Genomic DNA, 72089 nt, shown 5'->3' on the forward strand with positions numbered 1-72089 from the left:
TGAACATTTAGAAGTCGTCGTGAGGTGGGAAACAAAGGCAGAAGAAAAGTTATTAAATTTCCTTACAACTTAAAAGCCCATTGACAAGTCCTTGAAAAAAGCAGAGTGACATTCCCCTAGGGACTCCGCAACTCGATGTTAACACTGTGCTAAGGGCAAAAGGCAATCTCATCCCAACCCTCCAGGCTCCTGTAAGTCTCCTTTAACATATGAAAATTCCTTTGAAAACTTTCTTTATCTCTACTGCCCAAGATACATGTTGGCAATCATCCCCCAAGCATATGACTCTCCGATACATATCTGAAGGGTCTCATGACTAAAGTTTTATTTGATGGTAATAAATGATCTTTTCCTAACAATAGCTAGCCCCATCAAGGTCCTGGAATCCTTGCTTCCAAAATTCCTTCAAGACTTACGGTATCCCTAACCCCCTCCCAACTTGAAAGTATATCATCAGCCACTCCTCATGACCCCAGGGAATATTTTCTGCCCACAGGTCCTGTCCCCATGCTTTAAAAAAAAAAAACCACTATTTTTTTTTTTTTTTTTTTTGCACCAAAGACATTTCATCTTGGCTGTGGGCTTCCAACCCTAATGTCTTTCCTGCATATGTGGTAGGGTGGATACCTTGCCTAAGATCAGTATTACTGTGTCTCAGACAATAGGGAGGTCCAAGGAGAAAGAGAGAGATGGGGGAATGGCTGATGGGCAGAGTCCTTAGAACATATCATTTATTGGTTCAGCTTGCTGTGTCGTATGGTTCCAATTCATGGCACCCAAAATGATTACAATACTAACATCAAAGATTACAGATCACAGATTATCACAATAAATATAATAATGAGAAAATTTGAAATGTTGTCAGAATTACCAAAATGTAACAGAGACACAAAGGGAGCAAACGCTGTCAGAAAGGTGGCCTTGACAGACTTGCTCGAGACAGGGTCAAAGCTTGAGACGCCTACTAACTATAAGCAAAATACACTGCAAAACACAGTAAAGCAAAGTGCAATAAAACAAGATATGCCTTCATATACAAACACTTCTACAACAGTATTTTTTAAATGGAATAAAACATTCAGATCTACCTTAGAGAGGATAAATAATCTTCACATACAATACCTTTGCCTTTGGCATTCCACATGTGGGGCTTTTTATGCCAAACCTTCTTCCACTAACTCTAAGCATAATCATCTATTGTTTTCTCCATTGTAAGGCTTTTAAATGTTAAAGTAGAAAAAGGCACCACTTTTTTGACATCATAATAGCATGTCTTACTTGGCCGTTTTTCTTTTTCAAAAAAGAAACCACCACAATCTACACTGAAAAATATTTTCAATCACATGTATGTGCTAGCTTCTGTTCCAATCTGATGAATTTAGAAAACATGAATATCTTTCAAATAATCCCTTGGCTTCTGTGTCTCATATATTATTTGCTTTCTGACAGGTGTTAGAATTAGAGGGCCATTACTGCCCATCTGAAGTAAATAAGGGCCTTTTTATTTCTTTCTTTCGTATGACTCTATTTACTTCTTAATGAGAGTGACAAATGCGGTTTAAAGTAAAAATTGTGCCATTACTAATGAAAAATGTGCTGGCAGCCACAGAACTGAGAATTGCAAAATGTCACGGAGCACTTATTTTCCTGTCGATGTGGTGGAGTGGTGGTTAAGGAAAAAGTTGTAATCAACATAATAACGGGATGGTTAATATTTTAGCAGAGTGGAATTTTACTTTGATTTACTGAAAAGAAACACATCGATCAGCAGCCATTTAATTACTATTCATGAAACATAGTTGTTAAACATTAAATTATTTTTCTCCCATATTTCACTGTAAACTAATGAAGATTTTAGAAACAATGTAGATGAATGGAAAAACACACTGTACAAAATGAATGGTAACTAAGATTTAAATAAGAACTTGGAAATGGCAAAAAAAAAATTAGAGCATGATTAAATATCTGTATTAACACTGAACAAATTTGGAGCTGTTTCAATAGCTTTGTTATTCACAGATTTGACTAAAGCAGTGCTGACTGTGATCGGAAGATTATCGTATGCTTCTGAGCTGGAAGCACAAAATGAGCTATATTCTTAATAGGATTTTATTATCTGTCTCATTAAAGCTATTGATAATCTAAATTTATTATGTTTGCAACATTTGGGTAGAAAAACACACGATGTTAGTGTGCCCCCCTGTGGCTATAGACTGGTCAGTCAGAATGTCAAAAAAGGCCCACAAAGAAAGGAGGCCATAACTGGTTAGATTATCCATTGAATACTTGCTGAATCCAGGCAGAGGGTAGTGGCTCCTGTTTTTAAAGTTATTCTGAGAGGGTTCACAATTGCTTCTATAGTTCCTATGAATATTTTACTTTTAGTAGTTACTCCTGCTAACCGGCAAATCTATCTCTGATTCTGAAGTTGGGTGGCATAGGAAAAACACGTTATCTCCACACAGAAGATTTCTTTTCTCTCATGTTTTTATTTATTTATTTTTTTTAATAAGAGATTTTCTTTATTTTCTTGGCAGGGAGAGACACAGTAAGAGAGGGAACACACGCAAGGGGAGTGGGAGAGGGAGAAGCAGGCTTCCTGATGAGCAGGAAACTGGGCTTGATCCCAGGACCCTGGGATCATGACCTGAGCGGAAGGCAGATGCTTAATGACTGAGCCACCCAGGCGCCCCTCTGTCATGTTTTAGTGTGATTAAGTCAAGCCTGAATGGTTCTGTGCAAGTATTTACAAATATAGTTCATAAGTCAGTAGGATAGTGGATCAAGTAAGAAAACTTGTGTTTGGAGAGGCCCATAGCTTGAAAAAACCTAGTTTGCCAGTTTGTATGATGTGCATGAAGACTGGTATTTGTTTATAAATTTTGTGAATCAGTAGGATATGGGATATCTATAAAGTATGTGGTAGATTTCGCAGAATTTAAAACCCCTTCTATAGAACTGCTTTTTAGAGTCACCAGCTTTAATATTTTGACTCCAGGGTATTACCAGTAAACACTCTTCTTCATTTAACTCTCTAGTCACTAGTCCCAAGATGCAAAGACAACTGTGGACAAGTTCATGCTTCTGGAAATACTCCGCAAGGACCAGTTGTTAGTGACTCTGTTAGCTATAAAAGCCTGCACCAGATCTTTTGAGGTCCTGCAGTGTATCTACAATTGGACATGTTTTAGAAATGAATGAGTTGGGAGTGTTAAAAATCTGAGGCAAAAGGATTTACGGATATTCTGAGTGAGGAAGAGAAACCTCAAATAATAGAAAAGGGAAGTCGTAGTATAATAACACTTGATTTGACAAAGATTAAGACTGCTTTGAGATAAATCAAAGCAAGACTACTAACTGTATGGTTGGAAGGTTGAATTTTCCATTGAAACAGGTGTTCGAATTCTAACCAACTTTAATATTGCTGGTCTCAGCACAGGTTTCTTCTGTCTCAAGCATGCTTTTCCAGACTTTCCATTTTGTAACTTTCTTTAGTTCAAAATACTATGCATCTAGGCCAACCACTTTTTATTAAGAATTTAAAAAGTGAAATCAGAAATAAACTCAATTTTAAGGAGGCAGATCATTAAAGAAATAAAGCAAACATCTGTTTTCTCTACTAAAAATTTCTTTTTATTAAAATGAATTGTTTACCATAACAACTGTGATTGTGAAGAATTTTTAAAATTCCAATCATTCCATTGGAAGGAATAGGTTTTGTTTCCTTCTGTTTTCCTCTAATCCAAAGTGACCTCTAATTTTTTTTTTAAAGATTTTATTTATTTATTTGATGGAGAGATTGAGAAAGAGAACAAGCAGGCAGAGCAGAAGGCAGAGGGAGAGGGGGGAAGCAGGCCCCCCACTGAGCAGGGAGCCCACGAGGCTGGGCTTGATCCCAGGACCCTGGGATCATGACCAGAGACAAAGGCAGCAGCCCAACCAACTAAGCCACCCAGGCACCCCAAGTAACCTCTAGTTTTAATTTGATCATTTAACATAGTTTAATTTCCCAGAGAACAGTATTTTATAAATATTGATACTTGTCAATTTTCTGCACATATTGAAATGAGTTATGTATTTTTAAAAGACAAATCGAACCATTTCTGACCCCACCATTTACACCAAAAAGAGAAACCTTAAAGGTAGGGCAAAGTCAAAATCCAAATAATAATAGTAATACTTCACAAACTATTTTACTTCTTTATGGAAAATTCTCTTCACACTGTTAGAGAAAAGCAGGTTAAAGTAGAATAGGAAAAAATGAAAAGGCAAAGCAAAAGATGAAATGATAGTGTTTGTGATCTTAATTTAGTATCTCTTAGCATTGAATATCTCCTACCAAAATGTTGGGGTTTTGTCATATAGATTATTGGTTCTTAGCCAGAAAATTTTATTGAATTCTTGAACTCAATGTTTTCCCTTTTTTGGTCCTTGCTATCTTAGGCTCCTTGATGATTTATATTCTGCAAAGAAATTTCCAATTAATTTTTCTTACTATGACATTTTTATTGGATTGTATTTGTTGATAACTCCTTTGTGTTTTTGAAAGTAAAGACAGAAAAGCTCCAGTCAAGGCTATTTATTGAATAGTGATCATTCCTAAGTGTTTAGAAAGGAAATGTTACAGAAACAGAAAGAAGTGACCCTGAGACAGAACTACCAAAATCCATCCGAGCTACAGATTGGCAAATTGCTTAATTTCTGTTTTCCTAATTTAGTTGGTAAAACACCAATTAGCTCTCTTTTCAGGGTAGTTATAAATCTCATGTGCTGACCTACTATTCTGATCTATGTATCCTTCTTCAGGATAGAGAGTGAACAATATTGAGACCTGTTTGAAAAGGATAAATTGTTAAGTGGTACATATATTTTAAAAAAGAAAGGTCATCTTTTCTGTTTGCAAATGACATAATTTGGTTTGTAAGACACCAAATTAACTTTTAAAAAGTAGGCTTGACCATTAGCATGCAGTCAGACATTTAGAATGGACCATACAGTACTAACATAGAAGCTCAATGTTTCTTTCCTACAAAATCTCCTAATTACTCTTAACTTCCTACTTCTTATTCACAAAACCAAAACATACTAAATGCCAAGAAACTGAGTTATTTTTCTCTCTTGCAGTCTAAAGTTGTTGTCCCTCAACCATCAGTTGTAGTAATGTTCCATGTCACTCTGGAGCAGGATGTGGGACTGTTGTTTGCACACAGTCCCATTTTCCACTAGGCTGATATAAAAAGGTAGATTGTTAAGATCTCCAATTCTAAGGGTAAATTCAGCATGAATGACTTTTTCTCTCAGAAAAATGTAGCAGATAAAATTGCATGTGTTTCTTTTGCATATGGAATTTCCCATCACCAAGTACATGTCTAATGAATATTTCATTAGCAACTTACTCATTAGGAGGAATTGACCAATAATGAATAGTCTTTATAGTACAGGCACAGTTACATATCAGTGAAAATAAATGCCTCTCAAAATGTGGCCAATGAAATGATACAGAATACCTTGCATTTGTCATTGTTCTATGATTAGAAATGGATCGCAGTACAGAAATTTTCTACCAAGCAAACTCACTGTCATTGATATGTACTGCTATAGCATTACCAAAATGTACATTTTCAGATCCGAGGACATGAAAATCAGTGTCCCAGAGAAACTGAAACCTACCCAGATATAGCTGAGAATATGTAATTTTTTTGTATGAAGTTTTTGCTTTAGAACACTAATCTGTTAAAACTAAACACATCACACAGCACCTTTCCTTTTGTATCTTGAAAAGTGTACATGAGCAAGCGTTGAAGAAAAAACAGATTGATTAGAAAAGCCCACAGTCTTTTAGATTCTCTTTGACTATTATATCTGTAACTGCATCAAACACGAACTTGACATTTTGGGTATCTGTAGCACAGGTCATGTGGGAATAAATTTCCTTATCTTCTTTCTTTAAATTCAGGTCTAGAAACTGGTTTTTGATGTAATTCCCTGCATCTTCAAATGTATTTGGTCCTTATTAAAAAAAGAAAAGAAAGAAATGTTAATTGCATTTTAAAAGCAATAAAATTAGAAATGTCATTAAGTTTTAGGATTTTACTTTGTGTGCTGCTGTTTGATATACTCAGTGTTAAAAAAAATCAAGAAAGCAATGGTCAGTTATCCAGGATTTATGCGATATTAAATTTGTGCTGGGAACTATGCTTGTCTCACTGAGTGGGGGCTTTACTTGATTAAAATACAATAAAAATTCTAACATTTTATATATAGACAAGAAGTCTATATATATGACAAAGGCCGTGCATGTATCTGTGTACATGGGGGTGTGTGAGTTTTCATATGAACTAAAAGAATAGAAATTGTAGATGAGTGGACTGTGGAATGAGGTGGTGTTTGACCTGGATCTTGAGGGGTAGCTAGAAGAGAGAAGGAAGTAGTTTGACTGAATGCCAAAAAGTGGGAGTGAGAATGGCCTGTGTCACTAGACTTGAGGATAAGGTTCAGGATCAAATGTGCACTTTGGAGAGATGAGTTGGATGGGAAGGACAGATTTTTTGCAGAAGAATTATAGTAAATCAAGTAGAATGGATGGTATAGGTCAGATTATGGACTATGCTGCTGACCGAACAAAGGAGTTGAGATGACGTATGTAGAACTAGAGAGAGCTGCTCCTGACTGATGCTTTAGTAGAGCTAGATGGAGAGTCGATGGGGAAGGGGTGGGGGAGGGGGACAGTTGGGAATGGTTAGCCTTGTAGCAGAACTCACAATGGATCAACTGGGAAAGGAAGAAATAAAATACAAGTGCTAAGAAACACAAGGCAGCTAAAAATGACCTGTGTTGATGGTTTTACAACAGAATATACTTTGAGGGAACCTAACATAGGACAGGGCAGCAGCATGAAGATTTTCCATGGTGGTAAGATTATTGTTCCTCACTTCATTGTAACTAGGAGAAAAATTCCATGAGGGACCATCTTTAAGACCATGTAGAGTGGCTAAAATCCAAAACATTAACAGAACACCAAATACTGCCAAAGATGTGGAGCCACAGGAACTCCAAATGGTACAGCCACTTTGGAAGGCAGTTGGCCAGTTTCTTACAAAGCTAAACAGAGTCTTACCATACACTCTAGCACATGTGCTTCTAGATATCTACACAAAAACATACAGGCACACAGAATCTTGAACATGAATGTTTATAGCAGCTTTATTCATAATTGTCAAAAATTAGAAGTAGCTAAGATATCTTTCAATAGATGAAAGATGAAAAAAAAACTGGTTTATGGAATGAAATATTATTCAATAGTAAATGGAAATGGACTATCAACCCATGAAAAGACATGGAGGAAATTTAAATACATATAGCATTTTATAATGAAAAGAGTCTGTCAGAAAATGCCATATATTGTATGATTACAGCTCTATGACATTCTGGAAAGAGTACAACTATAGATGGAGTAAAATGATCAGAGGTTGCCACAATTTGGAGGGGAGGGGTAAAGCACTGATTTATAGTGGAACACAGTTGATTTTTATGGCAGTGAGGCTATATGTTACTGTAATGATGGGGACATGACATGAATTTGCAAAACGCACGGAACTGTATGACACAGAGTGCCCTTAATAAACTATGGACTTTAGTTATAATGTATCAATAACTGTTAGTCAATGGTAACAAATACACCACCTCAATGCAAAATGTTAATGATAAGAGAAATGGGAAGCTGACTAGAGAGGGAGTAGAACTCTCATTTTCCATTCATTTGTCCTGAAAACCAAAAACTGCTCTAAGAAATAAAGCCCATTATTTAAAAGAAAGCATACAGAGCTTTACTGAGTCTATATGTAGTTTGTATTATTCAAAATGGAATCATGATTATATTTAATCACATGATAAATGTGTTAACATATAATTAGTATTTACAAAGCTAGAAGAAAGATAGAAGCACTAGTTTTACATTAGCATAAATAGCTACTATGACAGACTGCCATGCTTCTAGTAACATCTGGGCTACCCATAAAGCAAAGTAGTAGAATTAGCTTCTATTTGTGTTTTTTAAAATTTATTTTTATTTTTTTTAGAAGATTTTATTTATTTGAGAGAGTGAGAATGGACATGAGTTGGGGGGAGGGGCAGCAGGAGAGAGAGAAGCAGGCTCCCCACTGAGCTGGGAGCTGACGTGGGGCTCCATTCCAGGACCCAGAGATCATAACCTGAGTCAAAGGCAGATACTTAACCAAATGAGCCACCCAGGCACCCTATTTGTCATTTAAATCATAAGTATTTCCATCTTACACACAATTTCATTAACAGAGATGTAACTATATACCAAAAAAAAAAAAAAAAAACACCCTATCTCTGAAGGAAAAAAAAACTTCTGACAGTTTATAGTCATTAACAGGATTAGCACTAAAATTCTAGGTCCGGGGGCGCCTGGGTGGCTCAGTTGGTTAAAATTCTAGGTCCTAGGAAAACTGGAAAATGAAAACTGGAAAGAGAAAATGTCACTATTCTCAAAAATCATTGAGACCGTCCCTGAGGAAACTTAATTCAGACTTTGAAAAACAACTGCATTTTGAAGTTTCATTAGGAAGTACATAAAAAAATGCCAGTTTGGTGGGGGCATCTGGGTGGCACAGTCAGCTGGGTGTCTGACTCTTGGTTTCAGCTCAGGTCATGATCTCAGAGTCTTGAGATGAGGCCTCGAGTCAGGCTCCCCACTCAGTGCAGAGTCCGCTTAAGACTCCGCCTCTCCCACTGTTCTCTCTCTCTCTCTCTCTCTCTCTCGTAAAATAAATCTTTTTTAAAAATGCCAATTTGGAATATATTATTTGTAATGTTTAAGTTAATATAGTTTGCAGTGTTTAATACATAGAGTAGCAGCGCTGGTCCACCTAATCTCCCATTTATTCCTTAGAGCTTTGCTTTAATGCCAACAGTGTTGAGAGGGTTTCCTATTTCACTGTAAGATTTCTTCCAGTTTGAATCATGCACATGACTCAAGCAATTATCATAAGCCTCAACTTGATAAATGTTACCTGTCAAGATGAAGATGGGAAAATATAGGTGTATAAAGAATTTATATGGAATTAAAGTATCTTACCAGTGTATTCTGGAAAGCAGATACTAAGATGCACTTTGGTTACTTTTTCTTGAAAGAGATCTTTTTTATTGAGAAACAGGACAATGGAGGTGGTTGCAAAGTACTTGTGATTACAGATACTGTTGAACAGGTGAAGGCTTTCATGCATTCTGTTCTGTTAGGTATAAAGGTGAGAATGTGTAGCATTATTATTTGCAAAATATTAACATTGGGCATTATAAACAAGACTCGAGAAGTAACATCTATGTTTGGAAGATCTTCCCCTAGTTGGGGAATATGGTAGTAATGTTGAGAAGCACATATGCTTGGGGTTTGTTTGTTTGTTTGTTTGTTTTACCCTGGCTTTATTTTCCTTTGAGACTCACCACTTCCCCGTCTTCCACTAGGACCATGTCGTAGGCACTGAGAGCAGCACAAAATATAATACATGTGACGCCTTCAAAGCAGTGAATCCATTTCTTTCTCTCAGATCTCTGTCCTCCTACATCAAACATTCTTTAAAAAAAATGAAAACAGGATAACAAGTCTTAGAGATACCCACCAAAAGTTACATTAATGTTAACTTTTAGAACTATAAATGAACACTCTTAAATCTTCAAAAGATAATCTTTTGATTTTTATTGATTATAAAATATTTTATTTGGCCAATTTACAGCTCAAGGACTACAGAAAAAGAGTTCATCTTTTTTTCTTTTCTTTTCTTTTCTTTTTTTTCTTTTTTAGTATTCATTCAAGCTAGAGAAAATCACATACTGACTTTGAGGGACTGGGCAATTTTTAGCAATTGATAGTAAGAAATTTACTAGACTCAAGAGATTTTTGGCTAAAGTCTATGCATAGTGTGGAAGTGTTGTGTCACTATGTTGTACACCTAAAACTAATAGAAAACTGTATACTAACTGTACCAGAACTAAAATTAAAAAAAAGTCTATGCATAGTCTTAAATGAACAGAACCTACAAAAGGATTGGAAGCTAACATAGTTCTGATACTTTGATTCTTGCTTCTTCTCTTAGTTCTTCCTTCCTTCCTTCCTTCATTCATTCAATTACGTTTTCATTTTCTGTGTGGGGCACTGTGTTAGGCCTACCAACAGAAAGATGAAAAGATATGGTAACTACCTTCAAAGAGCCTGCTGTTTTGGAGAGAGAAATCCAATATGTTATAGGATTATATGATAAATAATCTTTTATCTTAAAAGATTATATTTATTTGAGAGAGAGAGAAAGTGAGGGGAGGGGCAGAGGAAGAGAGAATCTCAAGCAGACTCCTTGCGGAACATAGAGCCCAACAGGGGTTTGATCCCATGACCCTGAGTTCGTGACCCCAGCTGAAATCATCTGTCGGACACTTCACTGACTGACCCACCCAGATATTTGGTACTATATAATAAATAGAGTAATCCACAAGGTAAAATGTGAGCTCAGAGGAAAACCTAAGTCAGCCTGAGTCATCTTAGAACTTACTCAGAAGAGGTGTTTGAAAATGTGTTAGTATTTTGGTAAAAGTGTTAGTATTTTGGTTAAAGTCACCCTCGTGGACCTAGGAACTCAGTAAAGAAACTAGGAGTTATTCTTAACACCTTCCTTTCCCTTACCCTCCACATAATACCCATGCAAAATGCAGTTCCCAATTCATGCACTTCTCTCTAAGGCCCCTTCTCTTGTACAAGCCACCGACATTTCTCAGCACAGCCACGGCCAAAGTTCTGTGACTTTCCTCAGGCTTGTCAGCCATCAAACCACACACAGGCTGGTCTGATGACCCTTGAGGTTCTGGCAATTTTGGTTCCTGCTTACTTTTCCCACCTTAGTTCATACTACTCTCCTCTTTAATATAATCTGATCATAAGGCTACTCTTCACGCTCTTAATCCTAATTTTTTGCAGCTTCAGGACTTTGGCACAACCTGTCTCCTTCCCAGGTGACATGACTCCTTTCTTCATGACATGACCCTGCCTCATTCTCACTTCGCAGGTCTTACAGTCAGCGTCTGTCACAGTGTCCACAAGGAAGTTGCCTTTAACCTCTATGTGAATTGTGTCTCTCCCCATCTCCATTTACTTTCTCTCACATCACTTTCTTTCCAAGAAAGGATTGCTTTATAGGATGGTGTTAATAGGATGGGGTCGGGGGGAGCGGGGAGTTGTTAGCAAGTGCGTGTGCCAGTCATCAAGAAATGAAGAACATGGCATGTCTGGGGTAAGCACATAATGTATATTTTCGGGAACGTGAAAACTTAAGTAAAACCATTTACTTAAATGGTTAAGTAACCATTTACTTAAATTAATTAAATTAAATTAAAAACCATTTACTTAAATGGCCTAATTATTCATTTATTCAAAGAATATTTATTGATCATGCCAAGCATTAGAGATTCAACCTCAAGAAGCTTCTAGTCTACGTGGTGGCAGTGTTGGTGGTGGGGCTTGTTGTGTGGTGTTTGTGAACAGGCTTAGGATAGAGACATGCAAGGAGTGTAGGGATGGGTCATAATTCAAACTAAACTAACTGGAAACTGCTAATTAAAAGCTTAAGGAGTTGAGGGACTGAGCCAAGTGAATGTCTAGGAAAACATTTCAGGGAGAGACAGCAGAAGAAACAGCAAGAACAAAGGATTTGAGCAGGTGGGAGCAAACCTGGCACCTTAGCCCTGAAATAGGTTAACTAGGTCTTTTGTATTACACGAGAAGATGACATTTATATAGCCATCAGTGGGGGAATTATGAGGGATTTGGGGGCAGAGAATTAACATTGTTTGTTTGCTTGTTGTTATGTTAGGTCACTTTGATCTGAGTCCAGAAGATAGATTTGATAAGAGACTAGAGGCAGAAAAAGAAATTATGGAGCTTTCATAATAGTTTAACCACAACATGTTAATTACCAAGAAACATCCAAGCTGTACAGAGATTTCAAAGGCATTAACTGTACCTGGGATAATAAATTCCTATTAGTTGACTTGGTGAAGATAATCAAAAGTAGAATACATTGTAGAGTCCATTCTACTACTTTACACTTGATGTGTGAACCAGGTAGAGAACAGACATATAGAACTGAATTCCTCAAATTTGTATGTGTACACACACACACACACACACACACACACACACAAATGCATCCCGATGCAAAATTAAAAAAGAAGATGCTAACAATACTCAAGATAATGTTGAAGAGTTCAGTAGTTAGGTGCTTTGGAAATTTAAATCCAGTATCAACAAACACTATTATAGTACTGCTAATGCCAAATCCTTTGCAGTTTCAGACTTGTAATATAAATGGAGAAAGAGGACAGAATTTTGAATTTAAGGTTATATTATGTGTAATTTTGAATTTAAGGTTATATTATGTGTAAACCATTTAATTTTTGAAAATGAGTTAAGACTCTTACGGAAACAAAGATAATTAATATGTAGTCAGACCTTTAAATTTTAGTCAAATATTTTGTTGATCTATAAAAGTAATCTTAGTATTTTAGTATTTTTAGTATTTTTTTCAGACTTTGAAAAATCATTTTATCTATAGCTTGGTTGAAATTATAAAATGTAGTCCAAATGGAAATAGTTTAGATTATGACTTTTATTAACTCCATGAGTTCCCACCAATTGTAATGTCTTAATCTTAATTTAACACACCCAGTGAGAGTTTATTTGCCAAGCATGTGAGTAAGCTACAACAATTGACTCAAATTTTAAACTATAAACTCATAAGGCAAGTACAATTATGATTTCTATTTTTCATAGAGCCACTTGCCCAAGGTGTATTAATTCAAGTAACAATTGTGGAGGCTGTTATGTACCAAGCGGCATGATAGGTTCTGTGGGTATGATCATGAAGCTTTGTTATGAGCTCATCAAGTGCAACTTCATTTACTTGGACCAGAGGTCCTCAGTTAATACCTAGTGGCCACAGTTAGCTTGAAAACTCTTAAACTCTCACCAGTGGGCTGGAATTACCTTTGCTGTAGTCTGTCCTTCTTCTAGTTCAGACAGTAGTTCTATGTGTTGTCAAACTGGGCAAAAATGTAAAACTCCCCTTCCCAGGTATTTTGTTCCATGATTTTAATGGTGATAGTATAGACTGTCAGAATTCTAGGTGTTGTGTATATTCCCCATTTGGTCATAGACAGATATATGATGGATCATTTGTTGGCAAAGGAATGTGATACTGTGATCAAATAAAGATATATTAACTTGTGGATTTTGGTGTGTTGAAGATTGAATATGCATCCTTAGGTTTAAACTCCTGGTAAGCTTTTCGAACTAAAACCACCCATTGTATCTCCACCCACTAGATTTGAATGTGTAAGTATCTCCTTAATTCTTGCTTCCTCTTTCGTCCTAGTCCTCTCTTCAAGGTCTGTTTCCATCGTGGGCATCCCACAATGGAGAACTAACTAATCATAAATGAGGACACAAGTTGCTGGATGAATAGAATGAGTGATAAGAGAACTCAAAATTCAATTTCCACAGTAGAAATGCTATTGCTGTAGGAACCAAACTCCAGGACACCTTGGTTAAGTTTTCTCCACCAGATGGATAGGACTTGAGCTTGTCTTACTAGCGTTTCTTTTTGAGCCTCTTTTCCTCTGCTCTTATGGCCAACTAAGTAAGCTATCTCCATCCATCTGATGATTTCTCTTTTTAATTACTTTTATATTTTCAGTTAGATTATATTCAAAATTTATAAATCTGAAGATGTTCTATTAGTAGAATATTCCTTTCTCATATTCCTGGCACAGTGATCAAATATTTTATCTCAAAGAAGATAACCTTATTGTGCTCATGTCAATAGTTTTAAATCAGAAAAAAAAATTGCAGGGAGTCCCTTGCAATGAAAACAGTAATAATTATCAAGATATGGGTATTACCAATTTATGAACTCTGAGGGGAATTTAAACTCACCAGGAAAAGGGAAAAACAGAAACTTCATGTGGTTTCCATGTTTTTCTTTTCTACAACGTAATCTCAAATGGCTTTCCCAAGAAAGAGAATGTTTGGAAAATCTTTGAGATGAAATTCAGAGCAAGCCTAGCAATCTTGCTGGCTCTCTCCTGGCTTTCTCTGATCATTCAGCTTCTTCACAGCCTACTGTTGACATTAACATCCTTGCGTAAGGGTATCTATTCTCTTCTTCAGGTAAATATATACATTTAGTGAGGGGCATAATGTGTAATATGACCCTTAGCCCACTGTTCTTTTAATTTGTCATGCAGCCTTCAGTAAACATGTTTCAATTGGCATAGCTTTCTCCTGAGGAAGGAAAGACAAAGATTTGTTCTCTGAGGGTTTTGTCATATTGATAAAATGGCTTTTCAAAGTCTTCGATAGCATGTTAGTTACCTTCTCATTTTATGACTCACTTAATAAACAGTGATGTGTATCTATGTGCATGTGCTCAGGTTGAAGTTAGAGACAAGGGCCCAGGGAGCATAGAACATTGCTCTAATGCCATCTGCCATAACAGAATTGAAATGTCCATTAGCAAATCAGACCAACAGCTGGAGTTCTGCTCTTATACTCAGTCTACTGGATATTATGTTAGCTCTAAGAAGTTACGTGTTGTTTTGCTGCTATTGTAGTAATTTCTTTTCACACATCCCTCTTCACTTTGACCTCTTCCTCTAAATTTTAATTTTGGGTTTATTTTAGAGGTATAAAGCATTAAAACCTAGAAACATTTTAGAGATTTCCAAAGTAGAAGTCTTTTCTAACATATTTCATTGAATTGGTGTTCTCTGATCTAAAAAATATATGTAAGAATATATATGAATATATGTGAATATGAATACATGTATATTCCATCATGACCAATTTGTGAAAAACAAATGGAGAAATCAGAGAAAAACGTGCTTTTTCGCTAACTGACATTTGGATTGGTCAGATCTACAGAGACAATTAATGAAGTAAACATATGCGTGATACAGATTGAATACCCTTGATTCCCTGAGTAGTGAAAGTAACCAGAGCATTAATGATATTGAATGAAATGTGCAATTCTCATTTGGGTGAAGAAGTTTTATTTTACTTATTTGTTTGGTTATATATATATTTCCTTATTAAGTCTGATAGTTCAGTTAGACTTGTTTAAAAAAAAAAGTTTTTAAATGCCCAAGTTGTACCATACAGCTAAAAATCCACAGGCAAGGCTTTCAAGTGACAGCTGAACATTGATTATTTGTTAAACTATCCATGGCATTAATAGAGAGCAAGGTATCAGGGTTTTATGGCTTTATAGTCAGCATTTGAGTTGTGTAGTCTATTTTAAACAATTGGGAAAGTTGTTGAGTTTTATGGCTTTATGTCAAACAGTCTAGCAGCTGAGTAGCTAATCAGACTTACTCCTAAGCTGACTTATGCCCCCACAATAAAGGAAACCAATGCACATGATCAATTTAAAATTCAAGAAAATTATAATTTATGTTATATCATAGATCCACTCGAACATTGTTGGAAATAGTTAAGTTGAACTTACAAAACCTAAAGCTTCACATTATAATAGTTGCTGACTTCCCTTCTTTGACTTCCTCATAGCTTTATGTCTTTATAATTCTCTTGTTTAATTGTGAACAATTAGGAAGTGACTTTTCTATAATTGTTTGATAAAGCCCTATAAATCTTTAAGTTCTTTGTCCTAAGGAATTATTTTATAACAAATAAAAGAGCTCACACTTGTATTTTCCATTTACTAGTACTTTAACATGTATAAAGATAATTTCTTTTATGTTTGGCAGTTGGAGTTCTGGTTTGATAAGAACACTAAGGTAATTTCCATTAAATTAGGTGATATAGGAAGATGATATAGTATATTGGCAGAGAGAATTTTTCATTTTGATGTTCCTATTTAAAATTCTAGAGTTCTCTAATTTAATATACAAATTAAATCTTTAGTTTTAAATAATCATAGGATGATGTATGCTATGTGAATACAAATCAATGCTAATGCAATATATTTTAATATCTTAGGCACTTACTGAAATGAAGTTGGAAGGTATCTTATTTTTGTACTTTCTATTTTGAAATACTACCAAATTTTATACTACAAAATCCTGTGCATTTATAGATAATCCTATTCAGCCCTTCAAAAAAAAAAAGTGATTTAACTGTGGGAATTTATTAAGGGATTAATATATCTCAGTTGCTGTAACTAAACTTAAAAATGTAAGTAAGTGGTTTTAAATAGTTCCTTAAGAAAGTAGAGTTGCCTTTTTTATATTTTGTAGTAAAATTTAAATATTTTCCAAATTCCATTGTTTAAATACTTGTGTTTAGAGAAAATCCTTGCATTTGAGTGAGTAATTAATATTCTCCATTCCTTATAGAAGATGCCTTTTAAATAATAAATCCTCTTGAGCAGGAGGAAAAACAATACCTATTAAAACAAAAGAGCTAAAAACCTATTTTTTTTTAAGGATTTTATTCATTTATATGAGAGAGAGAGCACAAGTGGAATATGGGGCAAAGAGAGGGGCAGGGTCCCCACTGAGCAGGGAGCCTGATGTGGGGCTAGATTCCGAGATCCAGGATCATGACCTGAGCCAAAGGCAGATGCTTAACCAACTGAGCCACCCAGGTGCCCCACGAGTTAAAAACCTGTCTTAAGAATGGCAAAGAGGTCACAGTTGGGTATCATAGAAATTGTTATGACAAAAGAAGTCCTAACTTGACTTTACAATCCAGTTCCCAAACACCTTCCATTTCAGCCTTGATGCTGTCATAGAGAATTAGAAGACCTTTCCTACTCCTTTATAAGGGCCAGTGAGATACGAAAGTAGCATAGGCAATGCCCTGCCTGTAGGACTCAGTGCCTCACAAACCATAGAAGGACAGAAAAATGATGATGGACCAATGGGGGTTTAGAGGTATAATCTGATGAGACCTATTATGAGGTTACATATCTTTAAAATAAGGTTTTATTTTTTTAAAAAACTAATGCAAATGCTGTTACACTCAGAATATAATTTTTTAAATTTTATTAGTATTATTTGGTACTGAGAGGAATAGATGTTCCAGAAAATGAACGTGACTTTCTGAGGTTTGGGATGCTCACTGGCAGTCATCATGTCCCCTGGTTTCAGAAGCACAGATATGCGAAGGTACCAGAGCCTGCCAACTCCTAGACAGCTCCCCAACAGGCTGTTTTATTCCCTGTTCCCTCTTCTCTCTGAAGGGAATTACAAAGGACCAAAAACATTGGAAGGAACACTTATTCTATGGAAGAAAGAATGGTTTCTGCCAGTTTACCTCGTGGCCCACAGAGATACTCAGTGTAAGAAGTGTGGTCTTGGAAGTTAGAAAGATGTGTTCTAACCACATTTCTAGTGCCTCTATGTATGATCTTGAGGAAATCTTTCACCTCATTTGAGCCTCCATTTTGGGGCTCTTTGTCCAACATAAGAGCAGCAATGCTCGGTTCAACGTGTTTCAAGGAATGTGTACAAATAGGGTCCATAGAGTGATTGGCCTAGCACGTTTATTCATCTGGCAAAAATTAACTGTAAGCCTACTCTGTGCTAGCCATCATGATAATCACAGGAGATGGTACTGTAGAGACATGGCTCCTACCCTCCGGTTGCTTGGAGCATTTAAGACAGAAATAGAAACAAACAAAGAAGTCAATTTCATACATTAGTAAGGGTTTTGTTTTTGTTTTTGTTTTTGTTTTTGGAACAAAATAGCATGATATTTCAATCTTGTAAAGGCATTGGCTCACGTTGGTATGGCAAGTGAGAGCTCTTTGCATTTCTTCCCAGTACTACATTTAGTGACTTCTCATTGCTAGGTTGCAGTTAGCCATTGTTACAGTATTTTTATACCAAGGGGATCTTCAGGGACCGCATATCAGGCCTTCCTTCTCCCCCTGTCCCAGAGAGCCTACTGATAGGCTTACCAGGACACTATTGGGTATAGTAGTGACAAGTATACACAGGGATGGTAGACAGAATGATCAAGGTTCCATGAGGAGATGGCATCTCATTTTGGAACTTAATGATAAGAAGGAGCCAGTCTTTGCAGAGATCCAGGATCAGAGAGAGCATTTTAGGCAAAAAGAACAGCAAGTGCAATGGCCCTAAGGTTTAGAACATTCAAGGAAGAGATATATACGGCAGATAGTTTATGATAGTGACTATTTCTGAGAAGATACCAAATTGGTGTTGCATAGGCTGACTGGAGTTGTCAACTTCTAGGTATTCAGTACATGATATTAATTTTCATAAGTGGTCCATGATCCCGTCTAAACTCCAGAAAATTCTATTAGTTTGTGTAATGCTTTGACAGGCTTAGGAGGGGCAGAGGATCTAAGTAATTGGACGTGGATTCCCATAGGAAAACCTCAGAAACTGGATCAAAAACCAGGAGTGTGGAGAAGGTCGTTGCCAAAGAGGAATTGCACGATGGCCGTGACAGGACCGAAGACAAACTGCTTACATTTGCAAGAGTAGATGTTGATCCAGATCTTAGCAGTCCCTTTATCCTGGTTTGATCTTTGACTCATCTGTCAGATAATTAACCATTTGTGGACTTGGAATTCAGGTGTAAATTTTGAAGAGCTTTCTGTGATATTAACTTGAAAATACCCTGGCTATCTATGTAACATCTAGTCTAAGCAGATATTCTGATTCGGCAATGTTAATAATTTAAAAAAAAATTTTAAAGCTTTTATCCCACTGAAGTAAGTTTGCTTCACAAATGGATGCAGATAATCCATGTCACTTTTGTTTCATTTTTCTACTTTAAAAAAATATTCTCCGTTTGCATACATGAATGAGTTTATTGCATTTTTAATTATTTTTTTCATTTTATTAAGTGGTACATCTGGAGCCTGGTTTTAATGTTTAACAGTCCATCTTATCCACAGTCCACAGGGAGAGGTACTTAAGTGTCATGACATTTTATAACATTACACTTTGGATTTCCATTCCTTGGTATAGTAAATGAGTGGTTTTGCACTTCTAGAAAGGTCTTGGTAATGTGACAGCAATAAAATTAGTGGGCTCATTTTCATACCCAAACCATACTTATAAAATAGGTCTTGTTACTTCAGTAAATAGCATCACATTCAAATAGTTCTCTCAGTTATTTGCATTTTTTAAATTAAGGATATGAATAAGAATATTTCAGGCAAATGGGAGATTGGAGGGCAAAGGACATTGTATCTGTGGCACCTGTTACTTAAATTTTATTAAAATATAATTTCTTTCTCTCCTCCTCTCTCTCTCTCTCATTTTCAAAGTAGGATATCAGTTTCAAGAGAAAAATGAAATCGAGCTCCCACCTAGTCAAGACAAGGCATTTTTCTTTGAGGAGGATATAGGGCTTAGGATGAGGGATAGGGTGTAAGGCCATAGGAAAGCAGTAAGAGAAAGTGGTACTAAGAGTGAACAAAGCTTGGGAAGAATGCCCAAGCATTCAAGCCCAATCTCAGAAACAGGTTAGACCTTTCTCTGTGAAAAAATATTGACTACTTTCATAGATGGTTAGAAAAGACATAGTGCATACCTGAAATGCAAATCTTTAAAGGAGAATTGAGTTTCAATGATTCCAGTTGTTTTCACTCTAGAATGTAGCACATCTTGCTCATTCGGGACATATCCAGGAGCTGTGATTCTGTCGACGTCATTAAGATAGCTAATAAAACAACAAAAATAGCATATATTTTTTAAATTTATGTTTGAAGAGACCAGGATTCGGTACCAATGAATTTTTACTTCAGGGTCCATTAAAATTATGAAGCTCCAGGCTGGTGCTTTTAAAATTGTGCTCATCAGAGCTTGGTGCCGGATGCGGCAGGGCTAAGAGTGGTGCACAGCTGACCCATGGAGGTCTCTATAATTATAAAGTTTGCTAGACCAGTGCTGCCTTAGCCTGTGTTTTATGAGGTATATGTAACAGAACTGGCGGTGTATGGATATATTTCAGAGAAAAGTTCTATTTTCAGGTTTTGATCATCCTCCCCCAAAATGCTATCTTGTCATGCTAGGCACTAGACTATCTTAAAAATGCTGTAGTTTGAATTTAGGTTCTTTGAATTTTAAGACAGTAATTGGTTGCAATAATGTTGTTCTCCACAGATTGTCTAGCTTAGGACTCTGGACCATTTGTTTTAAGTGCCATGATTATATGCAGTTAGTGCAATTAAAAAAAAAACAAAAACAAAACAAAAACACCTTTGACTTTCTTGCTGGTTCACAGTGGAACTAACTCATGACACTGGTGACCCATCCAAGTGACAGAAGGCTGAACTTAGACATTGCATTCACTCCTACTACTCTTCTTCCACCTGTGTGTCAGTGGCCTTACTCTTTCCTGGAGGACATATTTAAAAATCCTACCATTCCCAAGCCTAATATTGCCCTTTTTTGGGCCACAGAATCTAGGGGTGCTGAAAAGGAGGAACAGGTCTGAGTAAACCCTGTGCTCTCTTAGAGTCTGTTAGATGAGAGGGGAGGAATTGCTCTTTGGCTCTGTTTTGAAACCAGATCATGTCTTTAAAAGCATTTAATTGCTTTCAAAACAGTTGACAACCACTATTCTAGACTTTCAATACCAGGGCTTTAGTAGCTTAGCAATATGGCTATTTCTGTGAATATGCTAAATAGAGACAGTCAAAGTCTGGTAAGGTTTTTATGACAAAACTGGCCATTATATTAAACTTGTAAAAAAAAGTTTACATTTGCAGCTTAACAGGAAGGTCATGATGGGCAAACATCCATCCAGACAGAATTCGAGGGGTAGAATCTAGCTAAATATTACTTATTATTCAGAAGTTGAATTTTTCAGGGGCTCGATTGAAGAGTTGGTATGCATTAGCACCTCACACAATGCCTTAAACAGCACAACTATGTTATCATTTAAAAAAAAAAAAAATTCAACAGCAATGTAGATAATTTATTCTCTGAGGATCTTTCTGCTTTTGAGCAGAAACAAACGGACTGAATGCCCCAAAGGGGTTTTGGCCAGATGACAAAGAGGCAATCACAGTTCAGAAACATATGTATGTGTGATGTGAAAATTTCTCACCATGCTTTATTCCAAAAAAGCTGAATTTTTCTTAAAAGCAAGAGACAAATCAAGATACAGATATATCAGAAGAAAATATTGGAAGATTTTTCCAGTTTATCTCTTTTCTATTTTGTGAAGCCCCGTCCTTTGTGAATTCCGTATTGACTAAGTCTACACGTAAGGTAAAGTCTCCTGTTAGTCAGTTCATGAAGGAACCACAACATCAAAAGCAAACATGTCAACAGAGCGGTTAAATTCATTTTAATGATAGCTAAATGAATACTTTGGTAAAGACACATTTAATATACTTTCATTTGCATGTACATATGATTTCAAGCAAAGCAGAAGCATTAGCAGAGGAACAAATTTGCATTTAAGATAACCGCTTTTAATAAATAAAAGATTTGAGTGCTCAGGCCTGTGGCCTAGAACTGAAACCAGAAGACCAACATACATATGGCTCAAATCACCTTAAAAAAAAAAAAAAAAAATCTTTTTCTAATCATGTAAAAACAGTATTTTTTTTCTTGTAAAATCTTTGCTAAATCTAATGCTAATAGAATTTAAATAGCACACTAGGTGGCCTCAATCAGTAAACCATGAAGTATTAATAAGAATCTTTCCCCTGTTTGTCACTGTCCTGCCCGCTTCCTTTCAGTTTGCTAGTACTGATAGGGCAGGTTGGTCGGGTGTTGTCAAGGACATCGAATTCCCTGCTCTGATTAGGACTCACCTCCTTGTGAGCTTAAGTTTGAAGGGACTAAAGGTTCTTTGTTTGTTTTAAATACTTATTTAATTGAGAGAAAAAAAGAGAGAGCAAGAGAGCAGTGCAGGCACACACGTGAGTGGGGGTAGGGGTAAGGTGGGGGATGGGCAACGGCGGGGTGGGGAGGGCGCGGGGAGAGGCAGAGGGAGAGAGAGTCTTAAGCAGTCTCCTGGTGGAGCACAGAGACTGACTGACCTGGGCTGGTCTCCCAACCCTGAGATCTTGACCTGACTCTGAGATCCGGACCTGAGTCAAGACAGAGAATCAGAAGCTCAACCAACTGTACCACTCAGGAGCCCTGAAGGAACTCTAGGTTTGAAAAAATAATATCCTATTTTGACTGAAAACAGAAAAAATGGAAATGGGGGAAAAGGAAAGAGAGGGAGAAGAGAAAGAGAAAGGAGGGGGGGAGAGAGGGAAGGAGGCCATTGCCCTGTACAGTACATGCAAAATAGACATGGGTTTGGTACCTATCTGATAATATATTTAGTTGTAAAATGTAAATCTAAGGCAGTATTGGGGAAAAAAATGTTAATTTTTGGAAGAAAGCAATGGCCATTCAACTATTTTTCTTTGTGTTTTACATAATCTTTTAAGGACTTCTAAGGGCAGAAAATGTTAATATTTAAATTTGGAGGTTTTTTAATGAAAATTTTCTTAGACGTGGAGGTGGGAGTACTCCAAGGTGGAGGGGTGGATCAGATTTCTTGTTCTACTGCTCTGTACATCAGTCAGGGTATTTAAAACCATTATAATATGGGCAACATTCACAAAATTGGTACAAATGTGTAATTGTGTTTAACTTGAACAGATAATTGCTTTTAATACGAATCTATAATGTGATAGTTCCACGGTAAATTATGTATTTTGTATGTCAGAAAAACTGAAACTAAAGGTTAGAAATACTAGAATATACTAGAAAAGGTGATTTCATCTGCCCATTTTAATAATAAAATGCATAAATTTTTTGCGGTTAAAGAGCAAAGTGTTCAGTAAGCATAATGATAATATATAATTGCAAACACACGTCTTAGACTATCTGAATGAAAAAATAATGCTTAATTGCTAATGAATATCCAAAACTAACTTTATTAAGTACAGTTATTGAAGTGGTTCAGGACATCACCTTCTCCCCGCCCCATTGAACCCCAGAAGGTACCCTTTGGCATGTGGATTATTTTGAGCTGAAGGTACCTGAGACCTGCAAGCCTAAGAGAACTTTTGCCCCTCCCTCAACTACATAGAAGAATCTAAATTGAGAGTCTTTGCCCTTGATTTGGCAGAGATACATTTTATCTCAGTGACCCATCTGTATGGCAGGGCAAACATCTGATTACCAAACATCTGCTCTTACCGCTCTGTGAAACACAGTCCTTTCCTCTCAAGTCCCAGATCACTACCCCCTTCTCTTCAGTTCAGAATAACATATATACCTCATTTCGCCTGACTTTGAAATTTCCATGGTCATGTAGATACCCTGTATGTATGCCTATTACATTTGAGTTTCTCCTGTTAATCTGTTTCATGTCAATATGATTCTTAGGCCAGCTAGAAGGATCTTGGAGGAGACAGGAATTTGTGGTCCCCAACACTGTCTTGCGCTCACTTTGGCAGCACTTACACTAACAACCCTTAATCTCTCCCTTCTTCCCTAGAATTTTGTTATGCAACATTTTAGAAAAATATTCCATAATTCAGTTTTTTATTGTGACAGCCCTAATCAATGATTTATATAGAAAAGCCAGGCTCTCTATACTACAGAGAGTTCTGTTAGTATTAAAATGTGGCTAGGTACCTGGACATAAAAAACAGTTTTTTGAGTTTATGTAGTCATATAATGATAGGCATTCTCTCCTCCACCAAAGAGATAAGAGCAGGGCTTTCCTCCAAGGACTTTGGACTTCAAAGTGAACATGAGTGAGTAATCGCAGAAGACTGTTGTTATTAACTTTTCCCAAAATTTATATGGTTTGTTTCCTCTCCATAATCCTTCTGACTGTCATGATCAGAAATCTGAAGTCTCATGCAGATTTTATTGTTCTGTCCTCACATAACTTTTCATTTGCTTCATTTTGCCTGTATCTTTTTTTTTTTAAGTACTACTAATATGTTCTTTTGGGAGTTCATCAAAAGGACTTTATTTATACCTTTTTAGACATGGTATGCATGGACAGAAATATAGAATAAGTAAATTATATTTGTATACATGTGCACACATGCAGGCATATAGCCACAGCATAGCTTAAAAATTGCTTACTAAAGTAGAAATTTAAAATAATTTTGGTAATGAAATTATACATGTTGTCATAACCTCCAAATTTCCTTGTGGCTCTTAATTGCCAGCTGGGTGATACTAGCTGTGAAAATTGAATAATCTTTCTTGAGACTCAAACAGAATCCCACAATACACAAATGTGTTGGAAATCATTATTTTCTTCTATAATTCTGTATGCTAATCATCGAACCAAAGGAGCCAAAGAATGTGTCATTAATAAAATTATTTTAGAAGACGATTTCAGTAATAGGACTAAAAAAGAAATGAATAGCCAGAAACCTTAGTCGGTCTGTGTTGATGTTGAGCACAGTGCACAGTGATTAATTCTTTCATTTGGGAGAAAATATTTGCAAAACAGAGGTCTCGGGCAAATAGTTTCAAAATCAGTTATTTTAAATGCTCCTTTGCTTAGATTTTTAAATCTCATGATGTCACTTTGATCTTTATTTCTCTTCAATTACTCTTTCAATCTAAAAAATATAAAGCTGTTTGCATTCCTCAATGGTGATTACAAACACAGAGTTTATAATCTTTGACTTTGAGAATTCTTAGCATAAAATGTTTCAACTGTAATTGCTGTCAATCGCATTCACTTACTAAGCTGCTGAGTCGTTGAGGTGATACTCAGATGCCCTTTCAAAGCAGGCCTGAACTCCGGGGTCCCTCCAGAGTCGCTTTATTACCTCAGCCAGTTCAGGTGTCATGCCGCCATCTTGCAGAGTGTTGGCCATCGTGCAGAGTTGTTGTTGGTCTTCCTAGAGCAACGTTTTTGTGACAGTGATAAAAATGTATTGTTATTTGGAATCACATATCCTTTTTTTTAAATAGAGCATTTCAGTTTTATTATTTTTATCTTATTCTTTTAGGTAATAATTTTGTTGACCATTTATTGAGTGTATCTTAAGGTCAATTTCCTTCTAATGGCTGGGTGAAAGAGTTGTCCATTGCAGAAACTATTAACATTATATGGTGAAATGAGGATATTTTGGTATATATCATTAACTTCTGAATATGATGTCAAAGGGATTAATAATACTTCAAATCCATTGAGATCTCAGTCAAAATGCAAGGAGAAAATACAGTGTCTTTTACAAATGAATCCAAAACTAGGAGGTTAATTTGCCAAACCAAGAAAGACAATGAGCATCAGAAGAAGAGTCCAACTCAGACTACTTTGTGCAGTGTCAGGTGGCTCCCAGTGAAGAATGGCCAATGAGAACTTGCTGCTTTTCTGATACAATTCAATTTATTATTTTAAAGAAGTAATAATGGTTATTTCACCATCTTACTAAAAATCTGTTCTTTGCATTAAAAACGGAAAGGTGGTCTCTCATTGTCAAAGAGAGGCTCTGTTAAGACTAAAAATCTTGTTACATCTGTCTTCACATTCAGATTTTATTGCTAACCCAAATTGATCGATGACTATTAAGCCAAAAATTATAAATGGCCCAAATCGAAGGATTGACCGCATTTTCATATACTGGCACAGTAAATTTTTATGTTCTTCTTCCCGATAAGTTGGTTGTGAGAGAGGGCTGCAAATCCAGCGAAGAATGACCCAGCCAGCTTAGCTGGGATTATCCCATTTGCCTCCTCTCACTGTTAGAGTGCCATTTAGGATAAAGGATGCAATGAAACAGCTGCTTAAACTAGGTTGTCCCTGTTAGCATACCTTTACAGACAATATACACTTTCATTAAAAAATTTTTTTTCCCAATTTCAGTTTATACTTTATTTGAATAGATACTATGAAAACATTCTCATCTTGAACATGTAAGTGTCAAACTATTCTTCTACCACCACTTCAGTCCTAGTACTTCCCCCCAAAGGGCCAGTCATCCTATCAGCTTGGTTTTTGTCTTTTAGGACCTTTTATTTTTTAACTTACTGCTTGCATAGGTAAAGTCAATGGTGAGGGTTTTCAAACCAGGCTGTGGCTTATAAGCATGTGGGGGACTTACTAAAAAAATACTGACACCAGGACCTTAACCGAAACAAAATGAGGCAGAACCTCTGGGATTCAGGTTCTGCAAAGGTATTTTTGAAAATCTTCCGGTGACTCAAATGTGAAGCCTGAGTTGAGAATCCTGGCAATATAGGGTTTCTTTAACCATAAATAATATCTTACTGGACATACTGTATGTTAATTCATAAAGTTCTTCTATAGTTATTAAAGGACTGACATGGTAATTTAAAGAATCAAAATTCATGTATTTTAAGGAATTGGGCTCCCCAATCACATTTGAATTTTTAAAGTATATAATACCAAAATTAACCAGTATTACAAAAAGTTGTCTTCTATATAAACAGCCAAATGATGGAAAACTGACTCCTACTGACAATCTTACTCATATTTTAAAAGCTCCAGTAATTTCCCATCACACTCAAAACCCAAAATCCCACGGCATGGCTCACAAGGTTCTACCTGTTTTAACCCATGTATTCCTTTTCAGCTTTCTTTCTCAGTCTCTGTCTCTCAGTCTCTCCCTCTCCATCTTTCCCTCCCCCCACAATTTGTCTCTCTTTCCTCAAGGTGCATTAGACTTCTTACTGTTCCTTCAACTTACAAAACCCCCATTTGAGAACATTTGAATGGCTGTTCCTCCATGTCTTCCCTATGGCCCATCTCCAACATCATTAGGTTTTTCCCAAAATATCACCCGCTCAAGAATTCCTTCCAGGGCCACCCTTACTTCCATTTTTTCCTTACTCTCCAGTCCCCTGCCTTCCTTGATTTTTCTTCATAGCACTTACTACTACCTATGTAGTGCATATGTCTTTATTTTGTATCTTTTAAATTCGATTATAAGCACATGAAGGCAGTGACTTTTTTTTTGTTCTGTTTATTTCTACATCCTTAAGACTGAGAGCAGAACCTAATACATTGTATGTCTCAAAAATATTGTAGAACAAATGAGTCAACAAAGTGAACACACTGATTAGCTCAGACCTCAGTTTCTAAAGAAACTTAAAAGGTTCTCCAATAACTTCTCACATTTTTCAAATAGCTCCAAAGAAGTTCGAGTGGCACTGTGAAGAGATTTTAGTTCCTTGTGATATATTTAGGAAAGCTTGGGAATTATGGTGGCTCTGGAATAGTTCATTCTCTCAAGGTTGTGTAGATCTGGAACAGTGTTGTATAGAAAGCAAAATACATGTTCTCTACAAGTTACCCAGGGTTTCCTCATCAATATTAGGTGGTGGTGATCCTAGAACCCTGCAGAACTCATTTTAAACCTTTGAGTCATATTTCGAAAAATTGCAGAAACAATATATCAAGGAAGGAAAAGGATATCACAACCTTGTAATCTTGGGAAATGTCAGGTTAAGAAATGCCCGGTTTTGTTACTACAGGACTTTCTCAGGGCCTTTGAGTCCTGCAATTTGCCAATTTCCAAGAAGTTATTATAATATATGCTTTCAAACTTACTTGATCACAGAACTTTTATCCTAGAACATCTTGTGAAATCAGTGTTCATTGGTTCATATTATGGGTTTCACTTTGTAGAACACTGTCTCAAGGATGGTCACAACAACACTCAAATCATGTGATAAAGTGTTAAAACTTTCAACATTTTTTTAAGTTGGTAGTAGATGTTTTAGATGCTCTAAGACAGAATAATATCCGGAGAGGATAAGTTGAAATTTACTAAATGCCTATATTATGTCCGCCTCTAGTTTCTTTAACTTTCCCCTTTACAAGTTGTGTATTTATGAAATTAGTCTGTCAAGTATTAAACCAAAACAAGAACATGTTCTGTTAGCTTCATTCCTCTTTCAGCTATAAGTTCGCTTTCTCTCTCTCCTACTCCTCAGCTATAGTTGCTAAAAACATCTTTATACTCTGTTCCCATATTTTCTTCTCATTTCTCAACATACTTTATTGGATTCTGCATCCACAACTCTTCTAAAACCCATCTCATGATATCCCCAGTGATCTCTGTATTATTAAATCCAGTAGACTTTAAATATACTTCTTTCCTGACCTCTTAAGACCTTTCATCTTAGATAACTTCCCTCTGGAACCCTTGTATTGAATTCTGTGATTCGATAGAAACTTGGTTTTCCTCTTACTTTCCCATCATTTCCTCCAAACTTCCCTGTTCCTCCTAAATGACCAGAAAATGTTACTTTCTTTTTTGAAGCTTTTATTTATTTATTTGAGAGTGAGCAAGAGAGAAAAGGAGCAGGGGAGGGGGAGAGCGAGAGGCAGATTCCCCACTGAGCAGGGAGCCTGAAGGGGGCTTGATGCCTGTGACTGAGCCACCCGGTGCCCTGAAAATGTTACTTTTTCAGCACAGGCACCTAACTTGCCACTGTCCTTTATACCTGTATCTTCTCTTTGTAAATATTTGACCTCCTTGATCCCATCCATATCCTAATACACATTATACACCATAGTGTAATGCCAATACTACTGAGATTCCGATCTCTTATCAAATTATCTCGTTTGGACTTGAAATATACATTTTCAACCACTTACACATGTGGACATGTTACAGAGCTTACAGACACATTTCTTAAATGTACTAGTTGTGCCCCCTCCCCAGTGACAGACTTCCTTTTTCAGTAATTCTTTTCATAAATGAGGAATTGGCTCTCCATCCAACTGTGCTGCACTTTTGAAATAGCTGATGCTTTGTAATTACTTGTTCAGTGACAGATTTCCTTCTCTTGAGGGAAGATATTTCTCCTATTTTATTTACTGCTGATTCCTCAGTACATCCCGTGTCAAGTGTCTGCCATATAAATCATAGTTTAATGAAATATAATTTTTTTAGGGGCACCTGGGTAGCTCAGTGGGTTAAGCATCTGCCTTCAGGTTAGGTCATGATCCTGGAGTCCCAGGATCAAGCCCTGCATTAGGCTCCTGATCAGGGGGGAGTCTGCTTCTCCCTCTGCCCCTTACCTCCCTGGTATTCTCTCTCTCTTTCTCTCTCTCATTCTGTCTCTCTCTCAAATAAATAAATAAAATCTTAAAAAAATATATAATTTTTTCAGATGGTGTTAGATGTGTAGACTTTAATATATAAATTTTAATGAGCTTATACTTAGAGTGATTACTGGAAAATAAATACTCAGTATTTACTAGAATCTTAAAGTATTTTGTTTTTAAGTGGATTTCCTATATTTCTGTTTGCTTCTGTAATAGTCCTTGAAACTCAGTGAAAAAAGCACTAACGTTTTGTGGATAAAGAGACCCAAATGTAGAGAGATTAAGTAATTCGTCCAAATTTACAGAACCAGTAACCAATAAAGCTTATGGACATTTTCCTTTAGGACTGTAATATAAAAATACATAAATTGTATAAATAGCTAAATTGAAAGCTATAGAAAAATAGAACTCTGAAAGCCACACACATATAGATGTTTAGCAGGGTTATAGTTCAAGCCAGGGTTAAGAGTATATTAATCTTAAAATCAAATACTAAAGAAGGTCACTGAAACTACTATAGTTTACAACAACTGAAATCAAAATTGGGGGTATGTAGTACCTGACAGCTGATGTTTGACCCTTGAGGGTATAGGTCCTTCTGAGAAGTTGTATCAGTCCTTCAGTGCTGCATAAATTGCTCTGTTTTTACCATTTAATGTACAGTTTAATAAATTGCATTTACTTAAAGTTTCATTCAGCATAGTGGCAGCAATCTACAGAGTCTATATTATTATCACTCTGCATGCATGCCAGATCATTAAGATGTTAACCAGTGGAGGAGTAGCAAACATTTTGGATTGTTGAAAGTATTTTTACAAAAATCCTTGCATCAGGAAAAGCATTCCAATGGAAGCCAGAAGAGGTGGGTTTTGCCCAAAACACTAGCTGTGCAATGCAGGCTACCTTGCTAATAGTCTTTGGCCTTTATTTTTCACATCCTTAAATATGGGGCTTATACCAGGTTGTTTCTGAAGGGCCAATTTAAAGTCTCAGATCCTTAGGAACAGCCAAGGTCAGAGGGTTAACCAAACTACGCTTAAATTAAAAAGGAGATCACCAAGTCTAGGAATGGTAAAGAATACAAGGATATTGGAGTTGGGTTCTGGCAAGTTCCCCTCTTACATGTGAGAGGGGAACTGTAACCTAAAGAAGGCGGTGACTTACTGGAGCCAGGTTTGAGGAAAACTAAAAATGGAAGAGGAAAGCTAGCCCAATTCCTGACTGTGCTTTACAAAGCATCTGCCCTAAAGACATACTTAGAATTGCTGTGCTCTTCGTTGGAAAATGGCAGAACAAGATGAGGGTTGACCATTAATTTTTTTTTTTTTAAATTAACAGCATGAAAGAGGTATTTTTCTTTTCATCCTAATGGCATCCAATGGTAATTTACATAGTCAAACCCTAAACTTCTGGAAGGGGAGGAAGAGTAAAGTACAAGGGTCATATTCTTCTCTATAATTAACATGTTCTTCCTCTCTTTCTTACTGTTAGCGGACAGGGTATCTAAGTTTACACTGGTTGCAGCTCAGTGGATACCATCTGGAGGCAACCAGCTGCTCGAGGACAGAACAAATGGAAATGAGTGTTTTCCTGTTGATCATGCACTCTTATTCCTTTTTTGCATGTGGTTAACTATTGTTCTTTGGAGAATGCTCTGTGTTCCATTTGTCAACTAAAATAGTTCTATATATTTGCACATAAACTGTTTGAAACGAAGTGGGTTTTTAATGTATTTTAACATAAAATGATTATTACAAAATATAAAATAGAATGAAATGAAACTGTTTAGAAGCTACCTAATGAACATGACTGACTACTGAATGTATTTATTATACAGACATCTTAATCACACAATTTTGAATTCTTTTTTAAAAAATTAGCACTCTAAAATAGTCATTTCCCTGCCCAGCATTGTCTTTATAGTTATTGTTGAACAATAATAATTATGTTATTACTATTACTATAATGTTATAATGTTCACTCCATGAAATGACTCACAATTAAACTAAGAAAATAAAAATGGAGTTATTGCAGTTTGATTTTATAGAATGAACTCTTTCGTATTTAGTAAATATCATTTTTCTCTAATACAGTATATTATTTGATATTAGGTTTGATTCCTAGGAAAATAGTTAATGCCAAATAAGATTATGGCACATAGAAAGTTTCATTTAAAGAAAAAAATCTTACACCAAACAGAATTAAAGTTTCCAAAATTCATATTTTATGCTCTTAAATTTTTGGTGTAAACTAGTACTACAAATTTAGTTCTACTGTTTTATGGCTCAAACTCCATTGGAGACCTACAACTGTCATTATTTGTATACTTACTGCACTTGTGGGATTTACATAATCAATCTCAAGGGTAGTCATGGCTTTCACAATCGCTAGGATGGATTGCAGTGTGTTACTGTAAATGACTGCTTTGAACTCCATGCATTCTTCCTCACTGTAACCATTCTTATGGATGATCCTGTAATTTAAACATGAAAAGCTTTTGTGAATTGAGCAGTTGGGTTTTTTTAAGTAATATTAAAACACATCAACAATAATTTGCTTGAATAAAATTACAGTATATATTTGTTACAAAAAATATTACCCATATGTATATGTTAAATCTGAACAACTTTATGGCTTTGGATTTTATTATTATCCTTGAGATTTAATACAATATTTTCTTTCTGGGCTCCTCATGCTAAATATAAAGAGGACGTAGAATTTGCCCTGGTAAACCAGTCTTTAAAATGAGTAAATCATGAGGAATTTTATTTAGAAAGCTTATTTATTTCAAAAGAAAAATTTCCAGATTCACAGGACAAAGAAATATACAGAGTTCTGAAACTAGTCTTTCTAACATAATGTTGATGTCTAGAGGAAGCAAAGTAATTTACTAGAACATTCATTTCTTTTCCTATCGCTTAAGACACACTGGAAAATACAAGTGCCTGCTTTCTATTTATAGCATTAACAAAGGCATCTCTCTTTTTTTTTTTAAATGTAGGCAGTTAAATGTAGGCTGTTAAATCCCTTGTTCCTTTTCCATCTGTGTACGTGCCATTAGTTCTCAAAGTTGAAAGGCTTATGTTACTTGGTTGAACTCCCTTCCACTCACTCAATCAGAACTCAGTGTTTTATAGTTTTAGAATAATAGATTAAAATAGATTTACCTTCAAAAGCTAAAATCTCTGCATATTCTAGTTATTTTATTGTGTCTTTATTGGATAATACGTTCTTGCTCCTTTTTGTTGTTGTTTTTGAAGTGCTATCTGTAGGCATCATTTTGGAAGTCATATTCTGAAGTATTTGTGTTTTACAAGTATTCACGGGGAGGCTTTAGCATAGGGAAAAGAATACAAATGCCCCCCAAGATATTAAAACTTTTAAATACAAGAATTTTTGCAGCCAAAGGAGAGGTAGCCCTTATATCCATTATTGACTGTTTTTGATAATTTGCTTGCCAGTAATTGCTGTATTTCTATTTTAAGCATGGCCATGTTTATCTTGCTGTATTAAACAAATAACTTTAATGAGTAAATAAAGCAGACAACTAAAGGTTGTAGAAAAATGCAGTTAAAATATCTTTGTGGATAGATCAAGAATAAGTTCATTAAAGAAATCTCAGTTCTTTCTCAAAAACTGAAATTGGGAAGTTATTTTAGTTACTAAATTAAAACAGCAGTTAACAGTAAACTTGGGGCATTTAGGATTTCTTTCTGGAACAAGTTCTGATTCCTATCTTTTCATCATAGGATAATGAAACTTCACAAAGCAAAATGGCAAAAGCATACTTTAAAAAAATCCAGCTGTAGTAGGACTTTAAGCAACCTTGTTTTTCTGGGGACTGCATAAATACATTTCTGTGAGATAGAGCTTTGTACTTGAAGTTGATTCCTAAATCTGTTCCAATTAATGAGCTTTTACTGGGCATTTTCTGTAACATAGGGTATTATGTGCTGAAAAGAATGAGTTTTACTCTCTCTCCTCCCCAAAAACCTATAGGCAGAGCTCTACTGTCCAATATAGTAGCCACCAGCTGTTAATTAAAATTAAATTCCTCATTCACACCAGCCACATTTCAAATGCTTAATGGCCTCATATGACTTGGAGCTGCCATATTGGAGAGCACAGAAAGAGAATCTCCCTGTCACCATAGAATGTTCTATTGGACAGTGGTAGATTACAGAAAGGTAGAGCATAAAATCCATTTCTGTGCAGTGTGATAGTATTTAGCAACAATGTCTGCATGTGGTCCAATAAAAGTGAAAAGAAAAAGTGATAAACTTTATTGGGAGTAGGTGTAAGGAATCACGAGAGACTGCCTGGGAGCAATGATGATCCCCTGAGTTTTCAAGGAGAAGTCGTTATTTCCAGATAGTGAACAGGAAGAACATTCTAGGCAGGAGGATCAGTTATGACCAAATAAGATAGTTAAGTGATCAAGCTTTCAGTGTGTGCCAAGGCCTGTGTTAAGTGCTTATATATCTTCTCATTTCTTGCAGTAAGTCCTTTAAAGAAGGTAAAATTATTACCTACATTTTACAGGGAAGAAATGGAGGCACAGATAAATGAAGGAACTACCCCTAACTTATTCATTCAGTACGTGATACAGTTGGGCAACGAACGCACTCCGATTGGGGAGCCTGTGATCTTAGGCGCTAAACTGTCCTGTCTTTTGTAGTCCGCAGAACTATGTGAGTTCAGGATTTCTGGGTGTAGAAAGCAGGAAGGGGGAAGTCATGGGACCTGAGAATGAAGAGAGAGATAAGAGCTGGATTCTAAAGTGCCTTGTGCTTCCTTCAAGGAGTCTGTTCTTGACAGTTCATGAAGTGTACAGTTCAGGAAAGAGATAAGTTTTCTTTTTAAAGAAATCCGTTGATGTCATTGTGGATACTGCAGTGGAAGAAAGAAGAGGGAGGGAAAAAGTGTTTTGCAGGATATTGTATTAATCCAGCTCAGGAATTTGAGGTTTTTAAGCTAAGGCAGCGACAATAGGGATAAGTGACACCCTTGAAGACAAAAGTTGTTTAGATGTGGCAAAACTGAGAAAGTGAATGTCAGCATATCTACACCCGGATTAATTGCTTTAGAGGCTGCAGCTGCTGTAATTCATTGTAGGGACATGGAGGCCAGATGGGGAGATAACTTAGCATTGTTTATTCTGATTTGGACCTATCCATAGAATATGGAGGTAGATGTACCTGCTTCCCTAATTTAGATAGAGTGAATGTGAAAGAAATAATCTGGGACAGTCTGCTTGAAGATGAGAGGGAAAATCATTGTACCTTAGCAGTTTTCATTTGAACCTATAGAGTAAGCGAAGAAGGGGGCTAAGTACATTAGAGACACCAGCAGTTAGGTGGAATCTGAGAGTCAAGCAGGCAATTAGGACATAAACTAGGAGTTATTCCAAAAGTCAGGGTGATGTTTTAGAAGAGAAAAGTCCAGTGGAGTCGAATGGAATTCAAATAGGAACTCATGAGCATTTCAGACAAAATGGCAATTGGAGATAATATTGATGCTATTAAGGGCAATTGATGTGGCAAGCCAAAGGCAGCAGTGATGAGAATCGTTTAAGGGTAAATGGAAGGTGGAAGAGTGAAGAGAGTTAAGGCAGACTAGTCTTCATAGAGTCAACTGAAGAAAGGAAGGAAGGAGGAGGTAACGAGGAGACTCCCTTAATAACAGAAGCAGTGCTTGCTCCTTGTAGAAAATGTGAAAAGCCCAGCAGTATTCATAATGAAGGTGCAATGTAACTTTAAATCCCAATGTTGAGAAATAACTATCATTGAATATTGGCCTGTATTATTCCTTTTAAATAACTGTATTTTGTCATAGTTGAGGTAAAATGTTCATGCAGTTTTGGGTCTTAGTTTTTCAGCTAGTGTGAGTATTTTCTATTACAACTTTCTCATGTACGTGCAACTTGTAATGGATGCAAAATATTGCAGTTGAAAACTGACTGGTCCTACACTTTTGCAAACTATTTCCTTGTGTTTTTTTTTTATTTAATTTAGGGCACTTTAATCTCTCTCTTATTTCTCTATTTTAAATAAGACTAATTTAAACCTCTTGGTGCATAAACATTTGTATTTTCATGTTTACGTCATTTTACTTTTGTGCTTTTTCAAATTTAAATTATTTTACTAGAATTCTCAGAGACCTATTTATATCAGAAGTTATTATTTTCCCAGGTTTCTAGTTTGATTGAAAAATTATTTCTACAGATTTGCTATAATAAGTAATTTTATTAGTAGTAATGAGAAATATTAAGTTCTCAAAACCTCACCCTTATTGGGTAATATTATTTAAAGTTGTTTGCTAATATGGTTTCACTTATTTGTGGAGCATAACAAATAACATGGAGGACATAGGGAGATGGAGAGGAGAAGGGAGTTGAGGGAAATTGGAAGGGGAGGTGAACTGTGAGAGACTGTGGACTCTGAAAAACAACCTGAGGGTTTTGAAGGGGCAGGGGGTGGGAGGTTGGGGGAGCCAGGTGGTGGGTATTAGGGAGGGCACGTATTGCATGGAGCACTGGGTGTGGTGAAAAAACAATGAATTCTGTTACGCTGAAAAGAAATTAAAAAAAATTAAAATTAAAAAAAAATGCTAATTTACTAAGATGAAGAATAGCTCATTATTGCTTTATTTATTTGTTTATTTGACAGAGAGAGAGAGAGAGAGAGAATACAAGTAGGCAAGAGAGGCAGGCAGAGAGAGAGGGGGAAGCAGGCTCCCCACTGAGCAGAGAGCCAGATGCGGGGCTCGATCCCAGGACCCTGATATCATGATCTGGGCCTAAGGCAGAGGCTTAACCCACTGAGCCACCCAGGTGCCCCTCGTTATATTGCTTTAAATAGATATTTGAATTTTGTCTTGTGTGAACTGTCTGTTCATAGTCTCTTCCCATTTATATATATTGGGCAGCTTAATTTTCTTAGCAGCCTGTGTGACTCTTTTTATATTATGACAGTCGGTTACTTATCATATTTATTATAGTTTTTTTTTCTAGTTCTCTTTTTAAATTTTATTATGGTTTGATATATTTAAAGGGTTTAATTTTTAGATAGTCAAATAACTGGTTATTTTTTGCTTTACTGCATTTAACTTCATAGAGAATGGAGAGGTAAATAGGAGAGGAGGAACTCCAGCATGATTAGAACTGAAAGAAAAGAACAGGTGAACACAGTGGGAGTTTGATGGGGGTGTGAGATGATTTGCGTGAATGGTTGGAGCAGTCTAAACAATGATCAGGAGAGACGAGTGTCCTGTTCTTTAAAGACAGAAGAAAAGGTAAAAAATTTGGTTGCAAGTACATGTGTCAGGAAATTCCAAAAGTGGGACTTAAATAATTGTTGGTATGGAACTTACATGACCTTATTACCTGAAAGGAAAGAAAAAAACTAGTGATTTAGATTCTAAATAGACAATCATATCATTGACTGGGATGGAACCCTCATGTGACATATTCCAAAGGACAAGATCCTCCAACACGGAACAAAAAATAAGCCAAAAAAAAAGGACTCTCTTCTTCTCCTATGGCAAGAGCTGTCCTTCAGAATTCTCCAGCAGTGATGGAGCCATCACTTAAAAGGCTTTACATCACTTAAAGGGCTTTACATAATCCCTTCCACTTACCAATGTAAATTTTATTCACTTAGACATTATATTCTTGAATTTTAGAGTTTTTGTGTTTGTTTTCTCATTAAGAAATCCGCGTCTATTTATTTCATTATACAAAGAAAAAAAAATAGAGAAAAGAAGTACAAAGATAAATTGAAATCCGTGTTAGTAATAACTTTAAATAAGCACTTTATTCCCAGGCAGGCAAAAATTTGTCAATTAGGTTTAAAATACCATTTCCTCCTGAATTCAAATGGGTCATTGATGGACATATTTTGAAATGTTGATGGCTTTTACCCACAATACCGAAGCCCTAGATTATGCCCAGATGAATATATTTAAAACATGACTGCTTAGAGTATCCATCTTGTTGAGAGGCAAAATTTAAAAGAAAAATGGAAATCACAATATCACACATCAGTTACGCTCCCTGCAAAAGGATAGGAGAGAGGCTCACCCGGCAAATGAGACAGCTCTGCCAGTAAATACATGTACAGACCATCTGTCAGATTTTCCCAAAGTATTTCTTTTCAGACTGGTCAAGTACACAGACAGCCTTCAAATATCAAACATATAAAATAGTTTATACCTACTTCATTTGTTTAACGATTGTACTTTTTCCAGATTCTCCTGCACCTGAAACGAAAAGAGGGGAGTGTTATCAATGGCTACACTAAATTCCCATAGATACTAAAACCTGGGGTTGTCATTTTCTCATGGGTAAATCTTGACCAGATAGCGCTCCTATATAAAGAAGGAAAATAATCTCTGTCAAGTCTTGAAAGGTATTAGCTGCCTACTTTCCATGACAGCAGAAGAAAATAAAACCTCTCTATATTGATGTTAAATCCAGCTATAGGTCTGGCTTCAAGGTAAAGGGTGTCTTCTAAAACAAGAAATGTATATTCTCAGGGAAATAAAATTATTGCATTTGAACATAATTTGGAAAGGTCTATCCCTTGTGTTTGCACCCCAAGAAAAGTGGTCCCAACTTTGCAGTCTCTAGAAAATGTCTCCCAGAATGTCTCCTCATATATCATGTTTGATTAAATAGCAGTAAAGAAAGAACACCAGATGATTGTCTTTTATTTCCAGAACTGTTTGAAGCCTATCCTAATTGAAGAATGGACTTTTGTCTTTATTATTGTGTTTATCTTCATACATAGGTGTATTCTGCTTAAATAAAGGAAAGTTAATAACACTAAGCAAACCTAAAGAGCCTGCAGATAACAATGATGTAGGAGTATCTGAAAATGGATTACACACACCATGGGAAGGAACAGGGGTGGCAGTGATAACATAGAGAACCAGTAGCATTTACCCAGAACATTTATTTTAGTTGATGATATACAATATACAACTTTATTTTGGTATGTTTGGCAAACGTTGTATAAAGAGATGCGAAAATCACGTGATTTTTTAAAAAGATTTTATTTATTAGAGAATGAGCAGGGGGAAGGGGCAGAGGGGGAAGGAGAAGCAAACTTCCTGCTGAGCAGGGAGCCTGATGCAGGGGTAGATCCCAGGAAACCAGAATCATGACCTGAGCCAAAGGCAGCTGTAACCAAATGAACTACCCAGGTACCCCAAAATTCACATGATTTTTAAAATATAAAGGGAAACTTTGAGGAAAAAATTTGATTATGTCCAGCTATGTCTTAAGGCCTTTAGAGCATATTTCTGGAGTGTCCTTTGCCATTAATATGAGTGTTGACTTGGGAAACGGTACTCAAGAAGTACTGAAATGAAGTGACCTAAGTTTGAGGGTTTGGCTCTGTCCCCATGTGTGCACACATGTGTATTTGTGTGTAGCTGCGATAGCTTTGGTAAATTCGTTAGCGCCTTAATTTCCTTACCTATAAGCTAAGAAATTTACCTCACAAGATTTATTAGAAGACTGTAATGACACAATAAGCATGAACTTATCTGCTAACTACCATGCAAAATAAAACAGAGCAATGTACTTAAGAATCCAAGAATGAAAGAAATTCTGTGGTGTTTGGTAAAGAGAAGAGTGTCAAGATACCCTACATGTACCAGATGAATGATGCTGGAGCAACTGTGTGTCCATGTGGCAAAACAACACTGACTTTTATATGACAATAGGCCAAAATTAATTGAATTGATTCATAAACATGTATGTGTTTTTGTATATAATGAAACTCTTAAAAGTTCTAGAGCAATATGTAGATGAAAAAATCTTTTCAAACTTGAAGTAGTCAAAATGTCCTTAGATAAGACATTGAAAAAAACCCCAAAACAACAAAAAGTTGAAAATTGATAAATTGGATTTGATCATTGTTAAAAATATTTGCTCTCCAAAAGACAGTATCAAGAAAATGAGATGGCAAACCACTAACTAGGAGGAAACATTCACAGCATATATGTCAGGCGAAGGACAGGTGCCCAGTTTTATAAAAATTATTGTAAATTCATAATGAGAAGACCTAAAAATCCAATAAAAATTAGGAAAAAACCTGAACTGACGTTTCTCAAAAAAAGATATATGACGAATAATCTTATGAAAAGATGCCCAATATCACTAGTAATCAAGGAAGTACAAATGGCACCATAAAGAGATGGCATTACATATCCAGTAAATTTGGGTAAAATTTAAAAGATTCACAATACCAAGTACCGACAAGGACGTGGAGCAACTGGAAGGGTCTTAAAACTGCTGATAGAAAACCACATAGTATAGCCACTTCGGAATACAGCCGGCAACTCCTAAGATGTTAAACGTAAACCTGTCGTATGATCCAGTCATTGCACTCTTAGGCATTTACTCCAAATAAATGAAAATATACATCCTCACAGGGATTTGGACATGAATGTCCATAACAACTTTGTTTGATAACCCTAGAGCAGTAATACCCAAATGTCCGTTAATGGGGATGATGAACAAAATGTAGCCCATCTTTATAATGAAATGCTACAAGCAGTGAAAAGGAACACACTATTGGCTCATGCAACAACATAAATAAACTTAAAATAGTTACGCTGAGGGAAAGAAGACAAAAAGTTTATTTACCTCATATAGTCCCTAGTATATTTGTTTCACTTATATAAAACTCTAGAGAGTAAAACCAAAGCATAGTGAGAATGCAGACTAGTTCTTCCTGCTCGTGGGAGAGGAGAAGGGCAAGGTTTGTAAAGTCATGTGATGAAAATGTTACGCATCTTTAATTATGGTAATAATGTCATGGGTGTGTATGTCTATAAAAACTCCACAAGTTGTACCCTTTCCGTATTTGTAATTTATTATATGTAGATTTTATCTCAATAATCTTGTTTAAAAAACAAACACCATCACCAACTTAGAACATTAACATTGTAGGTCATTATCCATTTCACCAATTTTTAAGGTCTAATAGTACCATAATATCATTAATATGTGTGTGCTTTATAAAGTAGGATATTATGTTTTTATAGTTCTATTTTAAACAGTAGGGTGAATGCAGGCAGTGGGACTCAAGACTGTTTTATATAAGAGTGTTGATTAAAATGATGACTAATGTGAGGATGGCTGCCATATGAAGAGTCTAAAAATGGATATGACTCCTGAGAGAAAATGATGGGAGAATTTAGTTAAAATTACTGCAATATGTAGGGCATATTGTATGGAGTATAAATGGGATATAAAGACATGCTTTTTAGCGTACTTATGTGATAAATATCTATTTATCTTTAGTGCATTTATCTGTGGGATAAATATGTATTTATCTTTATGTGAAGGAGGAGGTAGGGAAGGAGCAACCACTTGAACTTTGAATGTTCTGATTTTATAGATAGGAGAAAACCAGAGTCAGCATGAGTTGGCAAAGCCTGATAATACAGATTTGTTCATAAAATTATTAAGATACAATCACCTATAAATCTGGAAGGTATTGGGGGAAATTCAGTATTTTGTAATTGATATGAAATTGTATTTTTTTAGAATGTATCCTTGGGTTACAACTAACCCTTATCCATGCAAATATGATGTTAAAATATGGTATTGACCAAAGACCTGAACTAAAATACCAAAGAGTCGAATATTTTGGTCTTCTTATCCTAATTTCTGTATCTTTAAGAGAAGCAAGGGGCATCATAGGTTACTGGCATCTCCAAAAACTGGGTCATGGGACATCTTCGAAGTCTCAACGTGCCTGTTAATTTTGGACAGATTTCAAAGTAGCATAGCTAAGGCAGTTTTAAAATTTCCCAGGAAAAATCAAAATGCAGGAAAAGTAATAAACGTATATCCCTTACCAGCATGGTAGTCAACTGCCTTGTTTTACCTCTATTTTTATGTAAGCAAAAGTAGTATGACTTTCTGTAACCCTCAATCTCAGAATTTTATTTAAATTTATATCAAGATATGTATTAAATTGGAGGACCCTGACTACCCTGTTTCAGTTTTTAACTTCCACTATCATCCACTTTATTCTGTTTTCCTTACTCTGCTTTTTCCTATCACTTACCTTATTCTACGAACTTACAAATTACTCACATGCTGTTTTTAATTTTTCTTATCTGTCTTCCAATGCTGTGAGGTCAACTGCACGAGGGCGGGGGTCTTTGTTTTGTTCCCTGATGGATCTAAAGCACCTAGAAGAGTGCCTAATCGTAGAATTTAAATGGAATAAATGAATTCTGTAAATTCATAGTTCGGAAATAAAATTTTGCCCTGTGTCTTGTATATTTTTCACATTGCAACATTTCTGTCTGATTGGCACTATTTTCTTAAGCTGTAGTGACACCTAAATTTAATTCTACTTCACAGCGAATTTGTATTGTCTCAGCCTATCTAACTGTATCTAGTTTTATCTGAAACAGCTGCTCACCTTATATAGTAAGGGTATCAGTGGCAAAGTTATGGGAAATGGAATTTTATTGCCTGGTGGGGATAAATGGGTACCTCTTGGGGAAGCCTCCAGCATACTTCTCCTTATGGCTTTATATTGGTGTGGTTCACACCACACAGCGTAAAATTTGATAAATGCAAAATCAATGACATGAATTTGCTAATATTTCTTTGTAGACTTTCTAAAATGTAATCAAACATGAACTGACAGATGGGGCAAAACCATCTCATTTACTAGAAACTGCTATGTCCAAGAGTAGAATTTTTGAGGATCAAATAAAAATCACATTAAAATATCATCTCTTGGGGGCACCTGGGTGGCTTAGTGGGTTAAAACCTCTGCCTTCAGCTCAGGTCATGATCCCAGGGTCCTGGGATCCAGCCCGACATCGGGCTCTCTGCTCAACAGGAAGTCTGCTGCCCTCCTCTCTCTCTCTGCCTGCCTCTCTGCCTACTTGTGATCTCTGTCAAATAAATAAATAAAATCTTAAAAAAAAAATCACCTCTTGGGGGCGCCTGGGTGGCTCAGTAGGTTAAAGCCTCTGCCTTCAGCTCAGGTCATGATCCCAAGATCCTGGGATCGAGCCCCAAATCGGGCTCTCTGTTCAGCAGGGAGTCTGCTTCCCTTCCTCTCACTTTACCTGCCTCTCTGCCTACTTGTGATTTCTGTCTGTCAAATTAATTAATTAATTAATCTTTAAAAAAAAAAATCACCTCTTGTGGCGCCTGGGTGGCTCAGTGGGTTAAGCCTCTGCCTTCAGCTCAGGTAATGATCTCAGGGTCCTAGGATCAAGCCCCGCATCCTGCTCTCTGCTCAGCGGGGAGCCTGCTTCCTCACCTCCCCGCCCTGCCTGCCTCTCTGCCTACTTGTGATCCCTCTCTCTCTGTCACATAAATAAATCTTTTTAAAAAATTAAAAAATATCACCTCACCTATCTTCAGAAGACAATTGGCTATATTATTTTGCATGGCTGAGCATTGCTTGTTTGCAACAGTGGTAAGAGAAAATCAATGAGCTTTGTACACTATCTTGGTTTGACAGCTTTAGAAAATTTGTTATTTTGCTTCAGGCTGTGCATCACTTTGGAAAAATAAAAAAGTTATCTGGCAAGATTATAAAACTGTTTTTGGTAGTTTTGTTTTATGTTCTCTAATGGTAGATGTGGACATAAGAAATTATAGCATCATCCTCTGTAGGTGACAGATTTGGAGAACATCTCTCCATATTTATATTTATATTTGTAAATAATTTGCTGTATAGTCTTTTTGCTATATGGAAAACTACAGGGTCATAGGGATGTGGGCAGAAAGCCAATGGGCCCAATAGGGACTCTCTTGTTTATTCATGCCATGTGTATTTAGTGTTACATTTTGTTCAATCAGAATGGAAATACTGGGGAAAAAAAAACTTTGGAGAAAATATGAGACTGAGAAAAGGAACTCATTTCTGACTATTATATTTAATTGGTAATCACACAGCACTAAGATCTGGCATGTTTCCAAAATTATTTCTGAGTCTAGAGGGTATCTTATAATAAAATGATCATTGATGACCTTTCTTGGGTAAGCAGAATAATCAGTCATGTTTAAAAAACAGTATGTGGGGTTTTTTTATGGAACTACATAATGAAATATGAGTATTTTATTTGGAATACTTTACAAAGGATATCTGGACTGTTGCTTGCTCAATGTAGTGACCCTAGTCTTCTATATGAACGTCCACTACAGTCAGCTATAGCATTAACAGGAAAATTCCTGAAGAAAAGTCAATCTCTCTAAAATCTCATTTATTATCTGAAACTCTGTAAAGTTACCTCCAAAATAAATGATCAAGTCCCATTCTCACAATCGTTCTGGGTCATAGTTCACAATAACCATTCCATTCTTGTACGATGAGATCATGTTACAGAGTCAAATATAGACCTCAAAACAGCATGTTCACATAGGCTGAGGGTGTCCCGAAATAATCTCTGCCTTCCAAACTGGTAATTACTAAAATTATTTTCTGGGTCAAGGGGTACTAAGGGAATTTTATTTCTTGGAAGTGGATGATGTTTCAAATAATTAAATATTTAGGTTTATGCCTCATACTTTAATACTCATAAATTATTCCTAAGAATTAGAGATTTTATTCCATATTTTTATTGCAAATATTAAAAATAATGTTAAAGCTACATGGTATCTATACTTGTAACTGAACTTCAGCTGAACATACTCTAGGCTTGATTGTTCATTTGCTAAAAGAGGCAAAATAAGAATAAACACTTCAGCTTGTTATCCTGCATAAGATTTCTTGTAGGTGGTTTTAAAAATCACACAATTGTGCAGTAGAATAAAACCTCAGAAATCAACCAACTATGCTATCTCTTCATTCTGTGCATGAGAAAAATGGGTCCAGTAGAAATTGTGATTCTCACCCAAAGTCCCACACCTACCTTAAAACAGAGAAGCTATGTCTTCTGACTCCTATGTTAATGCTATAATGTTGTTGCTTTTTAAAATAAGTTCTGGTAATGTCAATATCAATATGATTTGAACACGTAAATTATTTTAAATTCCTTTATTTTGAATTAATATGAAAGCAGTGTACTTGTCATAGATACTGGTATGCAGTCTATGCTTGTCATCCATTTATAGCCTGCAGGCATGGAAGGCTTTTAGGGTAGCCCTTTGGAACCAACTTAATTTTGTTGCACTGACTCTTCCTCTTTCTTACGGAGCAACAACAAAATTATCTGTCTCTTCCACATGACAACCCTTCAAATCGTCTAGACTGAGGGTAGGAAAATGTGATCAGCACTTTGGAATAAAATACAGGCTTACAGTTATTTCTCACTTCGGGTATCTTGATCAAATTTAATAGAGAGTCAGTTTTTTTCTTTTAAAAAATGGGACTATTAATGTCTACCTCTTAGGGTCTGGGCAGGTTAAATTAGAGATAGGAAATACGCAGGACATATTTAAACTTACGGTGAGTTCTCAACACTTTCTTTTAATTAAAGCATGCTCTCTCTCTTTCCTAAGAGACTTCCAGTTTAATATGTCCTGTTCCTTTAATCCTTTCTTGTAGAACATATATTTCAACCCCTTCCACTCAGAGCTGGGTGAAAAACAGTGTTTGAAATACTGGTACTGAAAATTGTGCTGTAGATATCAGGAGATTTATCAACAACACTGATGTTCTGATGTAGCAGGATAGGAATGCAGCCTAGGCTGCCCTTGCCCTTGGTGCTTGTTTTTAAATAGAACACTTAATTCGGACCATGATTCATTTGCCGCCTCTTTTTTTTTTTTTTCTTCTGTAACTGTATCACATTCTTTACCTATATTAAGTTTGGAGTAAGTTAAGATTTTCCTACTTTTATTCCACACCACCCCTTTCACATACTATACACACACATCATCTTTTTTAAACCTCAGTTGAAGATCTCAGTTAAATTCCATTTTGTTTATTTGGACCAGTCATTTCTGATAGTTGAATTCTGGTAGTTAGAATTTTGACTTTGTTTGTCACTATATGTTGCCAAACTCTGAATCTTATTTGAGTGTGAAATGCTGAAAATCCTCCTTCACCCAAATCCCTGGTAAGAGCATTGAATAGGAAAGGGTGAGGGGCAGGAAACTGGGTTTCCTGAATCACCATTAGTGCAGTCAACAATGCTAGCCGTGTAGTACACAGAGCTGACGGTAGTTACCTATGGCAACAACTGAAGGTTCTTGTACATACTGCTTATCTGGTTAAGGGATTGCCTTTATAGGTTATTTGATAAGTGTTTCTATCAGGAATAGATGAAAGAAGTTTATTGTGTTTAGCTTAGCTTCTAACATAACTATAATGATTTTTCTCTTTTAATGTGGTAAGTTAATGAGTGATATTAATGTTCTAATACTATTTTAACCATGCAGTCTTGGGATAACAACCCCCCCCATACACACTTTTTTTTTTTTTTTTTTGAACACTTTATGCATTATTAGAGTTAGCTTGCTAGTATTGGCTTTGGTCTTTGTATTTATGTTTCGGAGGAGGGAGATTGGCCCGTAACTGTCGGTTAAATTTTGTTGTTAAGGTTGTCAAAGAATGCATTAACAAGTACTTCTCTCTTTATGTAATTTTAAGTGATGTGTTCGTGAGGTAATTGGTAGGATTTACTTATAAAGTCATACTGAATTTTTAGATAAATTTGTACATTTTCTTTTGCCAGATAATAAACAATATCTCAGTGTACACTTATTTTTCCCATTTTATTCTAATAATCTTAAAACCTGCAGAAGTCTGAGAAAACAGTTCATTGAAAACCTCTATTTTATTTTTTAAATTGAAGTATAATTAACATACAATGTTATATTAGTTTCAGGTATACAACATATTGATTCAACAATTCTGTACATTACTCAACTGTATATATTGAGTATATAATAAATGCTCACCAAAATAGGTATAATCATCATCTGTCACCATACAATGTTATTGCAATAGTATTGACTATATTCCCTATGCTGTACTTTTCATCTCTGTGACTTACTTAGTTTATAACTGGAAGTCTGTAATTCTCTTTATCTCTTTCGCCCATCCTCTGGCAACCACCACTTCTTTGTATTTAAGAGTCTGTTTGGTTTTTATTTGTTCATTTATTTCGTTTTTTAGATTCCACGTATGAGTGAAATCATAGGGTATGCATCTTTCTCTGACTTGTTTCACTTAGCATGATATCTCTAGGTCCACTCATGTTGCAGATGGCAAGATTTCATTCTTTTTTATGGCTGAGTAAGAGTGCATTGTATTTACCACATCTTCTTTATCCATTTATCTATTAGACACTTGGGTTGCTTCTATATATTGCTTCTTGTAAATGATGTTGCAGTAAATAGGCAGATGCATATGTCTTTTCAAATTAGTGTTTTCATTTTCTTTGGATAAATATCCAGCAGTGAAATTACTGGATCATACAACATTACTACTTTTAATTTGGGGGGAAAACTCCAAGCTGTCTTCCATAGTGGCTACACCAATTTCCATTCTCACCAATAGGGCATGAGGGTTCCCTTCTCCACATCCTTGCCAACACTGGTTATTTCTTATCTTTTTTTTTTTAAGATTTTATTTATCCATCTGACAGAGATCAGAAGTAGACAGAGAGGCAGGCAGAGAGAGAGGAGGAAGCAGGCTCCCTGCTGAGCAGAGCACCTGATGTGGGGCTCAATCCCAGAACCCTAGGATCATGACCCGAGCCGAAGACAGAGGCGTTAGCCCACTGAGCCACCCAGGCACCCCTTATCTTTTTTTGATATGAATGTTTCTGACTGGTGTGAGGTGATAGGTCCCCATGGTTTTGGTTTGCATCGTGAATGATGATTACTGATGTTGAGCATCTTTTAACATGTCTGTTAGCCATCTGTAGGTCTTTGGGAAAATGTTCAGGTTCTCTGTGTATTTTTTAATTGGATGATGATTTGGTGTTGTTATATAAGATCTTTATACATTTGGGATATTAATTATCATATAGGTGTGCATTTATTTCTTGGCTCTCTATCCTGTACCATTGATCTATTTGTCCATTTTTATGCCAGTGCCATACTGTTTGAATACTAAAGCTCAATAGCATATCATGAAATCTGTGATTGTGATGCCTCCAGCTTTGTTCTTTCTTAAAATTACTTTTGCTATTCAGGGTCTTTGAGGTTTCATACAAATTTTAGGATAATTTGTTCTAGTTCTGTGAAAAATACTATTGGTCTTCTGCTAGAAATTGTATTGAATCTGTAGATTGCTTTGGGCAGTATGGGCGTTTTAATGGCATTCATTCTTTCAGTGCATTAGCATGGTACAGTTTTCTATAGGTTTGTGTGGTCTTCAAATTTTTCATCAATATTGTATAGTTTTCAGAGTATAGGTCTTTCACCTCCTTGGTGAAATTTATTCCTAGGTATTTTATTCTTTTTGGTGCATTTGTAAACGGTATTTAAACAAAAAATCTCTCTTTCTGCTACTTCATTGTTAGTGTATAGAAATGAAACTGATTATGCATGTTAATCTTCTATCCTGCAAATTTACTGAATTCATTTATCAGTTCTAGTAATATTTTTGGTGGAACCTTTGGGGGTTTATACACAGAGTAACATGTCATCTGCAAATAGTGAGTCTTACTTCTTCCTTACCAATTGCATGTCTTTTATTTCTTTTTCTTGTCTGACTGCTGTACCTAGAACTTCTAGTACTGTGTTGAATAAAAGTAGTGAAGTGGATATCTTTATCTTGTTCATGATCTTAGAGGAAAAGTTTTTAGTTATTCACCACTGAGTATGTTCCCTGTTTGTTGAAAGTTCTTATCATGGTTGGATATTATTTTGTCAAAAGCTTTTTCAGATGATCATGTTTTTTATCCTTTCTCTTATTAATGTGATGTATCACATTGATTTTGTGAATATTGAACCACCCTTGCATCCCTGAAATAAATTCTACTTGATTGTGGTGAATGATTCTTTTAATGGATTGTTGAATTCAACTTAATATTTTTTTTTAGGACTTTTGCTTGTAAGTTCATTAGAGGTACTGGCCTGTAGTTCTTTTTGTTTTCTTTTTTCTTTTTCCTCCCCCTCCCCTTTTGTTTTTTGTGTGGTGTCTTTGGTTTTGATATTAGAGTATACTGGTCTCATAGAAGGCATTTGGAAGTTTCCCTTCCTCTTGTATTTTTTGGATGATGTTGAGAAGAATAAATATTAACTCTAAATGTTTGGTAGAATTTACCTTTGAAGGCATCTGGTCCCAGACTTTTGTTGTTTTTTAAATCTCTTTGGTCACCCATATCTTTTGATTGGAACATTTAGTCCATTTACATTTAAAATAATTATAGGTATGTACTTATTGCCATTTTGTTCATCGTTTTCCTGTTATTTTTATAGTTCTTCTTAGTTCCTTTCTTGTCTTGTCCTCATTCCTTGTGATTTGATGGCTTTCTTTAAATGTTATCCCTGAATTCCTTTTTTTTTAAATTTTCTGTGTATCTGTTACAGGCTTTTGATTTGTGATTCCCTTTAGGTTCATATATAGCATCTTACATGTAGAGCAGTCTATATTAAGTTAATAATCATTAAGTTCAACCACATTCTAAAAACATGCAATTTTCTCTCCCCCTTTGATGTTTTATGTATATAAAGTCATACTTAATATCTTTTATTTTCTATATCCTTTGACTGACTTTTTTATAGATATAATTGATTTTACTGCTTTTGTGTTTTAACCTTCACACGGGATTTATAAGTTATTAATCCATTACCTTTCCTCTATGTTTACTTTTACCTGTGAAATCTTTTCCTTTCATAATTTGCATCGAGTTATGACCTTTCCTTTCCACGCAAAAATTTCCTTTAGCATTACTTGTAAGGTTGATTTAGTGGCAATGAAGTCCTCTGGCTTTGTTCCTCTGGGAAGCTCTATATCTCTCCTCCTATTCCAAATGATAACTTTGCTGGGTATAGTGTTCTTGGTTGCAGGTTTTTGCCTTTCAGTACTTTGAGTATATCATACCATTCTCTACTCGTCTCCAGTGTTTCTGCTGAAAAATCAGCAAATAGCCTAATGGGGTTGCCCTTGTATATAACAGTTTTCTTTTTTTCCTAACTGCTTTTTTTTTTTTAATTTTTAAAATTTATTTATTTATTTGACAGACAGAGAGCACTAGTAGGCAGAGAGGCAGGCAGAGAGAGAGAGGGGGAAGCAGGCTCCCCGCCGAAGCAGAGAGCCCGATGCGGGACTCCATCCCAGGACCCCGGATCATGACCTGAGCCGAAGGCAGCAGATTAACCCACTGAGCCACCCAGGTGCTCCTCCTAACTGCTTTTAAAATGCTCTCTTTATCATTATTTTTTGCTATTTTGATTACTAAATGTCTTGTCATGGACCTCCTTGGGTTAATCTTATTAGGGAATTTCTGTGATTCTTGGTCCCAAATGTCTGTTTCCTCCCCCAGAATTTGTCACTCTTGATGATGTCACTGAGTTCCCTTAACTGATTCCCATTTTTTACTCTTTGCTCTTCAGCTTCCTTGCTTTCCATTACTCTTTTCCACATTGCTGATTTGTTCTTCTACAACTTCCAATCTGCTATTGATTCCCTCTGGAGTTTTTTTTTTTTTTTTTTTTTAATTTCAGTTACTGAATGCTTCATCTCTGACTGGTTCTTTTTTATATTTTGTATCTTTGTGAAAGACCTCACTGAATTTATCCAGTCATCTGAGTATCTTCACGACAATTACTTTGAATTGTCTACCAGACATATTGTTTATCTTTGTTTCATTTAGCTTTTTTTGCTGTGATTTTGTCTTATTCTTTCATTTTGTCTAACTCTGTGTTTGCTTCTATGCAATAGGGTGATCAGCAATATCTCTTGGTCTTCAAAAATAGTGGCCTTGGGTGAAAGAGGTCCTGTGGTGCCCTGTATCGCAATGTCCCCCTGGTCACAGAACCAGATGATCCAGAGGTTTGTGGCTCTTGTGTCACTGCATGTACCCTACTATTGTCACTGAGTTGCACCTGTTTTCTTCCCAGCCATCTGCAATGCACTGGGTGCAGACACACCCAGTGGCAGGCTTGCTCCCTGTGTAGCCAGCAATGAAGCTTGGATGCAGGAATTGTGGGTATGCTGGTGTAGGGGGTTATCTTCCCTTTTCTCCAAGACAGGAATCATTTTGGAATGGTGCCAGTTCCTGCTGGGGCTGTTTGCACTATGTGGTGGGTAGGCTCTTTAAGGGCAGGGACTCAGTTTCCTATTGTTTTTGGACTTTCCTGGAGTTAAGCCCACTGATTTTTAAAGTAGTCAGGGTTAAACCCCATGAATTATAAAACCTCTCAAATTTAAACCCCACTAGTTTTGAAAGCCAGACCTTATGGAAACTTGTCCTCCCAGTGTGAGTCCCCAGTTTTGGGGTGCCAGGGTGGAATTTAATCCTCTTGCTTGTGGTGTCCCTCCTGTTTGTGGTAGTCTCACTGGGGGGTTTGGTTCACAGCTGTGTCTCCACCTTTTCCAGTGTGGACTCCTCTCTACAATTAATTATGGAAGGTCTGTTTGGCCCGTCTGCAGGTCATTGCCAGAGTTAGTTGCATATGTGTACATGTTATCTCAGTGTGTCCAAGGAAGGAGATGAGCTGAGCATCCTCCTACTCTACCATCTTCCCTGTCCTCCCTTAAGAATCTATATTTTACACCCTTCACCGGTTTTTGTTTGTCATGTTTCCTTTCTTTTGTACATCTATCATCTATGAAATAGTTATGTATGTATTTATATATATATATATATATACATATATATATATATAATATACTTTGTTTTGCTGAACCTCTGAAAGTAGACACTTTACCCATAAACACTTCAGAATGCATAAGAATAAGGTAATTTTTTCCTATAAAATCATGATACAAGATTTCATGCTTGAGAAAATTAATATTAATCCAAAATGTGAGCTAATATATATTCTATATTTAAGTTTGTCTGATTGTTCAAAAAAAATATTTTTCATGCCTTTTATATTACTTGGATCCAAGATCCAGTTAATGTTTATATATTCCCTCTGGTTATTATGCTATTTAAATTTGTTTAATTTCAGAATATTTTCATTTTCATATTGTTTTAAATTTGTTTCCATGACATTAGCATTTTTGTGAAGTGTAGGGTAACTTCTTATATAATATCCAGTATTCTGTACTTATCTGGTTAGATTCAACATAAATATTTTAGCATAAATATGATATAATACTGTGTTTTTTTGGTGCATCACATCAGTACGCTTATGGTGTCAGATACATTTCTGTGACTAATAGTATATCTAAGTTCCTATTTCTGTGATAGAATACTATAAGCATCACAAATCTGTAAAACACCTCATCAGGCAAACTAAGCATGTTTCATTTGTGGGAAATATTGTGGTTATATACTATCTTTTCTAATGAAATTTAAATACTTCCAATTTTATACTTGTTTTAAAAATATAATATTTAAAAGATTATATGAGCCTTTTTGGATTTTGACAAATATTTTAAAAATATGTCTTCTTTCTTATCTTATTAGTATACATTGTAGGCTGAAAAGGGAAACTGTGGCTTTCCCCAAAGAGGCCTATTTTAACTGAAACATAGATGATAGATTTGTCTAAGTGTTCATTAATTGTGGAACAGGCACACACACACCTTTTTGTATACTAAAGTTTCCAAAAAAAAAAAAAAAAAAAAAGGCCTTGGTTAATTACATGGTTATTTTATACACATTTGAGAATTGGGTAAGGGTAAGAGAAAAGAGAAGATTGAATATATCAAATCTCTAGTGCTCACTGGAGTTGTCCCTCCTAATTTCCAGACCCAAATATTCATCTGTTTAATAGAGATCTCCACTTCATTATGCTATAAACATCACCCATTTGAATGTCCTAAATCATTTCTCCTTTCATATCTCCCCCAACCTAAACTTTCTCTTGCCTTTTACATATCAATGAATAAAATGATCACCATTTTCAATTCTACCTTTAATCATTCTTCTCACTTAAAACCCATATGCAGTCAGCTACCAAGTTTTGTTGACCTTGTCTCTGGATGTCCTTCAAATCTTACTTTGAAACTTGTACTTTCCACTTTAATTTACAATCTTATCAAGTATTTGTGAAGTAGTGACAGTTTCCTAGTTGACCCACCTACCTCAATCATTCTCATAAAATCTTTGTCTCGTAGCATAGCCAGGATGGTTTTGGACCTCCTCCCTGCCCCCGCCCAAAAAAAAGAGTATAATCATTTTCACTTACATTCTGAAAACCTATCAATATATCCCAGTTGAATTAAATAAGCTCTTTATGGGATGCCATAATGGCTTTTTTCTAGCTCTCTTTCCACATTCCAAACATATGTCCATGCGTTAGACACTATGAACAGCTTACAGGAATATTTTAGATTCTGATTCTGTCATTCTTCCGTACGTACATCATGCATGCATTCTTGTGCTAAGTCACAGGAATAAAATGAAGAATAAAACCTGACATGGTGTTTGTTTTCATAGACCCTAGAATGCGAATAAAATTTAATACTAATAGGGATAAAAATAAAAGGCTTTGTTTTCTTCTCAACTATGTTGTAATCTTAGAAACTGAATTCTCTTAATTTCTTAAGATTCTCCTCTGTAAAATGAAGATAATATCTATTTCGTAGGGGTGTTTTCGTAGACAGAAAACAATAGCAAGTGGTGGAGAAATATGAGATCCATTCTATCAGAGATAGAAGTAAAACTCACCTTTGCCACAAGGTTGCCCTCGGCAGTGGGCAGAGAATGATCACAAAAGAGATAAAGAAGATTGAAATACAAAGTTAATAAAATGGGAAAGAATATAATGGGGAGCCTCATAAAATACAAAGCTTAAGGATAAGTAGGCAGCGAGATAAACCTGAACAATACTTTTGAGGTCTCCTAAGGTACAGTCAGTTCACAGAAATTTGCAAATATGGATCAAGACATGGGCAAAAGGAAGGATATTAGTGTCATTCTTCCAGAAGAGATTGTTAAGTTTGATCTGCAAGAGACAGGACAGATTGCAAAACCAAGATCCAAGGACAAACCTTGATAGGTGAAACCATTTAAGACTGGGGAGAAGAAGCAAGCTTCAATAAAGGGAGCCATGAGGGGATAAAACACTAGAGGGTCTTGCAGCATTATAGGATGACTAAAGAAGAGAGACACAGTTACTAAAGTCTGAATTTTGTGAATTGGGGGTTATCAGGGCTCTGAGAGAAAGAACATTTTAGTAGAGAGGAAAATACACAGGTGGATTGCAATTAACTAAAGAGAATGTAGAGGATAAGAAAACAAGCAGTGAGCAAACACTAGAAGTATTTCAATATAAAAGTGTGTTTAAAAAGATACCTATGTAAGGTAAATTCAAGGAGATTATGGAGTCAAAGAATGTTTTTTAGGCTAATGGAGAGAAATATATCTATGTTCCAAAAAGAAGGAGCCGGTAGAGAATTCTGAAAATTCACTTAATAAACTTCTATAACTTAAAAAAAAAAGAGAGAGAGAAAAGAGAAAATAATTCATAAAGCAAAATTCTTAAGATATGGAAGAGGGTGAAATTTATAACACAGTGGTTGAAATTAGCTTTAAACTGAAAGTGGAATAGTTCAGGGAGATTTGGAGATGATGATTGATCACTATCTGGTACACAGGTGTTCATCTTGGGTGAGGCAGAGGGGAGGAGTTCTAGATGAAAATGATATTGGGAATACAGAAACAGTTGACCTTTGGATGATTTTAGGAGAAAACTAGGACTGAGTAAAATAATTATTGGCCCAACTAAAGTTAAAAACAAATTAGTCAGCCAGGAAACAGAAAATGATGCCATTTTATTCTATGACACCTGGGAATGAAAGAAATTAGGAGAATGCGTGGGGTCAGAATTGGATCAGCACTCAGGGCTGAAAAGATGTTGAATAGCATTGCTTTGGTGGAGATTGGTTGGTTTCAGTATATCAGAACAATGGTGGATGGAGAATTTTGAGGAATTATCTAGGGTGCAGAGTATGAATCTCAATTAAGGCAGCAGATTAAAGGAACAGGATTGTTCAGAGCAGTCAGACGAATACAGCTAAAATTGGGCTGATTCCAATTGAAGGGGTCAGGAAGGTATATGAAATCGAAGAACTAACTCACATGTGTCGAAGAGTGAGAGAATATAAAATGCTGGTCAGAGATTGAAACTTTCAGATATCTTAAAAAAGGAACAATTCTAAGTAGCACATTTATTCTATTTGAATATAAAATAATGAGGCAGGAGTGACAGCTGTGACATCTATTTTAAAGCATTAGGATCTAATCAACAGAATGGTTGTTTTTCCAATCTTGATTGGTCTTTTCCTCAGTTTCACCTTGAATCAATCCTACTTCTATAGGTTCAAGGCTACACTGATGTATTTATACATCAATACTTGGAGAAAACTTAGATAAGCAGATGGATTCTGGGTTTGAGTCTAAAATATTAACTGGAGGTATATTTGATGTGCAATCTATCACAGAGTCATTATGCTCTCAAATGTTCACTACCCTCCTATCTCTCTAACAGTTTGGAGGAGTGAATAACTTTTTGTTGGCTGCTCATCATGCTTCTATAAGTGTTTTTAAAGGTATGGTGTCGCTTGCTCTCAAATCAGTAATTCAGAGTCTGAATGAAAAAAAGTGAATACAGAAAAGTTCTGTGGTATTACTAGAGAGGTTCTGTTATAAATCAGAGTTAACAAGAGTCTTTTCCAGAAGATTTAATCTCATTAGCAAATATCGTTGTTTGGCTAAATATGGAATACCTTAATACATGGTTTGCATGTTTTATGTGAAAGACTTGAGTCTATGTATAAGTTCAACTGCTTATTTAAGATAAATTAACTTAAACAACCAAATATATGCAAAACATTTGTTTAAGCACTTTTTGCCTGTTGGAAAAGAGACATTATAGAGAGCTGTTTGATACTGCCATCTGCCATTCTTGGTAAATAAATACAATATTATAAATATTTGGGTTTGATTTTGGAACTTTCATATTGTTATGATGCAAACAGTTCATTGCATTTTTGACAAAATTTGAAACTCTCCAAGTAGACTTCTCTGCCTGTTTTCTCTCTCCTGAAAATCAGTTTTGAACATTTGCATTAAATATATTTGTGCATCCACAAGATTGGATATCTTTAGAAACATAAAATTATTTTACAATATTTTAAAACAAAAATACATTATTAGAGCAAGGAAAGGGTGGCTTTAATTTGAATAAATAAAACCAAAATAATTGAAAACATTTAGGAATATGTCTTACATGCTATTCACTTATCACTAGTGATCAGAAAGAAATTGATTGGTTAATCCCGAAGTAATTATTCCGGGGGAATCTCATTGTCTGATCACATCCATTGTCAGGCATTGATTCTTGGTATAATGGAAATTCAAAATAGAATTTCTTACATTTGATGAATTCATAATCTAGCCAGTGACAGAAACACATCCAGTTTCCTGCATACTTTCCCACTCATATTTAAAGATATTTAAAAAAAAAATAAAAATAAAGACCTACTTTTCAAAAAAAGAATAAAAGTAAGAACTTTGCTTTAACCTGAGTTTCTGTCTTCTTTTCTCTTAGGTATACATAACAGGAAAACAAAGGAAGAAAAATTGTATACGTTTATAAACATTTAATTTATTTCAGTTTTGCAAATCTATTACACAACAAAAATACATCATATTTGTCTGGATTTTTGCAGTTTATAAAATACTTTGACATCCACCATTTCTCTGATGTTATGTGGCTAGCCTGAGGTGACTCAGAGATGTTTAAAAGCACATTATAATGAAAGCATTAAATCAATTATTTTTATCTCAAATGGCTTAAAAATACATTATACTCTACATGTTTTGAATTATAGTCTCCACTCTTCCAGGTGGATAAACCTATTTAGTCAATTCTGCTGTGCAGATTTTGTTTTACCAATTATTTTGTAATAAGCTTTTAAACAGTGTCAAAATTATCATAATTCTCCCACTGTCATATTGGAAAAATGATATACTTTCCAAAATATCCACTTGTTGAATAAATGGGACCTTTTGAAAAAATTGAAAATGTTGATTACCTAAGTAGATACAAACACATTTAAAGTAGATATTGGATGTTCAAATTCACATTCCTAAGAGTCAGATGATTGCAATAATATTTTAAAACAGAGCTCAAATGGCACCATTAAAAAGTTTTGTGATATTAAATAAATAAAGAAGGGTTTAGATCTAAAAGAAAATTAATGATGAACAGTACAGGATAGTGCTGGAAATCAATGGCTAAAAGTTAATTATAATATCATAACTGAAAATTATAGAGTAAATGTGACAGTGTTCCAAATACGAAAACAAAGTTAATTTTTCCTTATACTTCCCATTAAGCTCTGAATCTACAAAAGTACAAAAGAAATTAATGTAAAATATGAAAAGAAGGGACATAGAAAGAATGGAAATGATCCACTCTGATTCTGTAATTTAATGACAGGTGTTTCTTTTGGGTAGTAATAAAATTTAATCAAACATTTAGAAGTTAAGTCTTTAAGAAATAACTAACTTAAGAATCCTCCAAAAGGAAAAAAAAAAAGAACTCTCCAAAAGAGAACATGTTATTCATTAGAATTTGTTCTTCTTATTAAAATGTACTCTTTCTGGGTAATCTTTACAGGCTTTTTTTTTTTTTTTTTTAAGGTAAATGGCATTATTATTCTTACAGCAATTTTCAAATGTGCTAGGAATGTCTGAGTCATCTCCAGTGTTTCCTAGAAGCCTGCTTTTTGCAAAGGAGAAAGATTTGGCATCTCTTCTGTAATTTTACTAAATGTCTGAAAGGCATAATAAAGAGGGAACCTGTCTGCAAGGTATTCCTTTATTTGTAAAATAGCAATTAGATAGCTCTTTAATTTCAGTGAAGCCTTATGTCCCATAATAATACAAAATGGTACATCTGCTTTACAGCACATGTTAAATTTGTAACTTGTGTCAATGTGTTTAAGCACCTACAGTTGATTAGATAAGAGGATCAGCATAAAGAATGAATTCTGTCAAAAATATTTTTCAATCTGAATCTTTTCAGAAATTGAATTAGAATCAGAATCTGATCACTACCAAGGCCTAACTAGTCCGTCCCACGTGACCTACATGCATTAGTAATCACTGTTTCAATGATGGGAGAGGTTAAGTAGATTTCATTTGTGAGGGGATTTGAGAGTTGGAGGATGGGAAGGTTTAGGTTAGTTCCACTAAATGCTTGTATGTCTTAATGAGGCCATATTGCAAATAAAAAGATACTGTTTAGAGAATTTGAGTTAAAGTGAAAAAAGGAGGATCGAAGTGGGGTTTTTATAAGACTTTATTGTTTTGAACTTGAAAATTGAAAGATCATGCATAGAACTCAAGAGTCCAGAAGGGAAAACTTAGACAAACATTTGGAATAAACTGGGAGAGGAAGACTTGAGAATTTGATTCACTTGTGTAAATAAGTTCAGTACACATATTTTCAGAACCAAATAAATCCAAGCATATTGTATGGTATCTTTGGAACTGAATTTATGAAATTGTCTGGGAAAAGTAAAAGGTAAAATAATGCTACTAATGATCCTTTTTTAATCTCTGGTACTAGAAGTTACCCTCATTTCTTGATCTAACGCAACCACTTTAATCTAAAAAGAACTGGCATATTGAGAATAGGTCTAGTCTTTTGAAACTTTATTCAAAAATAGGGATTTTTAAATCTGTTTTATCATTTCTCTTATACCACTGTTCTTAGTACAAGTGGGACACTGAATGCACTTGTAGGAATGTTTGGCTTTCCTTCTTATCTTTTATTTGCTTTTTCTATGTCCACATTACTTCTACTCTTGATCAAAGAAAGCCTCAGAGAATGCTCTGGAGTGAGGGGGAAAATATTTCCAGTTGCAAGAGTTGGCTCCAGCATCTTTCTAAGTTACTCACCCCTAGGTGGTTACTTGCAAGTGCTGTGGGCAGGTGTGAGCCACAGAACTTGTGCATAAAGGGAGAGAACATTTTCTTTTCTTTGCGGAGCAAGTGCTAGGAATCCCACAGTTGATCTCTGAGACACTTTTGCCACTGAGAGCAAACTATACACAGGAAAGGAGGCACTTAAAAAATGAGGGTATTTTGTGTGAACAATACACAATTCTGAAATAAAATGAAGTCTTTTTGTGGGTGCCTGGGTGGCTTAATTGGTTAAGTGTCTGCCTTTGGCTTAGGCCGTGATCCCAGGGTTCTGGGATTGAACCCCATGTCCTGATCCTTGCAGGGAGCCTGCTTCTCCCTTTCCCCCTGCAGCGCCCCCTGCTTGTGCTCTCGCTCTCTAACTCTCTCTCTCTCCGTGTCAAATAAATAAAATCTTTAAAAAATAAAATAAAATAAAATGAAGTCCTTTTGTGTGTAACTAAGCAGGAGGAACATAGTACCAATTAAAGTTCTTGTTTTGATCTCTTTTTAAAGGTCTTGATTTTTATTTCAAAAACATAATTGATCTTGCCATGACCACTACATGTTAGATTTTTTTAGGTTTAGAAAAAATGTGCAGCATATAGCTTTCCTTCAATTCATTAAACATTAAGTTAGCAATGTGGTAAAACGTTGTGCTGAGTTTTAAAAGGGTAAAAAGAGGGGCGCCTGGGTGGCTCAATGGGTTAAGCCTCTGCCTTCAGCTCAAGTCAAGATCCCAGGGTTCTGGGATCCAGCCCCACATCCGGCTCTCTGCTCAGCAGGGAGCCTGCTTCCCTCTCCCACTCTGCCTGCCTCTCTGCCTACTTGTGATCTCTCTGTCAAATAAATAAGAAAAATCTATTAAAAAAAATAAAAGGGTAAAAAGATAGAAGGAACATAATCCTGACCTGAATCAATATATAAATATCCTAAAAAAGTTTCAGTGGAGTATCTTATAAGTGTACAAATGGTAGCACAGGCAATATTCAAAAGCCTGAACAATGTTAGTAATCTAAGGTAACTTATCATTCCTTACTCTCTAAATAACTTGATACTAATTGGTTTTTACAGCACAAGTAATTAAATAACATGTTAAATTTGATATCAAACAACTCAATAGTTATTTCTGTTCAAACAAAATAATGTAACTCTATATAACTTGTAATTAAAGGATTGTTTTCAGTACTAAATAACTGATGTTCAGAAAATGATTAGTGTAGGAGAAAATAATAAATGGATATGAGTTTTCCTTTAATTGTAGTAAATTGTATTATTGACAAAGAGGAATTGAATCATCTCATAAATATTTGTCTCTGCTTAAGCAAAATAAAATAAAATACTAAATAAGAAAAGTAAACATTTATAGAGGGCATATAAAATCTTTCTAAGTTTCCAAGCACATATTCATAATAAATCCCCTATATGGTAATTTACCTGAAATTAAAATTTGAGAAAAGAAATACATCCTCATTGCAAAGAAAAATGGGGGTTTTGAAAGCAATAGGGAAAAAAATATTACCTAATAACAGCAACTTGACAGTTCTTGCATCTCGTTCAGCATCTTCCTGAAGCTTTTTCTCCAGTTCTTTGGATCTTTTGGCTGACTCTTTGCTCTCTGAGCTAATTCCGCTCCCCATCTCGTGGTGGTAGATACTTGTTAGTTTATGTGCCTGAGCTTTCTTCAACGTGGAGCACAGCTCCGGCTTGAAGGGAAGATGCAGAAGCAGTGCACTGCAGAGCTTCCTAACCACCCATTCCCTCACTCTCTGAGACCCTGCTTTGCCTAAGGAGATGCTTTCAGAGCTGTCACCTGATCACAGGGCAAAACCATACAACCCCATGGTTGTATGGCTAGAGGCAAAAGAGGAAATTCATTATGCTTTCAAATTAATGACCATTTATGGCACATCTTCAAAAACTTGCCCATCTTTCTTAAAGAACAGTGTATAATAATGTAGAACGTGGTGTAAATCTGTACACTAAAGATAATCTGCAAGGAACAGTTCAATCAGAACATACCGTTGTTACTGTGATTTAAAGTTATTACTAATCAACAAGCTTGTATCTTCAGATATTTGAGTCTTCAAATTCTTCATAATCATTCCAGTATCACTATCAGAATATTTATATTGAATCATCCAAATTTATAGTCTTGTGTATTCTGATTATCACTTAAAATTATTGGAAATATCTTCATATTAATTACAAAACAGGTTTTTTTAAAAAATGGAAACAAATGAATGCAGTTCTTATATTTATACATATTTTTGTATTGCCACAAACCTAGAATTCAACACACATTGCTTTTTATTTTTTTAAGATATTATTTATTTATTTGACAGAGATCACAAGTAGACAGAGAGGCAGGTGGAGAGAGATGAGGAAGCAGGCTCCCTGCCAAGCAGAGAGCCCGATAGGGGCTCGATTCCAGGACCCTGAGACCATGACCTGAGCTGAAGGCAGAAGCCAAATACACGGAGGCACCCAGACGCACCCACACTGCTTTTAAATTATTGATTTTAGTCTCCTAGGATCCGTCTCTAAAAATTGACCTTTTACTGCTTGTGAGAAAACCAGTCTATCAACATTACTTGAGGGCCCACTTAGTGTAGACACTGAACAGCGTTCAATTTAGGCAGTACATTCACTCTTTGGGGCCATTAAGCAACAGCTGCTGAGCTGGAAGGACTTTCATTGATTTGGTACCAAAGAAATAAAAAACAGTGTTCTTTGAAATGGTCAGTAATTTGGCTCTTCCTGAAAAGTAAGAACAGTAAATATGCCTGTATATGTTCCCTGCCTTTCACCTATCCCAATAGATACCATGCATTTGAAGATCTGCAAGGTTGGGGGCAAGAATTATTTTGTACAACTTTTTGTTTATCTGAGGCTTAGAAAAGCACTTGTTAGGTAGTTGAGATATATTTATACATTATATATAATAATTATGTAATTGACATATATCTCTCAGTTGAGATATATATAATTAATAATTGAAATATATAATCATATAGAATTGATATATAATATAATCTTAAGAGATACATATATATTCATATATATTATATATGTGAGATATATATAATTACATAACAATTGAGATATGTAGAATTATATATAATTGATATATAATCTCAACTGAGATATATCTCAATTATGTAATTATTATATATGCTATACATTATTTGTAGATATATAATATATAATTTTATAAACAGGGTTGGCTACCTGTGGCAGCAGGCAAATCTTTCAATGAATATTTTGAGATTTGTGAATGTGCCCTAGCCAGGAAATGATAGAATACAGTCAGCGCATCAACGTATCAGTGCTGTTCTTCTTTTGAGAACTTATGTAAAGTTTGAACAGGTGGGGTTTTGCATATTCACAAAAGAAGGAAATTTTAGGCTTCCAAATTAAATACATATTTCTGATTTGTTTACTTTTTCACACACAATATTAGGCTGCAGATATATAAGCATAGTCAAAACTCCTGGATTTTACCTCTCCAAAGCCATGTTGTGATAGCACAGAGATGTGGAGAGGTAGGTACACAAGGCTTCGTGCAAATCATGTGGTATTATTTTTACAATGCAAGAGGCCTGCCCCAAAGGAACAAGATTTGCACTGCTTCGTTTATTTATCCCCATCCCTGAACACAGAGTTCACTCTGACAGCAATGCAAAATAACAAAAATTAAAATATATTTGTTTTTGCCTACTGTTTCATGTCACAATCAAATATACCTAGTACCTTGACTATACAAGATTCTTGTATGTTTCATAACAATTATAAACTAAGACACTTCATCTAATTTGCATTCAAGTAAATATGTCCCATAGCCTTTTCGTGGGGACATAACCTGGCCTTTGAAAAAGTATGCATTTTACTCAGCCTTCCAAAGTAGGTTATTAACTTTTTTTTTTCATTTTATTTTATTTCTTTTCAGTGTTCCAAAATTCATTGTTTATGCACCACACCCAGTGCTCCATGCAATACATACTCTCCGTAATACCTACCACCAGGCTCACCCAACATCCCACCCCCATCCTGTCCAAAACCCTCGGTTGATTTTCATACCAACCATGAGAGACTGTGGACTCTGAGTAGGTTATTAAACTGACCAACATTTTCAGGGCTATATACAATTTTCTGCATTGTGTAAAACTATAAACTTCTACTTTGCTGTGCAACCCAGAAGGTTTAGTCATCAGTTTGGAGTTGATTATGTGATTTTTTTTCATCAGCGATTAAAATAAGCTTGATATAAAATTCAAGACATTTCTATATTTAGGGGAGGCAGGCTGGGGAGAGCCAGGGGGGAAGAGAATGGTTCCTTTTTCAGCTGTCTCCCCCTGGGTACCTGGGCCACAGCTTTACTAATGAGCTAGGGTTATTTATACAGCTCTTAGCCTTGTGGCTGCACTTAGGATTATTGTTTTCTGGACTTAAGAAAATGATGAAAATTAAATAATAAACTCCAGTGGAGTAGGACAATATCTTCCTAGCTTGGATGTGGTCTACAGTATATGGCAGTGTTAGCCATAGGAAATGTTCAAAAATTATTTCTTGCTAGTAAATGAGGTCTGGAGTCCTTTTTATTTCTTCTGCTCTGCGAAGGTGACAGTTTGGCTAGGGTTCCTTTCCAAGGTTCGTTGTCATAGTGGGTCTATCTCAGTAACCTAGAAATTTTAGGTTGTCTCCAAAAATCAATGGAAAAGCCCAGTTTCGGTCTGAAACAATGTCAGTATATACAATTACAACGGCTAGCCCAACATTTACCTTTTTTTTTTCCCCCTTCAGCCTTAAAAATAACATTAGCATACTCCCTTTATATGGTTAAACCTCTTTTCATAGTGAGAGAAAATGTTGACAGTGGGGAAAGGTAACTAAATTAGATGCTTTTTATTCAGGGGACAAATGTGGCCATAAATTTTGTTCTTGAAAATAAACATAAAACTATCCAAGACACTTTAAAATAGAGTTCTGTGTCTTACCCAGCTGAAGGGATAGATTGCTCTGTGTATACACACACACACACACACACACCCCTTGAAGGCAAGAGAGATTGTAATGGAGTGTCAAGCTCTTTTAGAATAATCACTGAGAATGACTTCTAAGAACCTTGTTGCTTTTTAAATGTTTTTTTTTGTTTGTTTGTTTCATAGCTTCAGCCTGATTGAGAATATCTTCTTTTGGCATCAGGTTGTGCAAAAAAAAATTGACTTGAGGTAAAGTACAGAGAGAGTCCTCAGCTCTAAAGGTCACTGAAATATAGCAAGCTTTGTATGGTGTGAATAATTTTTCCTCTTGGCATTTTTGGTCAGGGTCTCAGTGTAATCTTCAGAAGGGGACATTAGCCTTTAAAAAAAAATCTGAGGGGCACCTGGGTGGCTCAGTGGGTTAAAGCCTCTGCCTTCGGCTCAGGTCATGATCCCAGGGTCCTGGGATTGAGCCCCACATCGGGCTCTCTGCTCAGCAGGGAGCCTGTTTCCCCCTCTCTCTCTGTCTGCCTCTCTGCCTACTTGTGATCTCTGTCTGTCAAATAAATTTAAAAAAAAAAAATCTGAGTAATCACTCTTTTACAATCATAATTCCACATCTAGCTTGAGATGACATGCAATTATTCCCCACCTGCTTTTCATAATGAAATTTCAAACCATATTTTTGCAGATGTCTCTTTTGCCAGTATTACCTGGGCTTCAAGCTGGATTTCCTCCGAGGATGTGATATGTGGCTGACTTTAATAAGTGGTTTCAGTGGCTCAGCTCCTTCTGAAAATTGTAAATGCAGGCTACCATCTGTATTATCCTTTATTTTGTTTCCATATTTTATTGGAGGTGTTGACTTCAGACATTGGGTCCCTGGGTGGATTGAGTCCTGGCTGCCTTAGCAATGACCTTTATTCTTATATATTCCCATGAAACTTGAGGCAAACCATCCCTCCTTTGCTAATGGTACTCAAATGTGCACTTCTGGGAGCTCTGTGCATGGTATTTCCTCCAGAGAGTTCACATCTTTGGGGACTTCTTGAGAGCAGTCTTTTGATCTGGAGGGAATAGGGCAAAACTTGCTGCTTCAAGTTAGTACATTCATGTGGTGCAATAAATTTACAATACAGGCATTAAGCAGCTCTTATGTCTTGAGAGGTAATACAAATAGGTATTTTTATTCATTGGAATGGATTTCTACATTTACTTATTCTGCATATTCTTTTTAGATTAGATATGCTTATATATAATGATTATTTGAAATTAAGAAAATGCTTTAATGCTTAATCGACAAAAGTGAGAATCTTAATTATCTCCCACGGGGCCACTTTCTGTCCCAAATTCTGATCTTATTTAAGATGTTTCTTACCGCATCTCTTTAATGCAGTGTTTCTACCACTTATCCCCTTAATCTTATTCCTCAGTCACTTCAGTTCTGTAATTGCAACCACCTCTTACTTAGGTTTACAGATTTAGTCTCTGCTGTTCCACCCTAACCTGTCTGATTGTGCCAGGTTAAAATCCCTCAAACCCAAGTTTCATGATTATATTTTTCTTGTTGAAAAATCAAAGAACTCCTTCACCATGACTGCTTTCTGCTGCCATATTCTCAGAATCTAGTTGGCGCTCTCCAACTATCCCAATACATTTCCCATTACTTCTCATAACACATTCTGTATCATAGCTGGATTTTGTCTTTTTCCTAACTAGATGTCCCAACTTAGCTTTCACATATGCTTTCTTTCCTAAGTAGGAATATCCTGCCTTTCCATAGCTCAGTTTTTCCATAGTACCCATTCTTTAAGAACCTAATATGTATATTCTCCCTTACACCCATTGGGTGATCCCTTTACTTTCCAAATTCCTAAGAGGAATCTGTTACTGGCTAGGTTGTTCTTCCTCATTAATGAGGCAGAATACTTCCAGTGACCATGCCCTCTGCTTCTCTTCTGTTTGCAAGCTCCAAACTAAGAATACATAGAAGAAAATCTTCCTTATTGAAATAATTGGTGAATAGTAAGTAGTTGAAGGAAATAGGGCATTTGACATCTCTTTGCTCTGTCTTGAAAATATGTGATTCTCCTTTCTACATGATTGCAAGTATGAAATATTACTTCTAGAATGCCAGGAATTTATTAAACAGTTGATATATTTAACAACTGTTATGTACCAAGTATGGCAGATTCAGCAGAAAAGAAATTAAATAACACCTCTTACAGAACTTAGATTCTAGGGTGTGAGTATGAATGGGGGCTCACATTATTGTCTAATAAACATATTGTCTGAAAAACATAATAAATATTAGAAGGATGTAGAATTATAGATGGTGGCAAGTGTTAAAACAATTTAAAAAAAAAAGAAGAAGAAGAAGAAAAGGGGTACCTGGGTGGCTCAGTCAGTTAAGCATCTGCCTTCAGCTCAGGTCATGATCTCGAGGTCCTGGGATTGAGCCCCATACCGGGCTCTGTACTCAGCAGGGGGTCTGCTTTTCCCTCTCCCTCTCTGGGGTCTCATTCTCTTTTTTCTCTCTCAAATAAAATAAATAAATAAATAATAAAAATAAATAAATAATTAAATGATTAAATAATTAAAAAAAAAAAAGACAACCCAGAATGAAATAAGAAGTATGAGGGTTGTGGTGAGGATGAGAGATCAGAATTTTATAACACTTGTCCAGGAAGACCTAACTGAAAAAGTAATTATTTTAGATCAAGTTTTCTAAAATCTGACTTTAATACAAAAAATGCATTCAGAAAATTTACCAGAAAGTTTTTTTTGGAACAATCCACATAAATGAGTAAAGAAAGCAATATTGGCAGGAGGAGGAATTAGATTGCAATGGAGTTGCAACAGAGAACTCAGCCATTCCTATGGGGAGCTCAAAAGCTGAGATGGTCCTTTGGATTTATATTGGAATGAAGCACAAAGACTGGACCAGTACACCTCCTTTAAGGACCATAACAGCCAGGACTTGGTGGGGCAGTATTTAAGGCATCCGTTTGATATTCACTGTGTTAAGTCTTAACCGTGTAAACCAAAAAAAGTGATAATGAGGATTTTGCCAACTACCATGTATATTTATTCCAATTATGCATTTAGGGAGTTGAGAAATGAGTACTGGCCAAGTCTATGAATCCAGTGGATCCACCGTAACCTCGATATGGTCCCGGATACCATTTATTACCCACTTCCCATATGTCTCCGTTCTAGCATGAGGGCCATATGCTATTGCTGGTCCCCAAGTATCAAAGTTAACACAGACCCATAAGGTATCTTTTATAAATCTTCACCCTATACATATATCATGGTGTTGAAGTTCTGTCATTCATGAGGATCTTTCAGTCATTGGATCGTGGCTTTAAGAAATAGCTCAGGTATAGAAATAGAACAAAAGTTCATAACACTTTTTTGAGAGTGACCGTTCTTATCCTTCTAATGATTGCCCTTCACTTTTCTGGTTGTTTAAATTAAGCAATACTCATATTGCCTACTCATTTATTTGGGCTTTAAGAACATTCTGTTCTGTGAACTTTTTTCGTAGATCTCTGCATATAAGGGACTCCTGGCTGCCACTCTGACTTTGACTCTCATTCCAATATTACACTTATTTTGTTCTCATAATTAAGTGCTGAAACCTGGTCTCTCTTATTTTGGGATCTTATTCTTATTGATTTGAGGAAGCCTAGGTCTGTAATTGAATTTTTTTTTTTTTAACCATTGCCTATAAAGAACTGTCTCAGTGATGCTGAAATTTTCTTCACTGGATATTTCTTATTATTTTAATACATGGAAAACTATTTGTTCATTTCCTAAAGTCTGATTGGTTTTCCAATCTAGGATGCCAACTTCTTTAAGCCTCTTGTTGCCCTTCTCTACTATTTTCCATAGGAGAATGCTATATCCAGTCTTCTAAGACCATCCTGTAAAACGTGTTAATACCATCTCCCAGGGTGTTGGCACCCTGAATCATAGGGATAAGCTCTCCTTTATCTAACTTTATGTCCCACCTTCCTTTGATCTAGCAACCTTAGAATTCAGTCATATATGTATATGATATATATGTATATGAATCTATTCTAGCTTCTGTACATGTTGGTTAATTTCTGTAGCTCTTTTGGTATGTGGCTCTTTCTTCTGGTGGCAGGTCCAGAGCTTCCCCCGGCCAGGTTATGTCATAAGTAGATTATAGTTATTTACCTGATCTCTAAGAGCAGTGGGATTAGATCTTCACCAGGTTAAATGTTATAAGACAAAGGCCTCTGTATTGTCTTCATGCAAGTGGATGTGTTAGCCCTAAAAAAGGAAGAGTATCCTACTTTTGTTAGTCGAGATGGTCCAAATCTAAGTATTCAACATTTTTTTGATGCATCAGACCAGGCACTCCTTTCCAATGAAGACTTTGATTTTGGTGTGGTGGTCTTGCCAAGGTTGAAAATTCAATTTCTTTGGAACTTTCCTACCCTTAAATTAAGTTCTACAGCTGATCATCAGTTTTTCCACCCTTACTTCTACTACAAAAGATGAGAGTCTCTTTTTATACAGCATGAGAGATCTGTTGGCTTTTGTATTTTGCATTTAATTGTTGATTAATCACTTTTGGCCCTTCATTGTCTTTATCTAGTGAATCCATAGTTCATCACTATAGTCCTTATAATTTCTGTTTTCCTTAACTCAAACACTAATATTTTGCTCACCTATGCATTGACTGTCACTGGTATGCCATTTCAGGTGAAAAGCTTTCAAAACTAAACTGCTACTGAAGCCAGGGGCTATCAGTGATACACCTACCATCAATCAAGGGGGTCTAATTGTTCAGCTGGCTAGAAGTTGAGGGTAAGGGGTGGATAATCTCTTTCCAGTGTCCATTTTAGAGTCTGCTTATTAGGTACACCCTTGTACCAACTCTCTCAGGTTAGGTTTCCTGAAACAGAATCTGAGACAGATTTACATGACACAGTGGGGTGGGGAATGCCCTTGGCAGATACGTCTTTATAGAATTAGAGTCAAAGCATGGCAGGAGCGAAGGCTGGACTACAATGCATTTACAAGGAGTCTTTAACTAGAATGAGTCTTCAAAGTCTGAGAAGGGAGAGGAAGCCTTACACTCCATCCCTCCGGTAGGAGTTAAAACCTTGGGAAAGACAGCTCCTTTTGGTCAAGCACAGTTCCTCAAGAGAGACTCAGCAGCCAGCACTCCTATCAGCTGAAAGAACAAGAATCACAGTCATGAAAGGAGTTCTGAGTGGTGTAGCAGAATGCTCACTTCAGCAGTATTTAGGCAAGGACATCAAAGAGATGAGGAATAAAAACAAAATTGTCTGGAGAAAGACAAATCTGAGCAAAAGGAATGGTAACACGAAAGCCATGAGGCAGACATTTTGCCTAGTGTGACTGAAGAATTGTGAGAGAACAAGAGTCGCGGGAGTAGAATGAGTACAGGGATGTGGAAGAGTAAAGCAGAGTTAGTAAGTGTGGGAGTGGGTGGTCCAGACTGTTGAGAGACTCTTAGGTTAACTCATGACTTTGACTTTTTCTCTGAGATATTGGAAAACATGGCAGGGTTAGCAGAATTCTGAATAGCATACTGAAAATTCATTAGGAAGATTTCACAATAATGAAAGTGAAAGGCAAAATGGTTTAGGCTAGATTATCACCATGGTAGCAAATGGCCAGATTTTTGGATACAGGTTACAGGTAGAACTGACATAGTATGAGAGGTTCAGCATTTCAGAGAAGCCTGAATAATTAAGAGTGTAGTTGCTATGTATTGAGATGGGAAAGACTGTGGGATAAATTTGGTGGAGAAAGATCAGAAGCTCAATTTTGAATATCATATATTTGGAATAATTATTAGCCAAACTAAGTGTTTAAGCAGGTCATTTGTACATGAGTCTATGGGTAAAAGAGTGGCTCAGATAAAATTCTAGCTAGAATATGATTTGGGAGTGATCAGCAAATGATGGAATTCAGAGCATTCAAAAGTAGACGATATAATCAAGGGAATATGTAAAGATAGAAAAGAAGTTCAGAGGTTATGTACAAGACTTTAAAGAATGCTGAGAAGTTGTTGCTAATATGAAAGGAGACGAGTCAGGAAAACATACTGTCCTCCTAGAAGCCAAGGAAAGGGAGAGTTCTTAAGTGAAGGCAATGGTTCACTCTGTCAAATGTTACTGATAAGAAAATATATTGAGAATTAATCATTGATTCTAATCAGATCTACCACTAGCACTTTCAAGGAAGAATATCATTCAAAATGCATATGCTAAACATCTAAATATTTATTATAAATCAAGCTAACAATTGGGGGGGAAAAAGGTATTCTTTACTCTTAAAAAAAAAAAGGAACTTCATAATGCTATGAAAAGACGTTCAAATTTAGCTTACTGAGGGCTTTTCAATACCAAAATATGAAAGAATGAGGATGCTGTCCCTCTTCTCTTCCACCATCAACTCTGTGCTCTGCCATGACATAATTCTTGCACAGGCAAGCTCAGGCCAAACTTCTTAACACCATACAAGCAGGTGCTTATTGGCAATTTCTCTGGACTAAGGATGAGTATACAGTTGGTGTGACCAACTCTTAAGGAGTCAGACTCAAGAAAGAGGCCCATGCAAATCCTGAAGTGGGCTTAAGTGATTTTAGCAGGAAATTAGGGGGTTGTGGTTTCCTGAAATATTTTCTAGAGGAAGAGCATCGGCTCTAAGTGGTCATGTCCTGGCCTCATGAACTCCTTGCTCTATGAAGAAAGCCCTGAAGGGCCAGAGCAGGGATTTCTAAGTTGTGGGGCTCAGAAAAGGGTCCCCTCTTAACTGAATATAGAGGTGGTACAGAATTTAGAAGAATTGACCTTGATAATAGTGGATTAAGAGTGAAAAAATGGGGAGAGAAACTAGAGACTGCAAAAACTAAACTCTTATTAGACCTGACATCATAGGGACAGAAGATTTATCTTCCCAAGGAACGAATGGCAATGTCCCTTATACATGTCCATTGTTTAAATTAAAAACTGTGAAAAGGCCTGAAGAACAGAAACTGGTTTTGGGGTTTTTTTTCTAGTTTTTAAGTTTTTAGTAATGAACAGTAGGATTTGAGAAGCCATTATCCTAAAAACTTGAAATGCTCAATAATTTCTGTTTATGGAAATTACATAATATCCACCCCTCACCTTTGACCATACATTCGCAGAAGAATTGTTGAATTGCAAGTTCACATAAGACCTACCCTACACCCTACAGCAAACTTACCACTAAGACCAAAGAACTGTAAGCCTGCTGAAGTTGTCCCATATAGAAGACCTCTACTTCCAGATATTTCTGGAAATATTTAACTTTGTGTTTCCATCTTGAAGGAAGACATCATAAAATAAAATACCTTATAAAAACAACAATAAAACAACTTTTAAGCCTCTACTAGTTGATCTCAATCCACCTTTCTCCTGAATTTTAGAATTCTCCTGAATTCTAAATTCAGAATTTAGAATTTATTCTAAATTCTAGTCAAAATTAATCACTATTTTTCATACCTTCTTTTTGTTAGCCTTTCATTCCTTTCTTCATTAACCTTGTGCTATTCTTGTTGCCTCAATGCCCTTTCTCATCTAAGAAATCTTAAATGCCCAGTTCAGTATCAGTGCATCTATTACTTTCAACTCTACCCAAATTTGAGCAGTTTATATATTGTCTGAAAATATAAAATTTTTCTGGGACCACTTTTACAGTAGTTGCTGAACTTAACTGCAACTCATTTAACATACTGATATATCTGGTTTATTATTTCTTGTTGTTTTGCAAGTTGCTCGGGGGCTTTCCAGGTATAATCTGAAGCTGGCCCCCCAGTATAGAGGGCAGAGAAAGACTGAAGAAAGAGGTCACTCCAGATTGGTAGGTGGCAGTTTTAAGAAGGAAAGGAACTTATATACGAGGCTTGTCCTGGGTGATGGTAAGATGAGTAATTTTCTGCACCTGCCCATGAAATCGTAAAAGTTTATATAGAGGACTTACTGGGTTCAGTCACATATTCCATGTGGATGGTCTCAATTGCACATCACTATCTCAAGGCTATGCCCTTGGAGCAACATCTGGGATCAGATAAGGCAAGTGGACCCCAGAATCCAAGGTCAGGGAAGAGGGTGAGGAATCACCAGTTGCTGGGTCCATCTCACGGGCCAACCAGCAGTCCCATCTTCTTGATAACCTCCCTCAACAATTACTCATACTAATTGATGAGCTGTAGGTTTTGGAGACAGAGAAATCTGAAAATACCACGTGTTACTTGTACTTTGTAGAAGATTCCGTTGCAGAGTTCTGACTGAAGGTGGGAATATTCTGTATTTGCACAGCCCAATATACTAGCCACTAGCTGCCTGTGACTACTGAGCACTTGAAGTGCGTGCAAATAAAAACTAAATTTAAAATTAGGTTCATTTTTTTTTAAATTTTGGGTTTAAATTTAAATAGGTACAAGTAGCTAAAAGCTTTCAGTTACTATGTATTTGGCCTTCATGGTACAGTGAGATTTCCTGTGTAACTGTCACCACAATCCATTCATCTCCCCACATGCAAACTCTTGAGGTAATGCTGCTCTGATTCATAACTCACCCAGCCATTGCAACACTGCACTGCACATGCCACCTTTGGCCTTCTTTCTATGACTCATGCTAACTAACTCTAATCTGAGTGTTTTCCCTTTTCCCCACACTACTCAAAACATGTGAAAGCCTAAAAACAGTCACAGAGCCATTACTCACCAGACACTAGCCCCTGATCCAGTATTTTCTTTCCTATTCGTGTGGTTCCTATTTTCTTTGTGCTGAGGGGTCAGAGAGACATTACTGGGTGCTTGATGGTAGCAGGAAGAAAAGGTCATCTGTTTCAGCGACTATACATATTTCTCTACCTTCGTTGTGCTAGCAAAAGAATGATTTCATGTCTCCATTGAATTATTTTTTTCCCTAGAAAGTCCTCAAATGATTTCTGTACCTTTTTAACAATTTTTATATCTCTACTGAAGTTTTGAACTGTGGTCATACCACAGGATA

General features: G+C 36.0%; 1 protein-coding gene across 1 annotated transcript; it reads right to left on the minus strand.

The window, feature by feature from the left end:
• Nucleotides 1-5818: 5818 nt before the first annotated feature.
• Nucleotides 5819-59697, minus strand: LOC111155305 (G protein subunit alpha transducin 3). Its single transcript, XM_022515445.1, has 8 exons — nucleotides 59580-59697; nucleotides 37291-37333; nucleotides 31406-31547; nucleotides 24736-24893; nucleotides 19595-19723; nucleotides 9466-9595; nucleotides 9101-9254; nucleotides 5819-6009 (listed from the first exon to the last, which is right to left on the minus strand). The coding sequence occupies exons 1-8, from the start codon at nucleotides 59695-59697 to the stop codon at nucleotides 5819-5821; spliced, it is 1065 nt and encodes a 354-aa protein (XP_022371153.1).
• Between the last annotated feature and the right edge of the window lie 12392 nt (nucleotides 59698-72089).

The sequence above is a fragment of the Enhydra lutris genome, unplaced genomic scaffold, assembly GCF_002288905.1.
Source record: "Enhydra lutris kenyoni isolate GAN:26980312 unplaced genomic scaffold, ASM228890v2 scaffoldscaffold40, whole genome shotgun sequence".
In the NCBI taxonomy this organism is placed as follows: Eukaryota; Metazoa; Chordata; class Mammalia; order Carnivora; family Mustelidae; genus Enhydra; species Enhydra lutris.

What these genes read in the sequence shown, in the direction of transcription:
- LOC111155305 (XM_022515445.1), bottom strand. Translation starts at nt 59,697, where the DNA reads ATGGGGAGCGGAATTAGCTCAGAGAGCAAAGAGTCAGCCAAAAGATCC. An exon ending in ACAATCGTTAAACAAATGAA is followed by an intron (nt 31,548 to 37,290) that starts GTAGGTATAAAC and finishes TTTAAATTACAG; the next exon opens with GATCATCCATAAGAATGGTT. An exon ending in TAGTGGAAGACGGGGAAGTG is followed by an intron (nt 9,255 to 9,465) that starts GTGAGTCTCAAA and finishes TATACCTAACAG; the next exon opens with AACAGAATGCATGAAAGCCT.